The following is a 72,089-nucleotide window of genomic DNA, read 5'->3' on the forward strand; positions in this document are numbered from 1 at the left end:
ATTGGCCCAACGGGTATCACATCCGGTTAATATCTCAGTACTCAGGTAACTGTTTAACACAGAAAATCTGTTCTGAGTGGCTCTGGTTATCTTTTAAATAGCTGGACTCTTGTGTAATTGCTGTCCATTCAGCACACCAGCGTACCAAGAAAGAAAAAGCCTGCGTACCACATGTGCTACCAACACACAGTAGATGGCAAGAAGTGTCAGCACTGGGCCTGACAGCTCTGCCAGAGCCCTTCAACTAACCCAAACCACTGTGTAGCTCCCAGCAAGATAAGCATCAATTATTAGCTAATTCTATCAGTTCCACATTGGGGCGGGTGGGTGGGAAAAGAGCCAAAGTCAATCACAATAGTTTAGTGAAAATAAGGAAGGGGGCAGGTGTCTGGGTCTCAGAGGACCTTCATCCTATACTACATATAATTTTGGCAGATGAGAAGGAATAGAAACAGAATTAAAAACTAGTGTTACTTACATACAAGTGAGAATGGCTCCATTACATCTGTTAGATTTGCATAGCACAAAGTTCAAACCAGTTACCTTTCTAATTGGTGCTCTTCAAGGGTCACTTTCAAAAGGTGAGTACAATTAGGGACAAATTCATCCAGCAGAACAAAAGTATACAATGGAAAGATGAAAATGATTGGCAAGAGCTTAAGAATCTTTATTAGGTACCCAAAAAGCCACAGTGTAACGTTTCAGAAAGAGAATCTCACTAGTTACAGAAATGCAGTCTTTCTTAAAATGGAAGTGAAAGCATCTAATTTTTCAAATGCATATAACAAATGGAAAAAAGAAAAATATGAAAATAATAAGTATAAAAGACAAACTAGATGTTGTAGAAAATGGTGAAGGGAAGCAAAAAGACATAACGAACCAATGGCCAACAGCACCAAAGAACCAGGACAGATATCTTAAAGTTCATTAGGAACAGAAGGACCCTTCACAATGACAGCAACCCATTACTGGATGAAGAAAGTTGTCTTGTAAGCAAGAATAGCAAAAAAACAGAAATCTAAGAAAAAGCCAAATGACCTAATGCTGCTGACCAGACCAAACACAAAATCCCAAAATATGCCCTGTCCTCCAGATAATGATAATGATCCTTCCACTATCTGGTTAAGACAGAAGAATAAAGCAATATTTGACTACAGTATGTAAGATCATAAATGAGGTGCTAGAATTTAGTAGCCAAGTCGTCTATTCAGCAGAGGCAAAATAAGATTGAAAGGCAAAATAGACTTGAAAGCTGCAGAAAATAAACCTCAAATAAATCTGAGGTTTTGCAAGGATCTAAACCATTGGCCAATTTCTAATGCTTCACCATCCACATTCCCTGCTCTCAAAGGGCTGATAGACTAGCACGACCTGAGGAGAGATTACAGTGCACATGCTGATTTATACCAGCAGGAAATTTGGCCCTCCAGCTTTTGGGAAGAACTGTGTTTTATTCCCATTTTTGTTCCCTTACAAAGATGAAAGACCAGAAGTATTCAGAACTGGTTCCAAAAGTGCAGGTGCTCTGCACAGTTCTGCTGGGGGGTGGGCAATATTGGCAGGACCTCCTCACCACTGCTACATCAATACCACACCTTGGCTCATCAACCAGTGAGACCAGCTGCATGAGAGACAGTTAGGAAGCTTCCTTTTACACTAGTCCAGACATTTCCTTTCCACTAGCAATTAACTACCCACAACACAGAAAAGCTTATCAGCAACATCAAAGAATGCATTCCTCACTAACACACACGGTATGGCAGATAGTCTCTGGCTGCATCAGATTTTCTAATTAAGCATGTGGGAGTAGAGGAAAGAATGGGATGGGGAGGGAGCGGGCCTCAAAAATGAAAAAAGAAAAAAGAAGCAGAGCGCACTGTGTGTGTTGTTAGCAGTTACTACTCTAAACTGAAATACAGGTGCCATTAGCAATCTGCTGTCTGCCGAGCTGCACCGCTCTGGGGCCTCACTTCCCAGTTGGTCTTTTTTGTCTCTGTCTTGTAGAAAGCAATGTATAGAAGACTCCTTTGGCGTGGCAAGGTAAAGAAATAACACAATGATTGTAACATTTGCCTTTGATACTTACCATCTCACAGTAAAAAATGAAAGGACCAGATAATGAAAGCCATTGATTTCACAAAAAGTCTACGATGCTTTAAAAAAACAAAAACCAAACGGAAGAAGCAAATAAGTAAAATGTAATAGGCTAAATTACTTAATTAAACAGTTGAACACATAAATCACTATAAGGAATTCACTAGATTAATTTGGCTTTCCTCCCCTCCCCCCACGAGCAGTTTAAAATTAACTTTAAAGTATCCAATTGAGTTGAGGGCAAATCTCTATTTCAACTCACTGCAAATGCAAGCACAGACAGATCAATATTTTCTTTTCAAGCTTTATCGGTTAATTGAGGGTATTTACACATTTTTTGTTTCCCGAATGAAAGAACGCACATGCACTTCCAGCACAAATCATTGTGCATGTAGTTTAAAAAAATTGGCGTCTTTACATATTTGTGCCAGCAAAACTTGACAGCAGGAACATTCACAGGAAGCAAACACAAAGAAGACGTCACTACAGATGAAGCAAATTAATTTTCAGATTGAACATTCCCAAAAATATTGTCTAACTACAGACCAATCATTATGCTGGAGTATGAACTGTGAAAAATTAACAACAGAAAATATGCAGTGCCTACTTTGCAAGCCTCAAATTGGTAAATCACCTTAGGTCTTGTGGCTGTAGTAGCTGCATTAATTGCTCAAGATCTTGTTCTTAGATAAACTTTTCTGCATGGAAAACAAGTCTTTGTTTCATTATTCAATTCTAGCACAGACTGATGATGCTATACAAAACAAAATTCTCTCAAAATTCCAGTAGCAGCTCAATTGAGTTCTGCTTAAAACTGGCAACCTTCTTTATTCTGTTTTAGGTATAGGAACCTGTCATATCCTGCTTTTTGTTTGTTGTGTTTTTTTGTGTTTGTTCGGGGGTTTTTTGTTTGTTTGTGGTTTTTTTTTTTTAAGTTAGTATTTCACTAATACATTTACCTTTGCATAACATTACTGTCTATGTGCAAGAAAGAAACAGCTGTTGCAAGCCTAACCCTTACTCATTAATCTTCCATCATCTTGGGGCTTCCAGTGTTGTATTCTCTATTACAGCATCAGCTTTCTATTCAGCAGCAGCATTGGAGAGCAAATTCCCTACAAACCTGCCATTTAAGGCTTGCCAGATCCACTTGTAGTGAACCTGGACACTGAGGCTCCACACACATCATCACCCACCAGAGATGGGGGCATGAGGTAGGCAGTATTTCTGGCTTACCAAGGCTTACAGAATCTCCTTACTAGGGGTTGCTTGTTTCAAGAGAAACAGGATGCATCCCAGGTGGAGTATTTCCTTCTGGTATCACAAGAAGCAATTTCAGCTCTCTGGCATCAAACTGATGTTCTGAGGTCTGTTCTTACTCAAACACCTGGCAAATATCCTGAACCTTGGAGTATCCAGGTTACACCCAGAAACCTACAGATTCAGCAGCAGAGGACTATCTCCTCCTCCTGTTGCAATGGTCTCATCGTTGCCTTAATTCCTACTCAGACTCCTTTTGGATGCATGCCCAAATCCACAGATGTGCACAGGAGGTAGATGGCACTAGAGGTGCCCTAAAGCACCTCAGCTGTTACTTCACACTGCCTCCCAGGTGTTATTAGCAGAAAACATGCATTATAGAAACCACAGAGGGATTGTCTTTACACCATTCTTGTTTTTAATGTTTTCAGATTCTCAGGAAACAGAGTCAATGGGTATTTGGGAATGAGAGCTATATGACTTCCTCCTCCTACTCATTAAACTCTGTATTTATATAAACATGTAGTAAAGTATATATGGGTTTCAAACATCTGTTTTTAGCATGTCAACATTCACTGCTGTAGTAAAGTCATCACTCTGGCTAACAAAGTAGCATCACACACAGGTTGGCTCTGCTCTCATCCACCTATCTTTGTGCATTCAGGCCACAGACACAGGAAAGAAAAACTGCCATATGTGTGCTGCAGACAAAACTTCATCCAACACCTCGTGGTCAGTCTTTAAGCAGTTATTGGTGGGTCTGTGCCTGCCTTGTCTTACTGTCATGGGTTAACTTCAGCCAGCAACTAAGCACCACACAGCTGTTTGCTCACTTCCCCTGGGTGGGATGAGGGAGAGAATCAAAAGGTAAAAAGTGAAAAAACTCATGGGTTGAGGCAAAGACAATTTAACAGGTAAATAAAAAGCTGCACATACAAGCAAATCAAAACAAGGAATTAATTCACCACTTCCCATGGGCAGGCAGGTGTTCAGCCATCTCCAGGAAAGCTGGGCTCCGTCACAGGTAACAGTTACTTGGGAAGGCAAACACCATTATTCTGAGTATCTCCCCTTTTGTCCCCCATTTTATATGCTGAGCATGACAACATATGGTCTGGAACATCCCTTTGACCAATTTGGGTCAGCTGTCCCAGCCGTGTCTCCTCACAAATTCTTGTGCACCCCCAGCCTCCACGCTGATGGAGTGTTGTGGGCAGCGGAATAGGCCTTGGCCCTGTGTGAACACTGCCCAGCAATAACTAAAACATCCCTCTGTTATCAACACAGCTTCCAGCACAAGTTCAAAACATAGCCCAATCTAGGTATTAAGAAGAAAATTAACTTTGTCCCAGTCGAAACTAGAACACTTATATATGAGGTAAGTATAGTAAAAGCATTTATTTCCTCACGCCATGTTCAAATGCTAGGGAAGTAACTCTGATATCAGATGCTGTTCCTCACCAGCTACCCATTACCATGCATGAACATGCTGGTACAACTATAGGCTGGGCCACATTTAAGAATAGCATAAACTAGTCAGTGCAAGAATTATGCGGTATTTCTTTTTCTGAAAGGTGCCTGTAAAATTTTTGATGCTTTCATAATACACATTATAAATCATTTATGCAAGCATACGTGCAGACCTTATACACCAGTAACGTGTTGCAGAATTACTAATTCACATATCGCTCATACTCATGGAATTGAGCATAAAGACTAAACTCCTAAAATGGATAACATGGTCCATCTTAAGGTTAATATCTGCACTTCTTTTTATTTGGTTTACACATGTCCTTCATACTATCTTTCCCTGTGGTGATCATCCCAATGAGAATCAAAAGGCACTCTTACCTACCACAGTAAATGCAAACTAGTTTTCACACTAAAAAGTGGAAAGAAAAAAGTGCCAACATATTATTATTCTTTGTGCTAAGTGTGTTACTTATGCTTACCTCATCTGTGTTTAATAGGTTGCCTTCATACCCCCTCCATAGAGCTACAGATTCTCATGTTAAACAAGAAAGCTCCTGACAGCTTTCTCTTTCCTAGGGCAAGATAGCTCAACTAACAATAACTAAGATACCTTTTGACAAGTGCAGCTAAGAGCCAGTAAAGCCTTAGTCAATCTGCATTGGTCTGTCTTGGCACCTTTCTTTCAGTTTCATATCTAAACATGGAATGCCAAAGTCTCTTGCAATGATTATAGAAAATTATAAAAATGGAAATGAATGCAAAAGCAGAAATCATATTAATCAGATGAAGGAAAATACTTTTCCAACTACAATTGTGGCTGAAACCCATAAATTAGATGACTGGAGTAATAAGACATGTGAAATGGCTTTTAAGTCCACTACCAGCTCCATGCAATAAATTTCAAATGACATCCAGGCTTTTAGTGGAGGGGATGATTTATTGCAGTCTGCAGGAAGAGAGCTTTCATGGATTATCTCTAAAGTGGCAAAACTCTATTCTGAATTTTTCAAAATTAGTGCAGCTCAGTGAATATTACTGACAAGCAAGTCCAAAAGCACTTTAAAAAACCTTTTTCTAAGAAAAATAGCAAACATACTTTAGAATACCCACAGATTTTGCTAAGGGAACTACGTCTTGTATTTTTATAAACCAGAAAAAAAAAAATAGCAGAAGAATAATGCTGCATGTGTTGTTCACCTGAGTTTCCTATGACCAGAAATATTTCACTAGTGAACTTTCTAAGGCAGTATTACTCAGTTTTTTATGCTAAAAATTTACAAAACATTTTGGCAGATAATGCAAGTTTCTCCCAAAAACCTATAAATCTAAATGCCTTCTTTCTACTATTTTTGTCATCAGGCAATCCAATTGAAGCACTACCCACAAAAATGCTCTCCAAAGACAGCATAGAGCCTAGAGGATCTTGTTTCCTTCGAGCATTCAGAAATAGACTTATTTCCTCTCCTCTAGTAAACAGAATCAGGGAATCACAGAATGGTTTGGGTAGGAATGGATGTCTAGAGATCACATCTAATCCAACCCACCTGCTAAAGCAGGTTCACCCAGAGCAGATCACACAGGAATGTGTCCAGGTGGGTTTTGAACGTCTCCAGAGAAGGAGACTCCACAGCCTCTCTGGGCAGCCTGTTCCAGTGCTCTGGCACCCTCAAAGTAAAGAAGTTTCTCCTCATATTCAGATGGAAACTCCTATATTTCAGTCTGTGCCCAGTGTCCCTCATCCTACCACCGGGCACCAGTGAAGGGAGATTGGTCCCCCCCTCTTGACAACCACCCTTGAGATATTTATAAGCATTGATGAAGTCCCCTCTCAGCCTTTTCTTCTCCATGCTGTACAGACCCAGCTCTCTCAGTCTCTCCTCATAAGAAAAGTGCTTTAGGCCCCTAATCATCTTTGCAGCCCTCCACTGGACTCCCTCCAGTAATTCCTTGTCCTTCTTAAAGTGGGAGCCCAGAATTAGACAGAGTGCTCCAGATGTGGCCTCACCAGGGCAGAGTAGAATGGGAGGATCACCTCCCCTGAGCTGCTGTTCAAACTCTTCTTAATGCACCCCAGGATACCTTTGGCTTTATTGGCCACAAGGGCACAGTGCTGGCTCATGGTCATCCTGTCATCCACCAGGACTTTTCACTGGAACCACAGGGTGCCGTGACATCAGTGAATCTGAGCTGTGACGCTCACTGCAGGGTTACTATATTGCCCCCAACTAGTGAAGTGTTGCGCAGCATCCCTGTTCCAAGTCCACTCCTCTCCTTGGGTGAAGAGAGTTGCTAAAAGCCATGGGATGCTGTCACAGTTGCATCCCTAGGTACCCACCCTGCTCAACATGATAGAAGTACTTGTGTCTAAGGAAAGGATGTTCCAGGGTACAGGCATGATCTTCAAGAAGCATAGGTGTACCTTGGCTAAAACCTGTTAGGTACAGGCCCCTAATTCTGATTGCATTACTGCCTAGTGATAGTCAACAACTCTGATAATTCACAATACATAGGACACCAAATTTGTGTACCAATGGCAGTTAAAACTAGGGTACGTTTGTGTTAAGTAATGGAAATGTAATATATGGAAAACATCATCTGAGACCTTTCATTGGGAGTAGTTTAAAATTTTTTATGGACCAAGTAGATATATAATTTCACTGGCATTCAGAGCATAAAGTGACGATCTATACTTTAGCCAATTAATTTATATAGAAAATGTACAGTGGTGTCATTTAGTCTCCCAGGAGACAACACAAGAGGATACCAAGACTGACAGCTCTCTTTTTACATGACTATTAAAGATGCTTTGGCTTTCACTAGAGTCTTTCCTGTTAAAGACTAACCGAAAGCCTTTAAAGCATGAATTAAGCACTAACCTGAATTAAGAGCAGTAGTTCAGTACTTATAGTTCAGATTTCCCTTTCAATTCACCTATCCAGAGTCTGATAGTAATACTTGGCTTATGGGAAGTTCTGGAAGCAAAAAGAAATTAATGCAAACACCTTTTAAAAGAAAGCCCATCCTAACTTGAGACATAACCCCAAACAGTAGATGAGAATGGGCATGGTAGTAAAACTTTATTTTTTTCCAGGTCTGTTTTGGTGTAGAGTTTGGGTTTTGTTTTGGTGTAGGGTTTGGGTTTGGTTTTGTTTTGTTTCGTTGAGGTGGTGGTTTGGTTGGTTTTGTTTTGTTTGATTTTGTTTGTTTGTGGTTTGGAGGGGGTGGTGGTTGTTTTTTAATGAGTTGATCACAGCATCTGTTATGAAGCTAGTCACAGATATTATCTTAGTTTTATAGGCACAGAAACTGAGGCACAACACAGTAAAATTACTGACTTAAAGTTGCTGGCAGGCCAATGACAAAGCCCCGAACAGAATCAAAAGTTTCTCACAGAAGTGCTTTAAACAGTCAGATACACTGCAAATAGTGCTGATTAGAAAGTATGTGATGTGGGAGGTTTTTTCAATTCAATACAGAATTTTTAAATCCCATCCCCACCTGTGTTCAAGTGAAGCCAGGCACATAATCATCTTCATCCTTGGCTTAGTGTGTTCAGACACACACTGTACACGTCTTACATGTAGCAGAAGCCATGCAAATACAATTCTCTTCATCATCAAGTATAGACAAAATTGAGAAGGAATCTCTTTTGATGTCTTTACTTAATAACAACATAATTTACCAAATGCTCACAGTCAGAATTACCAGACTCGATCTTATCAAAGATCAGCTTGTATCTACTTTGCTGTAGGCACAAGACAGAAGACACTTGTTCTAACTAAATGAGTTTCATTGCCTGGATGATGGACCCAACTGAACATATAATAAAAAAAACATCCCTCATAGGACTTCAAGTGTAAGAGACTATGTTAATTTTCAAAACATTCACAAGAGGACCAAATGGACTTTATTATCCATGATTACATAAGCACACTGCTACCGTTCACTTGAAACATTGAAAGTAAATCACATGCTCAGTATCCAGCATTTTTCTGTTTTTCATCATGTATATCTCTTGTATTTTAGGCAATGCAGAGTGACCATGTTGTGCAGAGTGGCAAAGTGATGATAAATGACAGTACTTAGTGCTACTGCAGCACAAGCAAGCTTGTGCATTTTTATGAAAACTAAATGAAGGAAGATAATTTTGATATTCTTTCCCCACATCTTAAAACAATCTGTAAGTTTTTATGAAAGAAATGGAACAGAGAAGACAAACTGCTACATCAGTTATTTAGAAACTCACATTGAAATACATCCAGAAGTCTTCCCATCTGACCTAGACATAGAGCTTCATTAGCACTTAGTATTTCTGTAGAGCTCTACACAGTTTAATCCTCCAAACTAAAATCCCTACCTATAGCCTGACTTTATAGGTGTGACCATGTCTGAAAAGGCACCACAGTAAGCAGAGAACAGAAAGCTCTTGCCTCACATATCTAACTTCCTTTCTCATTAATGGGCAATGTGCCTGCACCGACAGGAAAATTTATCTCAAAGCCTATGATAAATCAGCCAGATTTGATCTGCTCTACGTAAAATACACCACTGATTAAATCAGCAGTGTAGTGCTCTTTCGATAGTGCATCAATGCTTTTCAGCATATAGGCACGGACAGACAGTTCATAGCTATAAATGAAGGAGAATCATGACTTACATTTTCAGTCACTGGAAGAATTTCTTGTAAAATATGAATAGAGTGATGTGGCTTCCTTTCCCATTCCTGTTGCACATGCCCATTAACAGGTTTTGCTGGTCATTCATATTATTATCATCATGTGTGACAATCTGAGGTGCAAAGAGTTTCATGTGCATTACTGTTTCATTTTGAAACATTCTGCTTGGATTGTAGTGCAGTACCATAACACATTTTTAATAATAGGCATTAAAAAAAATTAACTACAATTCTCATCCTCAGAGTCCTGTTATCTCTCCCTCCTTCACCTTCCTGAACCCTTCCTTTCTAAGGAAAAAAGTCTTCAATAAAAGCTAAGCAAGTATGTTTCCTAAAAGACAAATCACAAAAACCAAAAAACCCACTGACAAAAACCCACACAACAAAACCAAAAAAAGCATAACCAACCCAAACAAACCCCAAAAATCAATAAATGTCCAAGTTGAGTCTATGCCGGTGATCCAGAGCAACTCCAATTCACATATCTGATGACCCAAACATCAGAAGCAACCCACTGCCTTTGCTCTACAAGCAAATTTACAGAAAGCTTTGATCTACAAGGTCACTTGCACATCCAATGCAGACAACCAGCCAGCTCTCACCTCTGCTCCTTCTCAACTTGTCAGCTTCATCACAGTAGTAGGCAACATATCTGGTAAGCCCCAGTAAGCCCTCATCAGCACAAGACCTCTCTTCTGGAATGGCCTGCAGCCTGAGTAGCAGAGTTTGAGGCTTTGATAGTCAGGGGACTCTTCTTTCCTCACGTTGTTGAAGTCCAAGATCAGAAGGAAAAGGAATTGAGGAGGAAAAATTTCAATCAAATTTGCCAGACAAACGATGCTTTCAGAATTATTTCTGAAGTTGCACATGACAGAAAAGTTCCCACACTCAGCAAACTTGTAGCCAAGAGATACTTGATGCATACTGGGCTAGGAGCAGGCTGAGAGGATTCCTACATTTCAGAAACATTCCCCTTATCATCATGCTTGACATGGATGCTCTGGCTGGCACTTTACCCCTCACTTCTACCTTGTAAGCTTTCCAGCTTGGTCTTGCAGCTCAGGGTGCACGAGCTCTGTTCATAGGCATCTTGGGTGTGAACACTGCAAGAACAAACCTATACCTGTTTTAAGAGCCCCACCACAATAGGAAAGGAAGAGCTGGCATGTGCCAGCCCCATGGAAACCACTCTTTAACAAGAGACAAACTCTTAAGTAAAATAAGCTCTCCATTGAGAAGCAGAACATGGAAATCAATCACAAAATCTGAAGGCAGAGAGAAATTAAATGTTGTACCTTAACCTGTTCCTTGCTCAAGGATAGTCCCACATAATTTAACGTTTCTGCTTGGCTAGGACTACCAAGCCAACGTAACACTGCAGACAAGGGTCTTAATTCTTCAGTCTTTTTCCCTGCCAATACAACTTTGAGGTGGTTCCCCTTTCTCAACAGGGTTGCAAGATGAGTGCTTCCAACTCATGTGTTAAGCTAATGAGATCTTGCCTGCCATAGTATCATTATCATAAGAACACTTCTAAAATTCCACTGCAAGAGTTCCAGCCTGACTTAACCCTCAGTGGATTGTGCTCAAATAAAATCTCCTGCTGGAAGAGAAAGAGGTCAGTACACAGCAGATACACTATGCATATTACAAGAAGTTCTATTCCATTAATATTAATTCTAAAATCCCAAATGAATAAACAATGGATGAGGCTCGCTACTAGTGCTAAAGAAAAACAGAAGTTGGCAAACTAGCACAAGACAAACATTTGGATTGGAATGGCTGGAGACTGTCCAGTATACAGATGTTTACCTCCTCAGCAACAAGGGGCGGTGGGAGTGTGGAAACAAACACAAAAACCACCACCCACATACAAAAGTTAGGAAAGTGCAAAAGAAAGGAAGAAAGAAAATAAGTAAGGTAAGGGAAAAAGAAACATTTTGAAAAGCATGGCTAGAATAACAGGTGTGAAGTTGAGAGGCAACACGGTAGAATCAGGCCAAATAAACAACAAATGTCTAGATGAAGTCCATTCATTGTGGAACAACCTCTCTCAGGAACTAAAGTAGAACCCCATTACCTCTAACACTTTTACCCAGATATCACTGTAATGAGCTCACCAACACTTGAACATCAAAACCTAAATGAAACCAAATACTTGATAATGTAATGCAATGGAAAAGCATTGCATAGACTTCCATTTCTATCACTGTAACAAGCCCTGAATGACTATGACTATGTCCATATCTTAGTCTAGTTTACAATGTTCTGTAAAGAAAGGACAAAAGAAAATGGTGATGAAGATAGCAATAAAGAGGTTTAGGGAGAAGAACTCATGTCACAGAGAGAAACTATAACCTTATTTTCCATTTGTAAATTCAGAATTGGTAATCTTTTGAAGCTAACGAGGTAGCCTTTGAGGTGAACACAAAGTACTACTCAGCAAAGGGAAATGCTACTCATATCTGTGAATTTTTTTTTCTTATGGATGGTCTCTGATTTCCACTGAAAACAGGGGATGTTCCCATATTAATTCCAATAGAAAATTGGATTAGGCCATAGAATAAGCTAGGAATTGGCCCTTGTAATTATTTTGATAGCCATGAGAAACTGGAATGAAGTATAAAAAAAAAAATTAAAAAACACACAACACACACACAAAAAAAAAAAAACAAACAAACAAACAAAAAACAAACACACACAAAACCACACAGGTTGGTTTTGTTTATTTCTTTACCAAACACTTCATAGCCCAGCAACAAAGATGCCAAGTTGCACAAAGTTTGATTCCATTCTCCTCATTCTGCCAAAAGACCATATGACCTCTACAGCCATGAACAAAACAGAACACATGCCGAAGAATGAAAATCTTACAGGATCAGGCATAGCACTTTTCTTCACATAAATAAATCTACATGCACACAGCACTAAATTAAAGGGATAACAAGCACCTTTACATCCATATACTGCACCACCACGTGAAACCTGCCAGAGGACCCTGTGTATTGATCCATTCCATGAGGAATCCACAGGCTTCAAGGTAAACTACTTTTGACACATAGAATTGGACAAACTGTGCATTTGAAGAATGACCTAACAAACACCACTCTCAATGAAACTCAGGAAAACCATCATAGAACGGTTTGTGTTGTAAGGGACCTTTAAATATCACTTGGTCCAATCCCTGTGCCACAGGAGATCTTTCACTAGACCAGGTTGCTCAGAGCCCCATCCAACCTAACCTTGAACAATTCCAATAATGGGGCATCCACAACTTCTCTGCGCAACCTATTCCAGTGTCTCCTCAGCCTCACCATAATTTTTTTTTTTCCTTATATTGAACCTAATTCTACTCTTTTAGTTTAAACCCATTGCTCCTTGTCCTGTCACTGCAACCCTTGGTAAAAAGCCCTTTTTCATCTTTCTTACAGGCTCCTCTTAAACACCTAAAAGCCACAATTAGGTCTCCCCGGAGGCTTCTCTTCTCCAGGCTGAACAGCCCCAGCTCTCTCATCCTGTCCTCACAGGAGAGGTGTTCCAGCTCAATCTTCAGAAAAGTAACAGCCACAGAGTAACAGACCTACTTTATACTAAAAGGACACAGAATCCTCAAACACCCAGCTAAGTCAAAAGTGAGAACAAAATTGATTCCTGACAAACTGATGCATGAATAGTAGCACTAATACCAGAATACACCTTATTACATGATCCTGCCTTCTCTTTTAGTTCTTGAAGCTTCAAGTCACCTGCCATTATCTGCTTATGACAACCCATAATGGCAGATGCACAAGCATTTTAGCTATTAGATAGCCAGACAGCTGCAATCAATGGTCCTTCCTTAAAACTGAATGAACACCAGGACAAATGCCCCAGCTACAAAAGCTTAGGGATTATTTTAGATATCACACTACGAAGGTAATAATTATATAGCAGCTATTGCATGGACGACTTAAGCTTTTCACAATCTTAGCTCTAGGAAGAGCTTTCTTCAACTGGGGCACTATATAAACATGCTGGAAAAAAATAAGAGGCTTGACCCAAAGAACTTTCCTTCTAAATAAACAAAAGAAACAAGAACCAAGTGATACAGAAAGAGAGGAACTAGCAGATCATTCTAGTAAATATCAGGGGAAAAGTTAGGACACCAGCACACTAGCAGCTGACAAGTTGGCTTGCTCAACTTTTTTTTTTTAAATTGCCATCATGTAAAACACAGAAGCCCAAAACACCTTGGAAACAAATACAAAGACCTTATACATGATACAATAGGAAGAGGAGAGACAGAGCAAAGATTCAAAGAAAGGAATGACTTGGACAAAAAAAAAAAAAGTAGCAAAGTGATTTTTATATCAACATTACTGGTGAATATAAATAGACTATTTTTCAGATTATGTTTTCTTGCACATTACATTTTGTTATATATGTGCTAAATTTATAATTACCTTATAATTACTGAATCAGAGATTTAATTAAGCAAGTACTCTGGAAGAAGAAAACACAAGGTTGCATGTATTTATGCTTCCTCCATTATGAAAAATTCTACAATCTAATTTCTTTAAATATGTGCTTTTCTATGTTGAACATTATCCATGTCTGACAGAGAAATAGGAAATGAAAGAGGACAGATGTTTCTGCTTCCAACATTCCCCTGGAAATCTTCACATATTTGCATATTATAGCAAAAGTATTCTTGCCTCCACAGGAACAAGTGTACTTTAAGAATGTATTGGAAATCTATACTTCTTCTAAAGCAACACAAGGAATGAGCAAAAATATCTACAATTGCTTTCATGAACAGGTCCTTCATTCATACTTTTCACTATACAACATGTGGAACTTCAAAAGTTTCAGTCAGTAGCTTGGTCAAGCAACCAAATCTGATCTCTGATATTAATAATTAAACCTTCCAAAACTAATGAGTCATATTATAACCAGCAGTAATTGTGGTTCACTTCCCCAAACCAACCTCAGATTACATTTTTATATAAAGCACAATTAAATGCATTTTACTGGTGCATGAGTTTTTAAACAAGAGACACTGCACCTAACAGGCTTTGCATATTTTAGATAATTGAGCTGCTGCATGTGTAGTGGTTACTATCAGGCTCTCACACTACACTGTTGCCTGTAAACATAGTTTTGGTGTCTAAAAGAGGGAGCATGGGGGACAAAAGTATAGGAAAGGTAGAATGAATAATGGTGTGAGCAAGCTAGGGCTACTGTAACAGGGAAGTTTGTCTGGCACATTTTGGTGCAAGTTGAAACAACTTTCATGCTTTTGTACTTTACTAGTGGAATTACAGACAAGTTGAGTACCAGTATTTTCAGTGATAACACTCCAAATTGAAAAAGCTTGTTAAATTTCTTGTTGTAGCCCAAACTTCAACAGCATGCTTTTGTTTTTCAAAATCTAAAAAAAAAAAGTCATAAAAGCTAAAACCAATCAAAAATTGTTTTTCATTGGTTTTAGTCTTTGATAAACTCTTAAAATGTGTTGAAAACTAAATAGAAAGTTTTATTTCCAGTGAGTCAAAGAACCATGTTCAAAACACGAGAGTTTCAGCCATTTTAAAGTTAAACTGAAAACCACAAAATCTCTTCAATCCATCCTAAAATAATATTCCCTCTCCGAACTTTGGAACAGTCAACAAACAAAAAGAAACTCTGATATTCAAATATCTTTGTAAGTCCAAAACATTCCAAATGAAGAATAGCCTACCCAAATTTAGCAGAGACGCCATTTACAGTATTGTTCTTAGCTTCTGAATCTGACTATCTTCAAATACTTCTATCACATGGAACATGGTGTAATACCAGGGTTGAAACAGTCAGTGTTGCTGCTGACTCTGGCCCTAGTGTGAACGGTTACACCAGGCTTTCCAAAATAAGCAGTGGGATCATATTGTCTTTCATACTGTTTACACTGGATACTCTAAGAGAGACAAACTGTTTTATATCAATAGAAAAAGAAATATGTTTTGGTATGGAAATGCACTTCTCTGCATAAAATTTTTAGTGAAATTCACATCCACTGGTATATGTTGAAAAAAAAGAGAGGTTAAGGACAGTAAGCTCATTTTATCTTGTCCCATTCTGCCCCTGTTTAAGCACAGTTCTTTTCTACAGGCAGGTTCCATGTCTTATGATATTGCTAAAGTAGTTTAGTATTTTGATGGTCAAATGCTCCTTCCCTTAAGAAAGTATTCGGGGCCATACATCACCTAAGGTACTGGTTTTAGAAGCCAAATATTCCTACCATAGAAAGGACTATGTGATAGCACAGCTACTCTCAGCAGTAAAAATTGGCTTCAAAACTGGAAGTATGCTGTGGCCTATGACATTTCTGTCTCCATTGCTAAGTGTAGCGAATGCCAAGTCAGAAGTGCTGCTTCACGGACAGGACCATGCACTGGTACAGGCATTAGTTCCTCTCACCAGGGAAAAGGGAGTAACCATCCAACAAGTTCTTGTTTTCTGCCACAAGCCCCTGAGAAGGGCTGTGGGCATGTCCAACATCTCAATGTCTTCCGATTTCAAACATATGGAGTTGGAACAATGTTAACAACTGAGAGGACTCACGTATTCTGGTATCCCAAGGAATCTGGAAGTTAGGTCTCTATATGCTTCCCGTACCAAGACACCTCGGTCACAACAAGAGAAACCTGTTCACATGAAGATACCCTAATTAGCATTAGCTGGTTTGAGGAAGGCCAGAACTGCAACTACCACACATGGGAATGAGCACACCAAATTTGTATAACAAAATAGATACCTGAGCCAGCAAGTGCGATAACAGCTAATATTTAGGGTCATCAGCACTCAGCAGCTCAAGGAGGTTGATTTCTGACATTCAGATCAATACATTCACAATTCATAACAACATGCCATTCATTTTTCTGAACTAGAGAATGATATTCAAAAATGCTCAGATCTTTCTCGCATACTCGGCTGGAGACCATGAATTATTTAACTTCTTAGTTGCCTTTGTGTGTGTAGCGGGTGGACCCAGTTTTTATTTGGGTTGACAGTTGTATCTATATGTATTTTTCTCTCCCAAAGCCTTCACGCAGTTCTTGATGTGAAAGCTTAGCCTTCTGTAGACAACTGTTATTTCAAATTAAAAGCTGCATGATTTTTTGTCAATATAAGACTTCATTTTTTCCTTCATAGTTCACAAACCAGCTATTTCTATAATTCATTCCATGTTACTTCATAGGGAAGATTACTATTGCAGCATGCACCTATCAAAGTCATCTTTCTCATCAACAAAACGTTGTTTGTAGCAGCCACACATCAATGAAACTTCTTCAAGCCTGTAACTGTTCCTTTCCATAATTATATTTTCTAATCCCCTTTACACACAAGAGCTCAATTCACTTTCTGGTACAATGCATTAGCATCCTCTTCAAATCCATTAGCAGTACCACAAGATGCACAGCATCTCTCCCTCTTCAAAATAGTGTGTTATTAAGTTACCATACAGCAGGCTGAAGACGAATATTTTGAGTCCGTAGCACATATCAAATCAGAGAAATCAATCCCAGTCTTTCACCACATTGGCAATATTCTAAGAGACACTTATGGGTTTTGTTAAACTTGTGTTGCTGGCAAAATGATATATGGTATATTTAATAGAGAGATTTAATACGTAATATGATGGTAACAGCATAATCTCTCCAGGCATTTTCAGCCCATAGCACTCAACAGTGGGTGACCTCAGTCTACCACCCAGCTAAGTCAAGCCCAATGTCTCAAACACATTTGGCAAAACAAAACTAATTCTTCTAATAAGTTGCTGTTACGAATATCAGGTGTCAAATATACTATAATAACAAAAAAAACCCAACAAACAAACAAAAAAACCAACAAACAACTAGTAGGATGTTTCAAAGCACTTCATAGAGTTTAAAAGTGGGTTGATGTATACCACAGTCCTTTGGGGGTTTGTTTTGTCACAAAAACCCAAACATTTATTTTGAAGTATTTGAGGCATTTTATTGAACCAGTCATCAAACACTTATACTAAAAGTCATTCAGCCTTTTTGAATTAATGGTAAAATCTGCAGTTGAAATGAAAAAGGCAAAAAACATGGATTACTCTGTTTTGTCCCTTTTGCAAGTATAGGTCCATAACAGGGCTGACAACCTGATGTCTATGACAAGTGCAGAAGATGCAGATGACCTCAATAAATTCCCAGCTCTCACAGGCTCCACCAGTAACATATTTCACAGCTTTTTAAAATGCATCAAATAAGAGCCCTCCTCTAGATATTTTTCCATGCCAGAAACCCAGGTTGGTTTACATATGGGTTTAAAAATTCCCTAGGTGACATATGGTTCCTCTATGTTTCAATCTAAGGGCTTCGATCCAATAAAATACATGCAACAGCAGCTCAGCTTTTAACACTATTCCAATGCACAGCCCTGCAATGAGTCTGAGGCATTCTGCTTGGCAGTAACCAGTCTCTCAGTGCTAAGAGTCTGATGCAGCCACACTAGTGTCCTTAAATTTCCATGTGACCAACATTGGGTGTGTGAGCTGAAAGTAGCACACAAGCACATGCCGCAGTGTTTTGTCCTTTTCTATTCTCTCCACTCGAAAGCCAAGGCAAAGTCTGTTTCACCAGAAAGCCAAGGCAAAGTCTGTTTCTCTTAGCATAAGCTACCCTTTATTTTTATTCACTGTTTTACTACTTTCATTGTTTCAAAAGCCACATTGTCATTTTTCCTGTTGCACCTGGGAAATGCTTCTAAAAAGTTTAAAACAACAACAAGAGTTAGTGGTTTCATATAAAATGTTTAAGCAAGATAATTCTCACCCTCAGACACAGAAACTCCTTCAGAGTGGCCTTTTCTTCCCAGTTTTATAGCTGACACACTTGAAGCAAATTAAGGGTGAGCAATTTACCATCATTAGAACATTTTCCTCAGACTGAATTTGAACACTTCAGGTTTCCAGAAGTTTGCAATATGCATTAAGCTACAGTTAGTGGTCTGGCATGCCCTAGGTTCCTACAAAACAGCAATGCTTCTGCTGTACAAGGTGGCTGCTATCAAAACAGATGCTCGCATACCAAAACCAGCAGGACTTATTAAACTAAGAATAGCCAAATGCTCTCATAGGAAAGCTGCCTTTCTTGAGCTGTCCGTGTCCTTATTTGGACCACAACCATGTAAGAGAGACCATAAAATAAATAGGATGGGTTATTTTTTCATTCATCTTTTTTAAATAGGAAAGTAATCTACATCATTTGAAATCATGCTAGTAGCTGCATTTGATAGGTCTTGTCCTATCACCAGCAAATTTGTTATCTACCAGTCAGAAAAATTAACCACACGGTAAAGACAAACTGCAGAACAAATAAACAGAAGAGAAATATGTCAGGGTTTAAGGGAGGGAATCATCATTCCATTAAATTTGAATTCATTTCTCCAAATTCCGAGAGCACTGGATGCAAAGGGTTTCTATCACCTCTAACTTACTGTTACAAATTGCACATGATTCAGTGGTATCTGCTGAGAAAGAAAGAGCATGTGAGCAAGTAATCAGCAGTGCAGTTCCCAATAATCAGCCAGATCAGCCCCCATCAAAGTACAGAAGCCAGCACTCCTCATCAAATTCCATGCTTTCCTCCCATTCCCCTTTGGCAAGGCCCAAGTAAGATGGCAGCCACAGCAGGAGACATTAATTTCACTAGTTGGTAGTAAAAATAATAACTATGCACAAATAACTTCTTTCCTATCTTCTCAGTATAAGGCATACCATCTTCAAAGTAATTTCTGATATTTAAACCATAACACACTACACAAGAATAAAACAATGAAATTGTTGGAAGCGGCATGGAACAATCTAGTGTTGACTTGCAGTAGGAGCTATCAAAGCTGCTTAGTAGCTGACCTGATAATCAGGTGATGGAGTTTGTTTAAAAAAAGAAATAAAATCTTTGTATATGCAGGTACTGCACCATTCACACAGAATTTGGTAAAACAAAGTGTTAGAAGGTATGCATACTGCCTTTATAGCTTCTGTATGTTTACTCAGCATGTATATTTGCTTTCACACATGGGCATATCTTGATGTCAGAAGAGCAGTTATTTTTAAATCTTCAAAATGTTTTGTTCCTCTTACTGACAAACATAATGCATGCTATGAAAAGAAGATTCACTTAATGGAGTTGATAATCTATAGACCATCTCTGTAATAAATCATAACTTGCAGTGTTTCATCGGGAAGACAATTATCCTAGAATTGAATTTGGTCCGTAGAACTTCACGACAGATTGCATTTCACAGTCTTGCAGTATCATGAATACTTGACTCCTTTCTTCTGAGAACACAATCCTCTCTATGAACGCTGGCTAATAAAGCTTTCTTCCATTGCATTAAGACTGAGAAATATGTCCCCATTTTATGAAGAGGGAAAAATGAGGCATGAAAGAGCCTTTCAGAATTTTAGGACTAACAGAGTAAATGCTTTACAAAGAAGGTCAGTAAAATTACCCTCATTTTCCTAAGGTCACTTTTCTCTAGACACATCTTTTACACTGAATTGACCAGATGACTCCAACAGACCACCACTCTGCATTTGGCTTTCAACTCCACAGTAGCTGTACAACAAACTGAACATGTGGACCAGCCATACACGTGCTTCACATGCCCAAGAAATCTGACGTGTTCAAGACGTATCACGTGTAGTACATGTGCTGCAGACATCTGTGCAGCTTCAGATCCAGATGCACTGGCATACCAGGCAGCATAGTATTTTTAGTGTTCAGTACACAAGCTTAAGAACTTCCTATCTTATAGGTGGACCGGCAGATTCAAAACCCAGCGACTTAAGCTTTGCCGTGGTTTAACTGTTCACTCACTGTTTGGCCACCTTCATATCTTTTCCACTCCTTTTCTGGCCTTTCTATTTCGCTATGAGCTTCACAAAGCAGGAGCCACCTGTTTGTTTGGCTTCCTGGTATGTAGGCCAAGGAGCTATGGCTCATCTGAGCATTTCCTGATCCCTCTTCTGACACAAATCAATGGTATGAACAAAGTGCGAACCTGACAGAAATCACTTTGTCTTGTGATCACCTAATGGGATTTAGAGGTCTCTTATATTCCAAGCACAAGTTACACAGGGTGTATCTCAACTGCTTAAGCAAAGGTGTCTAGTGCTTATTTTAGATGTCATACAAAGTGCTATATTTAGGTGTCGTATAGTATCTTACGTGGCTTTTACCTACCTCTCCCAGACAGGATGTCTATCCCATACATCCAGTGTTCTATTCAGAGTCACATGCAGATGGTTCAGATACCCTTGAACATCTAAAATGGCACTTGCCATTCATGGTTAGGTAGAGTCTACTGGAATGTTTGCTACACAGTTACATTAGAAAACTATGAGTGAAACCCTACAGATTCCCTTCTAGCAGTGTGCAGATAACTTCATTTCTCTTGTTGTTTTTTTTTTTTTTACTTGGAGTGCAAGTGAAATAGCATTTCTTTCACGCATTGTAAATCATTATGGAAGTCTCACTTGTTAAGTCATTTGGAGGAGAAAAGAACCAGGTAAACATTAGTGCCATTATTTCCTCCAGATCTTATTTTTCAGTAGACCTTGGCTGTATTAACTAAGAACTTTTGTAACTACTCTCACTCCTTCAGAAAACAAAGACAGACAGACATCAAGGTGCAGATCTTTTGAAAACATTAATATTTAAACACCTGATTGCTCAGTGTTTCACACTCTGGAAGTCTTGGGCCCTCTGAAGCAGTAGTTAGTGTCCGCCTGTTGTGCTGACAAATGATTTGTAGACATGTGCTACAAGTCAGATCAGGGTTAAAAATAAACACTCACTTTCAGAGAACTACTTAAACCAGCTCACTGAACAGATTAACAGTGCATGGCCCTACAAATGGTTGTATCAGCACAACTGGCAGGGCAAGAGGCTCTGGTTTGGGGGTGGGACTGAGCAGCTGTGGCTGGAATGCCTTGAGTTTGAATCTCCTCTTCAAGGTCCTTAAGCTTTGAGCATACCTGAGAAAGTGTGGCCCCTGGCTCTTTAAAAAATGTGCATAGTATTTCTAATGAAAAGCAACACTGATCAACAGCATACTGCTTGCTGCATGAATCAAAACAGTCTGGTAAAAGGGAAACGAATAAAATTAAAAGCCTGATGTTCTTTTCCCTCTCTCCCTCCTATCCTCTATAATTCTGTCATACAAAGTAAAAAAAGAAGAAAGTGGGAAAGATTTAGTGAAGGTAAATCTTACAAAGTAGCTGAAGTTTAGGGGATTATCATCCCTTTGCGCATATTAAAGATCATAAATATTCTAGGAAATTCAAACTGCCTTTCTGTGCCCTTTGAACTTAATTGACACCAATTAGTGTATCTATGCAGTTACAGAATAGGTGGATTAGTTTTTAGCAGGTTCATTTATTAGCAGCATGCTGCAATTATCAACAAGGTGAATCAATAAGCATGAAGTACACTGGGCTGCCTATGTGTGACTAATACAGAACAAGTTCTGCTGCACTCAGAGCCAAGGAATGCCATGCTGTTGCACAGGTCTTCTACTCCATCCTACATCAGTGCCAAAAACATCCACTCCTTGCAAAATGGATGACTTATTAAAAACCAGTTTGTTAATAGGCAAATTCCCATGTTAGAGTGGGGAGCTTGCAAATCAGAGCTAAGGATTCCATGCCTTTGCCAACAAACACTGTAGCAAATGGGAATTTCTCTCATTAACTTCAGTGGCTTTGTTTCAAGTCCTTAATGATGAGAGGACTTATTCTGTCTTTAATTAAGATACACATCACTTCAGTCATAGTAATCTGGCTAAATGGTAAGAGCAATAATATGTTGGCAGTGTGGTAGTTCACCCACTCATTTCACACCAGGAACAAGAAACAATCACTTTTACTAATGCAGGAAGCCACCACAAGATATTTCTCTAGAAACTGCCATGAACATGTGATTTGATCTTAGAATTGGTCTTAAAGGAGAAATGACAGGGTCATTTGATAACTACTTTGTACTTCAGACTTAAACTCCAATAATGCTTAAAACGAGCTAAGTCTAGACCAGCATCCATTACAATATTTTGTATAACTAAGTACAGTGTCCTAATTTTCACTTAGCTCTGGTCTTGCACCCAGTATTGTAGTAAGAGATTCAGCCTTGTAGTGCTTCATTTACACATCTTCCACAGCCTGCGAGGCTACACTGAGATACTCATTGCCACCAGCCCTTGCATTGTATTTTCGTGGCAGTCCAGCTACAGTGAGAAGAGAAGGGAAAAGTGTGGTCCCTTCAGGCTCTAGAGAGAAGGGCTAAGCAGAAACATAGCATTTCTCTCTGGTGACAAGCAATGGGACATAAGAAAATGGAATAAAGCTGCATCAGGGGAAGTTCAGATTGGACATTAGGAGAAGGTTCCTTAGTGAGAGGGTGGTCAGTCACAGGAACAGGCTCCCTGGGGAAGTGGTCACAGTCTCAAGCCCGTCAGAGTTCAAGGAGCATCTGGATGATGCTCTCAAGTCATATGGTTTAGCTTCAGGTAGTCCTGTGAGGAGCAGGGAGTTGGACTCTATGATTAACTCAGGTGTCCTGATGTAACCTGTAAGTTTGTTCATTGGCTACAGAGGAAGACAAGGTTCTCCAGGCCAAGTTAAACATTGAGGACAGCTTTAAAGCACCTGATTTTCTCATTTGCATTTGGTACATGTTAAAATAAAGGAAATAATTATTTACTGCAAGAACAGAGCAAAAATAATATGTGTCCTGAAATTTGTCCTCTGTTGGTTGCAGCTCCTTCATCATACTGGAAAAGTATGTCACAGCTGCTAAATGACACAGGTTTATAAATACTCCTGGTCTTAATTGTGAGCACTGTTCACTGCAATCAAAAGCCATAACAAGTTATAGACATCCAAGTTATGAGACCTTTCCAAATAAGAAAGAGAAAGGCATTTCCTATAGCCTTCCCTATAAGTTTATAGGCAGTGGTAGCCAAACATAACCAAGAGCTGATATAACCTTCCTGAAAAATAGCTTTAACATCAAATTTAGAAGTCAGTCTGTCTTTCTCTCAACTTATGTTGTGATATCATTACAGCTGGGGCAAAATTCACAAATGTAAGGGGACATATACACATTGTTGAACATCACAAACCAAATCAACAGTACCCCAGGATACTAATCAGCTAACTAAAGCAAAGTCTTTTGGGAGTACTTATTCCTCCTCAGCTTTTAATAATTACCACAAAGTATCTTAGATTTTTGGGGGGAAGTGTTTTGAGTGTTTTATAAAGGAGACAAATCACTGAATTTACACCAAATGTAATTTTACAGACTTCCACAGAAGTCTAGCACACATTAAGTTTAAGACAAGCCACTAATCACATGTGAGTTACTCTGCTGCCCTAGAGGACACATTAGAGGAAGCATTGATGCCAATTAAATATGCATTTGTTTGCACCATTTGGTCCTTTATCCAAGTTCAAAAGCAAAAAGAGGTTTTCTGGTAATGTATTGGGATGTACCATGCCAGAGAACTGAATGAATTCACATTTTTAAACTGCTGTTGCAATGCCATGCCTTTGCATAGATATGTTTGTTGTCTTACGGTAATCAATACAGAATTTAATATGTCCGTATCACATTAGTTATCTTGCAAATGGAACAACTGGCTCTGTAGCATATTCTTAAAAAACAAACCAAAAAAAAAACCACCACGCAAACCAACCAACCACGAAACACCAAACAACAAAAACACAACAAGAAAGTATCTTAACTGGGATATTTGTAGTGGGACTTCAGATAAGAATACTTGGGATATTTGTACAAAGCCCATTCAAGATTGTTGACCTTCTTGGTGGTGTGGTCTGCTCTGCTCTTCTGAGACAGTCTTGTCTCAGTTTTCCCTTATTATTATATATATTGTCTTGCATAACCTTGCAGTTTGCTGTGAGAAAAAACAACGAACTCCATATACATTTGCAGCATAATTCTAACTGCTTTGACTTGTATTATATCTTTAGTAATTGAGTCGCATAAAGAAGCTGTGCTAGGATAACTTGAGAATAAGTGCTCCTGACTTCAGTAAAGATAAAAGTCAAAAATCAAAGAAGTCAGAATCGTGAAAAATCCTAACTAATAATCAATAGATCAATACATTTTCTTCTGGTATTGACGATTTTAATGCTTTTTCAACCTCTACTGAGGATATGTTTCTATAACTAAAGCTGGAACTTTCTGTTATGAAAATGTCAATATGAGATGACAGTTCAAAAATCTCCCCCTCACACTCAAAAGCTTTCAATTTGAAAAGCCTATCCAATAAGCTTGTTCACGAAGCAATTTATAGATTGTGAAAACAGCCATTTTTTATTAAGAAAACTAATTTTTATCATACAACATGGGGACAAAAGGTCATATAGGCGAGACTGTCAAACACAAGGGTATGTGGACTGCCCTTCACCTGCAGATGAACACAACCTCGGAATACCTCACTAAATCTAACTCACATCCATATTTTAAACAAATGTAATCTGGGATGGAGTGTCTATTACCGCTTGCCTGGAAAGAAATGCTTGTCACTCAGATCCCTGTTATTCCTTGCACAATTGTAGTCTCAAATTTCTGGCAGTGAAAAGCTTTTTAGATACCCACAGTATCACATATTCTAGACACAGACCTCTCTAGTTTCACTCTTTACATATGAGAGACTCTTATCTCCATCGCACACCTCACTGCTTCACCTCCAGCAGCTCCTAGGCTGGCAGCACAATACCATGCTGCAAAACTGGGCATCTGGATGCAGCTGGGAGGCTCACAGAGCAGTCATGTTTGGCAGAAGGTTTCCAGTGAGAGCAATACACCATACCAGGGAACACAAGCCTCCTAAACAGCACCCTGCAGGGGCAGGGAGCCTTAACAAAAAGAAAATTCTTCCTGGCTGAAGTCACAGAATCACAGAATGGTTGGGGTTGGAAGGGACCTCTGGAGATGATTTAGTCCAACCAACCTACTAAAGCAGGTTCACCCAGAGCAGATCACACAGAAATGCGTCCAGGTGGGTTTTGAACGTCTCCAGAGAAGGAAACTCCACAGCCTCTCTGGGCAGCCTGTTCCAGTGCTCTGGCACCCTCAAAGTAAAGAAGTTTCTCCTTATATTCAGATGGAACCTCCTATATTTCAGTCTGTGCCCATTGTCACTCATTCTATCATTGGGCACCAGTGAGAGGAATCTGGTCCCATTCTCTTGACACCCACCCTTGAGATATTTATAAGCATTGATGCAATTCCCTCTCACACTTCTCTTCTTCAGGCTGAAGAGACCCAGCTCTCTCAGTCTCTCCTCAAGAAAGGTGCTCTAGGCCCCTCATCATCTTTGTAGCCCTCCACTGGACTCCCTCCAGCAATTTCACATAATTCGGTGGAAATCTCTCTACAGGAGAACAGGGAGGAGAGAACAGGACAGAGAAAGACATTTTCTGGTCACATGAGTTGGCATACAGAGCTTCACATGTCAGGTAAGAAAAATTCCAAGAGGCCTGTATATGGCTCCATCAGCCATGAGCAAATGTGCAGGGTAGGTGAGGAATGCTACGCCTCCTCGCTGCAGATACCTAAGCAGGCAGTGAGAAACACACCCGCAGCGTTCCACACATTCCATTTTTTCTTCTTTTTATTTTATCTGTGCCCACCAGCTTTTAAATTCTGATTATTTACTGTGCTTTAGATATCAACAACTCAGATTCTGACTATAAAGCTTACAAGTTTGTTTGTTTGTTTCAAATAAAATTGGTAAGAGCAAGTAAATATAGGAATTCATTTGTATGGAGAAACTAACAAGTTAAATACTGCTTTGACTCCATTGTCATGGCTCAGGCTTGCACTCACTTCACAGACCTGACAAGAAAGAGTCACTTTTTAAATGATTGCATTCTTCTATCACTGCAGTGAGCTCATGACCTGTTTCAAAACCGCGCACACAGAAGAGGCCAGAACCTTTCAGAAAATTATGTTCTCTTTCTTAACACATGCAACAAACCCAGCAACAGCAAGCATCCACAAACACTAGTTTATCGTGCTTACATTTTTGCATGACTCAGGCTTAAAAAAAGTTGATATATAGGTGCAAAATAAGGTCTTTTCAAACATTACTCCCAAACAAGAATCTATGTAGTCATACTTTAATCTAGCTACCAAGTTTGCAACTATCTACATGTAGTAGGTACATGCAACATCCACATATACCTTAGACTGTCTCAGCCTTGCAACTGGCTACAAAATTCCAGCAAGCAACACTGTAAACTATAGCCCAGCATGATCAGAAAAAACAGGTAAAGGACAAATTAAGGAAAGATGTTATTTCTGCTCCACCTGTTTAAATGTTAATAAAGACTTGCAGTAATGACACTGCTGTGTGTTCTGATCATGCTGTAAAGAAATTGGAAACACATTCTGGTACCTCAGGCCCCATCAAAAGCATTGACTCTGAAAACAGAGGATAATGCAGTCTCTCACATGACGTAGTCAATGTTAAAAACTATAAGTACCTTAAAGTATCTGATAAGCAGTATACAGCTCACACATGCTTAGACAGTAGGATGGTTAATATTTTATAGTTTATCTGATAAAGTTAACAAAAGAATTTAAGTCAGAGTGGAGGCATACACTGAATATTTCATCACCTGCTTAATTGCAGAATACAGACAAGACAAGTTTTTCCCTTCAGGAAAAATAAATGTTAAAAGTTATTAACTGATTGGAATCGGTTTGGCAATTAGGTTAAATCCAACTGAAACCATCCAGAATTGGAGTGCTGAAAACATCACTGAGCTAAAACATATTCAGCTGACTCTATTAATTTACATGATGAAGCAGAAATGTTGATAGCAAGGCTTGTGTAACTCAGCAAGCTGAGGTTACATTAATGCAGAATAAAACACTGCTCTGTGCTTTTTTCTTATAGTTAATTTGCAGTCTTGAGAAGCTGCTATTCTTTTGCACAGCAGACAATATGATATACCTAAGCCTTTTCATTCCGACTTCTGATTTAAAGGTCTTCAGCTTGTGCTACAGACCTTAGCCTTGAAGCCAAGTGCAAATTAGCTTTAAATCAATGAAGCTGATTAAAGCTTCATTGTGGCTGAGCCCTTTAATAGAAGCGGGGGAGGGGAAAGACCCACTTGAACACGGCAAAAGAGCTGCCTCTCAACTTGGAACATATGTAATGCTTTTCAGATCCACTTTACTCTGACAAAACCATGAAGGGTTTAAGGCCATTTACCTGCTGACAGGATGAAACCAAAGTCCCAGTTCAGTGAGAAAGGCCAAGAATCAGAGATGTTGCTATGCAAGCAGAAAGTGAAAGGTTCCTTTCAAAAAGAGTGGGGAAAAAGGGCAGAGAGAATGAGATAGGAATCAAAACTTCTTACCAGGATGGGACCAGGGAACAAACTTCCCACCCTGCTGTAGCAGCTTTTTTTTTTTTTTTTTTTTTTATGATACAGAAGTTCCTATTTAGAGAAGTAAGCTACAGGCAAGATGCAGTGCTATGAAAGGAACTAGCTCTTTCATGGAGTTCCATTCTCAAAACAAGCCACTTGTCTCCAGGGGCTCTCTTTCACTTGGAATGCAGACAACCTGCCAGATTCACCTTTAAAAAAATAACAGTACCAAACAAGAACAGGGGAAGATCCTTACACTGCTTTGAATACCATCGTGGGAATCCACATTGCACAAATACGGGTATTGCTATCCTTTCTTTCCTTAGCCTTATATTTACTACAGCCCAAATACACATAAATTAAAGTAAAAACAAACAGAACAAAAACGAAAATGAAAACACCACACCACTCCATCATACTTTCTGTTGGGGAGGGGGCTTTTTTTTTTGTTGTTTTCTTGATTTTATTATTTTTTTTTAATACATATTTGGGAATTTTTGCCAAAAAAACCCAAAACAAACCAACCACAAAACACAACACATTGTACTCCATGGTACTGAAAGCCACTCTCTCACCAGAATAAATAATATTCATATATTGCTAAGTTACACTCAGGGAACCAAGAATCCTACTCTCCCATTTGAAATCTTAGCCTTGAAGGTGGATTCCTCCTCTGAAGACAACTCAGTCACGCTGAGTCCCTCAACCTCTTACCTTTTACCCTCCAGAGATAAGAGACAAAAATACTGAGATTTCTCACAATATAAGATGCTACAGAGAGGAAGTCAGTCCACATTGAGAAGATTAAAAAAAAATACAAGTAGCAACAACCATATTTAATAAAAAAAAAAAAAAGCAATATTTGAACACAGACAAGGATTAACAATACAGCCCAGTGCTTCACAAAGATGTTTGAATGTATGATCTGAAGAAATGGAGAGCTGATGCAAGGAGAGTGATCTTGGATAGCTTGCTTGGTATGCAAGGGTTTATCTCCTAAGGTAGCTGTACTTCAGTTACTCTTCCCTCATTTACGTACTGTACAATCATTCTGAGCAGACAGCAATTTAGCACTAGCACCACACTCTGATAACTCCAAGTAAGTCACAATAGATGGTAGTGTGTTGTTACAGAATGCTAAAAACCTGCCATGATTAATTCATCCAATTTTTTTTTTTTTTTGGAAGATTAAAGAAATCTTGCAGATAAACTCAGACTTCATGATTAAAAGGTGGAATTCTCTCAGAACAGAGCTCAACACATGGACAATCTACCAGTTGCAGTGTCCAATTCCCTGATGTTATCACCTGTATTTTGCATGCATGATGTCATTGTCCATTTTCATGAGTTATCAAAAAATATTTAGAAGCATATAAATGTTTATTTCCACTATCACAACTCACTCATGAACTAGCTATGTTGACTACTTTGGAACATAAACTTTCAGCAGCTTTGACAGATCATTTATTAGTGGACTTCAATATGTAGCATGAATACTCATATTGCCTCACTTTAAGCAAATATGGGAAGCTAGTCTGCACAGGCTCTCATCTCTCAAGTCAAGGCAGGGTACTGTCCTGGGTCTCCACAGATAAGTTATCAAATTGTTTTGGAACAAGGCAGGGAGTTAAATCTGTACTGTATCACAGAATCTCCTTCCCTCCTGGATTTTAGTTATAAGAGATCTATGCTGCTCAGGGAGAAGCAAATATTTGTTCCTCATTACACAGGGCTTTTCCTTAGCCAGCCTGCACATCATCCACAATGAGAAGCAACTTTTTATCACAAAACTGGCCAAAATAATATTATCTTGAATGAAAGCAATGCAACTCTGAGTAAACAGTTACACATGGCAATAATCATTCACACCATACATAAAAGCCCAATAACAATGGACCCAGTGCAGAAGCGCTCATACTATAGATTTACAATTTTAAGAGCTAGTCAGCAAGTTAGTGAGTCAGTTTTGGAGGTTTATGTCTTTTGGTTGCTTTCTTTTTAGTATCTACTATAAAACAAAGATTTGAAGTAAATAGGTGCATTTGTTGTACCAACATTAATGCATGTTATCTCATTTCTATATTTTATTACTGGGCATCTCAAATGCCTCAAAAACGGCAAGTTTCACAATACTATAGATTTGGCCAGATCAGCAATGAAGGGTCACTGTAAGAGAAGATAAATCCTCTTCAGTGGTAGATGTTTCCTCACTGATGCATTTCACATTTTGTATTATTAGTATTCTTTTTTTAAGTGCACTATCATCAGTCATGCTGTGTTCTATGTGCTATAAAACATTTCCTGTATACTTGAAAAACACTTAACATAGAGTTTGTCACCCAAATCTTCCCTAATTAGAATACAATTTGTCTGCTACTCCTGGAATATATTTTGCTATTTAAGTCAATTGATCAAGCTTTTTTCATCTTAACAGCTGCAGGATTTGGGGGAATCAGGCTACCTGTCTGTGTATGCTAAAAGATGGGAAATGATGAGGGATTAATATTTCCTGTAGCATTAACTAACTGACAGGATGTAGAAGGATTATGTGTAGTCACTATTCACGGCTCTCTGAAAACCCCTTAGTTTGAAAGTATTTGAAAAAAACCAAAATTTTACCATAGAACAGCACCCATTCACCTACAGATTTTGTAATAGACATCTCTTAAAGCCTTTAAGGCTACTGAGCAAAATTGACTACCCTATTCAATACTGATAGTAGTATGTCAGAGATCATAAATTGACAATATGTTCTCAGTACTTCCTGTAATAGGAAAGAGACAAATTTAGACGAGCCATCAGAACCCAGCTCTTCTTGGCATGGGATTCAGAGATCTCCTTTCACATCTACCTGCACTCCGCACAAGTCTCCAAAGCCAGCACCATCATTCCTCTGCTTCCAGCCTGGGAACAGCCTCTGGCATGGAGCAGTAGATCCAGTGCAAGGACTGGTACAACCACAGTGCTCCAGACAGAGTTTTTTTGCACTATCCACACTAAGACAAACCTGTTATGCCATTCAAGGGCTCCGATCCAGCAACCTTCTGATCTCTCTGTGCCAGGAGATGTGGCACACTGCAGAACATGGTTTTTAATGACTACACCAGAGCTGCTACAAACAGCAAGTCATCTTAACACTACACGTCCTAAATGAAAAGAAATAAAGTGCCTATCATTAAAGGAATCACAGATAATTACAGGAACACATTAAAGACAAACAAAGGTCAAATATTACTATTGTGACCTCACACTTAATTTGTTCTGTGTGTGGTTGTGGAGTCTTGGAGAGCCTTCAAAATGGACAACAACTGGAGCCTCCTAAACAGTACTTACCTGTTAACAAAATAAGCACTGGCTGACATTATATCATGGCAGTATTTGCTGGTGTGAGAGGAAATGTAATCCAAATACTACAGTGTGCCAAAGAGGCCTATATCATTTTCATCCATCCACTAGGGAGCACAGAGCCATTTCCCATTATTTTGACACAAGAAAAAATATAAAAGAAATAGCTGATTATGTTTGTCATTTCTACAATCACAAATCAAACCTCAGTTTTTCATTACTCCAGATAGGGTACTCCAGATAGGCAACAGCAGTTTTTTGGGAAAGGTTTCCCTACGTTATAAAAACACCTTCAGGACCAGTTTGACAAAGCCCAACTATTGCAAAACAAGTAGGACACTGAAAGCTCCTCTTCCCTCTCCCAGTTCACAGTTTATGACCCAGATTCTTGAACACATTAAAATAATTTTGCACTGCACAAGGTAGCTCTAAAGCCAGAATGACCACTTATAACCTTAAATATACAACAGCTGGTTTTCAAAGTATAACACGCTTACTTCTTTACCCACACAATTTTCCAGAATTAAGAACTCTAAAAAATAAGAAATATGAAAATAACATACAATATGGCATAATGTAGCATAATAGTGAGCATCACTTCCTCATGATCAACAAAACATCAGGAAGATATAAGGCAACGAGAAAGGACATTTTCCAGTTCATTTGTGACCCTCAACTGGTGAAAAATAACCTGGGATTTCTATCTCATGGAACATATTTATACTTTGCCTAAGACTGCAGAAGTGTTAATTCAAAAGTCTGCTGTGGAATTCCTAAATTCAGCCAAAACAAACATCTGAGCTTGTTGTTGCTCTCTTTTGGTTTTGGTTGTGTGGGTTTTTTTTTTGGTTGGTTGGTTGTTTACTCAGTAGTGAGCACGAAGACAAAAGCAACACCTGAGCAGGCCAAGCACATTCACTTTTTAAAAATTTAATTTCATAAATCAGGGTGAGATACGAATATGGCTCACATTCTTATCTCTAAGGCAAATGTTAGAGTATACAAGCTCACATTACTATTGTTTAGACAATTCTGGAAGATATAGGCCAAGCAATATTCTCACTATAAAACCAATATCAGAAACTAAAAGTAGCTGATGAATCAAAAACAAGTAAATGGATATAAATCTAATCTGAACAGAAGTTGGTTTGCCATTTTTGCATACAATGCATACAGCATAAATTATTTATCAGGTAGAAACAGTTCAGTTGGAAAATACAGTAGTAGCTTCATTTTGCTCTGAAAAGTGCAAATTATCAATCTTAAAATTAACCAACTCAGTCAGGGGATGTCATATTTGATGACAGCAAAGGGAACAAAAGGAAGCTGATCTTTCTGTTGATCATAAAATTCACCTGCCTCCCTGCAATACATGAAAAGCAAGAAAAACCCTGAAGATTTCAGAGCAGGTATTACTTTCAAGAAACCAAAGGGGTGATAATATGAATTGCAAGAAAAGTGCACAGGCCATCTATTTGAACTTTGTTTTTCACACATTTAGTACAAAAAACACCGCTCCTGCAGGAGAGGTCAATCTACCCACGTATTAATCCCCAATCAAGCAGCACTCAGAGAATCAAAATGTGATTGCAAATCTCTTGCATGCCAAGATGAAGGAGTTTTTCATCTCAATCCATTACTACCAGCATTTTACATTCATTATGGTCAGGGGGTGAAGTGAATACTAGGTGAAGTGAATACATACAGAACCTGTATTAAATCAGTACAAATGGGCTTACTTTAGCCACTTTCAAGCTAAGGCTTTCATAGCAGTCTTACTTTCCAAGTCAGAAGGTTAAAAGGTTAAGAGGTTAAAAAATAGCTGTATAACCTATAGATTGCTACAAAGAAAGGTCTAAAAGACCAAGCTTTGAGCATTACAATGACACGAAGGCTATTTTTGCTTTCGTAAGCATTTCTTTAAAATACACTCAGTGAGTTAGCAGCCCCTGACTTTGAGGGTGGTTTTGGTTGCTGTTGTTGGGCTTTTGTTTATTTGTGGGTTTGTTTTTTGTTTTGTTTTGGGTTTTGGGGGGGGGTTTGTTTGGTTGGTTGGTTTTGTTTGTTTGTTTGTGGGGTTTTTTTGGTTGTTGTTTTTTAAGCTGTCAGTGGGCAGATCAAAATAAAACTTACAGAAAATATATATAACCTCCAGATCTACAATAGGCTAGCACATGTACTAACTCTTCACAGTAGAAACTGCCATAATAACAAGTTACAATGACTCCGACAGGTCATTACAATCTGCAGACCTTGGAGAAGATCAAGAGAAGAACTCACCTGTTTTCCTGAAAATAAACCTCAGCACAATTTTTCAGGATTTGAGGTAGCTTGAAATAAGTCCTACTCCAAAAATAAGCCCTAGTTACAGTTCATTTCTTAAAAGTCAATTTATATAATGCCCAGGCAGCTAAACACATTAAAAAGTATATTATTTTTTGCTCCAAAATATGCTTAAGTCCCCCCTGTCTTATTTTCAGGAAAATAGCATACTAAACACATTAAAAGGAAAGAGAATCTTCCCTACAGCAACGAGTGGGATAAGTGATCCTAAGGGAGTTTCAGACCTTAGTACACCTCTTGCAGGATTTCTGCCATTTATATCATAAATGTATTCCAAGCACTCTAATCAGGGACCAAAGTAGTGAATATTTCCATAATGGAGTTAATGCATTAACTCACCTGTATTAGGAGCTTAGATATCCAATAAATGCATCAAGTGATGAAGAGCAAGGGAAAAAGCAGTGACTCTTCTACAAACAAGTCAGTGTAATGTATATTATTAGCTGTTATCTGCGAAAATTGTTTGGTTAATCCAATCACTCAGAGTGCAAGTTATGTGCAGTGTATGATATAATGATTATATAAAATAATTTCTTTGATTATTAGAACATTATAAGATTGCACACATTTCTTTGTTTTTTGTTTGGTTTTGTTTTGGTGAGTTGTTTTTTAAAGTTTACTTTTTTCCCCATTGGACTTAAAGGAAATCCTTAAAAAAAAAAACCTTCAGCATGGGACTATATTAATGAAGACTTATTATTTCCAGATTTTAGTTTATTTGCATATGGCCAGCTCACACAGTGGACAGAATAAACTTCAGGGGCTTCAAGGTGCAAGAAAAAGTGGAATGCCTGTTGGAGCTATAAATTCTGAGGCCAGCAGCTGAGCTGGACTCATTCATTGCTTAATAAGATGAACCAAAACAATTTACTCATTAAAAAAAGAAAACAGATCTAACAGTGCCACAGGCAATACATCATACTTACATTGCTCGGATATTATGCACCAGTTGTGCTGCTAAAACAATTACAAAGATATATAGCTGGATTACAATACTCTACCTATAGAGCTGGACCTTTACTACTCTAGAGCCCAGGCATTCCTTGACACATATTAATATGATCTCATGATAATGGGAATCAGAAGAGAAAGTAAGCACATTCACCTAGAAGTCAACCAACTCCAAAGGATGAACAGAAGGCAATGACAGTTACAGCTACCTAGAATCGTAGAATCATAGAATCATTTCAGTTGGAAGAGACCCTCAAAATCATCGAGTCCAACCATAACCTAACTCTAGTACTAAACCATGTCCCTAAGAACCTTGTCTAAATGCCTTTTAAACTCCTTCAGGGATGGTGACTCCATCACTTTCCCTTGGCAGCCTGTTCTAATGCCTGGATATTAGGAAAAAATCTTCACTGTCAGTCTACCTGAGAAATAATATTAAACAATTTTCTGGACAACAATCTGGTAGCTATTAATCCAGTAATAGTTATTCTAATGCCACGTTTCAGCTATCAACAACACTAAAATACATCACCACAGTTTTTCAATCAACCTAAAGAGGTTTTAGAAGCCAAATGCACACTCCCCTACTAAACGACATATACACTTAGTGAATCAGCAGATTCATTAAAGTACAGAGACTGAACCACACAGAAATGGCCTCACAACAAACAAGGGTTCTCACACACTTGTACTAATTCCATACTTTGCAGGTTTTTCTCAGTGGGAGGTTCCACTGAGGTTCACTCAAGCCTGTTTGCTTCTTTGCATTTGTTTCTTTCACTTTGTTCCTATTGATCAGTCTTGTTGTATTTGATGCAGTTTCAAACAACGTTTCCAAAGTAATGCATGAATTCAACAAATACAAGCTGTGTACAGTTGCATTAATTCTAGTTAACAATCAAGGGAACCACTTATTTTATGTGTTTTTTTCCCACAGGAGTGAAGAAGTCAGATGATCATTTAGGAGCAAGATTCCACAGTTAGAAACTATTCAGTGGGTTCAGATGACAGGTTAGACAAGCATTTGTCAAGAAAGACATTGCTACAGGTGATATTGCCTGAGGATGGGGAGATGGACTGGATAGCCTATTGAGGGCCTTCAGCTATGTTTTCTAGGGTTCTCTGTTTTCTCTCCTCCTGAAAGGTTGGAAAGAATAAACCAACAAGTGTTTGCTCCTCCATATATAGCTTATGGCACCAAGAAGAGTTCTGCTGGATTTTGTGGCATTTGTACAAAGTTTCTTGTGAGAGAAAGCAGGCATCTTGCTTGGGAAACAACCCCATTCCTAAAACATTTTCTGAGGCTTCCCACAAAGAAAACTTCTCCCAGAATAAAGAGGCTAATTCCCCCAAACACTCAGGACCAGCAGAAGCCCTTTCCCCATTCACATGAATGAACTCAGGACAAGAGTTTACAGCAGGCAGTGTATATCAAAAACATGAGGCCTTGTTTGGTTTTAGCTGATGACACTGCCTTGGCACAAAATATACTATTCCCTTACTATCACTGGCCAAAGTTACCTCTGATGCCTATAATCTGACGGCAATCTTGTCTGAGATGAGAAACAATAGCGTCACATTGGTGCTATACCAACCTTATAAAGCAGAAATTCTTTAAAATGCCCAAGAGATTTACAGGTACTTTGAACCTACTGAAAGTGAATTTGAACATTGATAAAAGAGGCTTTTTAGGGAAGGTTGTAACCAACAAAAGAAATTGGAACACCTAGTTGTCAAGTAGTATTATACAGCATTAATATTCTTTCAGGAATGCGGCATACTAAAAGCATAGCAACAGAGAAATATTGATCTGCTCACAACAGAAGTGTCTTGCAGCTTCCATGAAATGACTGTATCCCAGGAGTTGTCACTGCAGAGCATTTTACCAATAAAAAAAGTTCACCAAGAAGAGTTTGGACTCAGAGTGTGAGCAACTGGGGCAGCAAGTTAAACAGAAACCAAGATCAGAAAATACATATTTGACAGGAGTCCTGCACACCTGGAATTCACTTCTGAGCATCAGTCAAAGTTTTTGGACAACCACCCACCTGGGCATTAATAAAACTAATTCCCTAGATCCTGCATATCCCTTCTTCTAAGGGCACTGGGGAATGGTCATTAGCATCCATGACATCTGGGGGCTCATGAAACAGCAAGATGCAAAGGGTTGGGGGAGGGAGAAATCAGGAGTTTATTTCAGTAACAGTCACTTTAAAAAAAAAAAAATCGTTCATAATGTAGAACTCCCTCCAAAATTAGCTTACACACTGATATAAATTGGTTTTCTTTGTGGTCTAAAATTGACTTGCAGTTCACTACTTAGTCAGAAAATAGCTACTGAAAAGCCCTGGCCTCAGAGCTTTTGGACTGTGGACTCCTTTCATCGTGTAAACAAATGCTTCAGATTTAAAGCTTTCCCATAATTGTTATGCTAACCTTGGAGTGAAACCTCTCCATTTGCATTTGAAGGAGCTAAATATTAGGCAGGAAAGAAAGTGGTCTTTTTAAAAGCATGAGAAAATTTTCCTTCTTTTTGGTCCTCAACCATCTGGGCAGGCCCTGCTCCTCTCTCTCTCTCTCTCTGGCAAAGACAGAGGGAAGGAAAAGGAGCACGGATGGCGGTAATCTTGCTGAAAGAGAATTAAGAAATTCCTTCAAAACATGAATGAATGAGACTTCCTACAGGGGAGAGGAGTCTGTGTTCCAAGGAGATGTAAGAGGTCTTAGGCAAGGGGGAAGGAACAGAGACACAAATACATCAGCAAGTTAGTGAGTGATGTAAGAAGCACCTACATTTTGTTAGGTTTTTATCCCAATGTGTTCTGGAACCCAAAGCCAGTTTTCTTTATAGACCCACTGTGTGAACCCTACAGCTAATGGGACATTAATGTTTCCTCTTTGACCCTGCTGAAGCTAAGAGGAGTATTTGACTGCACATGCATGCACACGCATACTCGCACTTGCATGTGTATACAGGTGAGTGAGAAGAATTATGTCCAAAAAAAAAAAAAGAAGAGAATAGCCATGGATTTCAGTCTGAGGTTTGTGATGAGATAATTACACCAAGTATTTCAGCAAGGGCAAAAAGTATAATACTTGCATGGAAAACCAACAGTTTTGAAATTTCTAGTAATACAGTTTAAACAAAAGTTTTCACAAGAGGAATCATTCTCATTTTCAAACAGCTCTATGAGGAGGGCTGTCTCTGTACTGGTCAAGAGATTACTCCACTGAGCCTGTGTAGAGTTAAAGCTGTAATCAGTAGAATAAATATTTGATATTACCACAGTAAACACATAATAGAGAAAAACAAGACTGACAACCTTCTTAAAAATAATCTAGGCCAAATTATCTGCTGGCACAACTCTGCTTTTGAAGTCATGCCAGCAGGGAGCTTGGTGTTACATTTTGAGCTGCTAAAGAAAGTTATCACAACACACTTTCTCATAACAAAAACAAACAAAAATAGTTAATTGTACTGGAAGGAAATTGAACAAGGATTACCGGATTATCACCAGCCAGAACAACAGAGTTTGTGTTAGCTCTGTTACCAGTTTCTATCTATTTTCCATCTGTTTCCTTGCAGAGCAATGGATCAACATTCTCATTGCATTTTCTGTTATTATCAGGACCTAACTGATGGCTGAACCACCAAGCGAGATTCACTACATCTCTGTCATATACAATATGAGAAATGGACTAAATGCTCTTGATATTTTCCATTTCTTATTAACATTCAGGATTGCATTTGAGTAAAGATTCCAGTTTCTAGAGGGAGGACAATTACAAGATACTGTTTGCCCATTTTACTCTGGGATAAAGTAACTGCCATGTTTCATTACTGGGCTGCAAAGCACCAAGCAGGAGATCTAACTACTAGAAAGACTTCACAGACATCTCCTGAATCTACCAGGAATCCTTATACATGTAAATATGAGTTAAGCCCAAGAGAAAATCAAGAGTCATCAAAATGGTAGCCGTGCATTCATAAGCATAATCTTTGTGCTTGAGTACATAAAGTGAAATTCACCCCATAAAGACCAAGGTATACAGCAGACTTTAAACTCACTTCACTTCTAATTGGAGAGGTCAAACAAGATGTGGGCAAGACCAAGCCTTGCCTTCATCTGCACAAGTATAGCTTGCATCCTTAAAGTTTCCCACAAAGCTCCACTCAGCACGAAGGTGGACTGGTGTGAGGAAAACTAAGGATCATATACCATAAACAAAAATACAGACATATTCACTAGGTCTTGAGGAAAAGTTTTCTTCTTTGTTTACCAAAAAGTAAATTATTTCCCTGCCCCCTCCCAATCAATAGAACAACAAGAAAAAAAAAAACCATTGGATTAGATTTAATTGCCATCTATGTTCTCCCTACTGACACTTTGAAGAGGGTGTATAACAAGCTCCAAACTCTTTACTCTGTCTTAGAGTTTAAAAATTTTTGCTGCATACATTAGATTCCAGCAGCAAATTTTACAGTTTATAAGACATTATATTTAATCCCTAATTTTCTGTATTTATTTTACTCCAAGAGTAATACCAGAATGTAGAAACATAATTTACATTTATATAGATTGTGTTGCCTGTACTAAGCAGTAAAAATGAACTCCAGCTATTGTTTTTTCAATTATGCTCTTTATCAGCTGCAGACCCTGCAGTTCCTTGGACAGGGCAGGGATGTGAACTCAGCTCTGTCTCATTCATATTTCACCAACCTATTGCCATGTGAAAAAGGTGAGGGAGGGAAGCAATAATTGCATATCATTAATAGTTGGGATCTACTGTGCACCAATACCTAATTCTAATACACCTGAGCATCAGAATTTATGAGGATGTCATGAGTTTTCCATGTAATAAAATAACAAAAAACACAACCAAAAAAACAATCAAAAAACAAACAAACAAAACAATAAAAAAAAATAAAACCCACCAACCTTACAAGTATTATTAATTTTTGACAATAGCTTAGAAACTAGTTAATTCTTCCAGTATTTATCAGCTGAATAACTGAGCTTTTGGTTCCCAAACTGGTAAATCACCACAAGCCTAAAAAGGAGGAAGCTAAAAACTCACTCATTTGTTCTCAGTTCCCATTTCTTCTCAGCTCTGTTTCTGATGGTTCTTGCTACTTCTAGTTCAAGGTGTTAGCAGCTCACTGTCCACCTGGTCATCAATAAAGCCTTTGTTGTATTTGTTGGTGTCCAGTTCCAGGCAAAACATGAATTCTTTACCTCTTGCACCAAATCGTAGAATCATAGAATGTCCTGAGTTGGAAGGACCCACAAGGATCACCAAGTCCAACTCCTGTCCCTGCACAGGACAACCGCACAGGTCACACCATGTGTCTGAGGGCGTTGTCCAGTCTCCTCTTGAACACTGTCAGGCTTGGGGCCATGACACCTCCCCTGGGGAGCCTGCTCCAGTGCTCCACCTGCTCTGGGTGAAGAACCTTTTCCTCACATCCAACCTAAACCTCCCCAGCACATCTCCCTGCCATTCTCTTGGATTCTGTCACTGGTCACCAGAGAGAAGAGATCAGCGCCTGCCCCTCTTCCTGCCCTTGTGAGGAAGCTGTAGCCACCATGAGGTCTCCTCTCAGTCTCCTCCAGGATGAACAAGCCAAGTCACCAGCCCAACATGACCCCATTTACTAGAACCCTTTGAGCGTGGCCTGTCAGCCAATTGCTCATCCACTGCATTGTGTGTTTATCCAGCTGTATGTTGGACATCTTGTCCAGGAGGATACTGTGAGAGACAATATCAAAGGCTTTACTGAAATCCAAAAATATTATGTAAACAGGCTTCTCTTGGTCAACTAGGTGGGTAACCTTGTCATAGCATGAAATTAAGTTTGACAAGCAAGACTTTCCCCTCATGAATCTGTGCTGGCTGGGACCAATGACTGAGCTGTTGTTCAGATGTTTTTGAATAACTCCCAGAACAGCCTTCTGCATGATTTTGACAGGAACAGAAGTGAGGTCTGAAGTTGCCAAGGTCATCCCTGTTGCCGTTCCTGTGGATTGGGAAAACATTTGCCAGATTTCAGTCTTCTGTGACCTCTCCAGATTTCCAAGAGCATTGAAAAATCATGGAGAGAGGTCTCACTACAACATCAGCCAGCTCTTTAAACATCCTTGGATGAATCCCATCAAGATCCCATCAACTTGTAGGGATCTGGCTTGAGTAGCAAGTTCCAGATTGGTTGGGAGTTTATCATTCTCGCAGCCATGGTTTTCTAACCCAGGGTTATGGGGGCCCCCAAGTCCATCATCAATGTTGAAGACCGAGGCAAAGAAAGCAATAAACGTCTCCGCTTTGTCTATGTCCCTGTTAGTAAGGTGACCATGTTCATCAAGTAATGGGCCAATGTTATTTCTAGTTTGCCTTTTGCCGTTAACACATTTCAAAAAGCCTTTTTTATTGTCCTTCACAGTACTGACAAGCTTCAATTCTAATTAAGCTTTGGCAGCACAAATTTCCTCCCTATGACGGCAAGCAGCATCTCTGCAGTCCTTCCATGTTGCCTGACCTTGCTTCCACTGCCCATGTAATTTCTTTTTTCACTGTCTTTCAGTAAGATCCTGCTCAACCAAGCTGGCTTTTTGCCTTGCCTGCTAGATTTTTAGCATTTTGGAATTGCCTGGTCCGGCGCTTCTAGTAGATGATACTTAAAAAACGACCTACACTGATGGACCCCAATGCCTTCAAAAGCTTCTTCCCAGGGAATCTTACTAAGGAATTATCTGAGCAGCCTGAAGTCAGCTCTCCCCATACCTAGTGTTAAGGTCTTACTGGCAGTTTTCCTCCTATTAGTAAAGATTTCAAACCTGACTGCTTCATGGTCACTGTGGCCAAGGGAGCCACCAGTCATCACTTCAACAAAACCCTCTCTGTTACTGAGAATCAAATGTAGGAAAGCACCTTTACTGGTCAGTTCAATTAGTACCTGCACCAAGAAGTCCTTGTCTTTTAGGCATCTTCTGGACCTGTTGGTGCCAGTTGTGTGATATTTCCAGTTGACATCTGGCAAGTTGAAGTCCCCGACAAGGACAAAGGCAGATGACTTGGAGGCTTCACTTAGTTCCTTAAAGAATAACTCAGTGTCACCATCCTGGCTGGGTGTCCTATAGTGGACACAGTAGAGTATTCTTATAAATACAGCAGAGTACTCTTCCATGGGATGTGCTGTAACCCATGGCTACACATGTACAGAAACTATGATCACTGGTTAAAAAGCAAGGACATTGGTTCTAAGAACAGATGCTTCTGTAGTACCTCTGGCAGTCAGCCTCATAGTCTCTTCATATTACCCTCTTTGTGCCCACCAGGCTTCCTACTCAATCCAGCTGCAGACAGAGACCAGCCTCCCCAGCAGCAGTGAGATGTTTCTCAAGCAGTTATATATTCCATCCTCCACCTCTCTTCACATCCAGGGATAGTCCTTCCCAGATACTCAGGTTGACATTAAAGCTATAATTAGTGGCAGTTTAACATAAACAGAAGAGAATAAAATTTTTAACAAGATAGTTGAACACAGTCATATTTAGATAAACACTGATGCTGAACACACAGGGGTATGCATGACTTAAAAGTGAATCAACAGGTTTAAAGTTGTCTGATTTTCAAGACTATCACCTGCTTTCTCCCACTAGCAAAGGAAAGATCATCTCCCACAGGAAAAAATAATAAACGAAACACAACAGAAAACCCACTACAGACCAAACACACACACACACAAAAAAAACCTACAGAAAAAAAAACAACTACAACCACCACCACCAAAAAAAAAACCCAAAACAACAACAGCAAAAAACCACAGAAAACAAACAAACAAAACACACAAAAACCAACCAACCAACAACAAAAAAACCAAAACACAAACACAACACAAAACCAAAACCAAGTGTCCTCATCAGGAAAGAAAGACTATCTGCGTGGTTCTTTCACAGAGATCATTGACCTGTACTGCATGGCTATACCCTTGATATAATATCTACTTGCTAACAAAGCATCAGAGAACATTACTCCATTTCTGGGACTGATTTCTTTTCAAAGCATCAGTTTTGCAGCCAGACACAGATATTTGGAAAAATTCTGAAATCTGGCATCATGTGCTTTCCCATGTAGTTCTTTATTTTCTGACTCAGAATGTTGTACATTTGCAACCTGACATCTTACAGTAAACCATTCACCATTCACCATCTTACAGTCAGTAAACCATTCACCAATAGTCTACAGAGTTAGCCTATTCTGTGAAACGTGATGAAACAAGGAAACTCCAATCAAAGCTATCAAACATTACTGCCTCAAGTTAGGTTTCAAGCTCTTTATCTTGACACCTTAAACAGACATTAGATTTCCAGAGAGGACAAGTAACTCTATCATACAGTTCTTTTGCAGTCCCAGTTTTAATCAGACTATGATACCATTGCATAGATCCCTAATTAAGAATGAAGTTAACAACAGACTTTGGAAAGTATTTAAAGCCCTCAGATGAAATTATTAGACATTCTTGATGCCAGATACTCAGTGTGGCATGACACACCCAGTAGGACTTAGCATCTTTAAAATCACACTTTTCTGAAAACAACATGGATGCATTTCTGAATTTAAGCCTGACATCTATTATCTTTTACAGAGAGGTTTCCTAATATACAGAGCAAATGGCAGATAACAGACAAAAATCCCTATTGCAGTTATAGGTGATGGACTCTTATTATCACACTCTTGGCAGCTATCATGGAAGGAAGGGGACATAATTACACACACTTGAGGCTTCATTTCCTTCACAAGCACACTTCATTAGTATTCACTGGTAAATATACTTGCACATCTTCAGAAAGGCAAACGCTGCTTTTGCAGGATGCCTCATCAATGCGCTAATTTGTGGTGGCAAAACACATAGCAAATCATTTATCAGCACTTCTGTGGTCTTTGCATACACTGGGGAAGCCACAAGTTATTCCCACCATAATGTGTCAATAGCAAGGGCTAACAGCATTTCATATAGTTTGGTCTGCTTTGCTTCCTGCATATGACATTTAAAAACAGCCATGTATGCCCTGAGTACCATCCAAAGCTGCAGGTGAGGTGGCAAGAGATGCACACATCTCCTGCCTGTGTCAAAATGGGAGATGTCACTTGAAAATCAGCAGGGTTGAGTTCCATGGAGTGGCCTCATTGCTGTCAGTACTGTGTAACCTGCAGCTATGCAGTGACAGCAACGTCAGCTACAGGAAGAGCTAAAAGAAGCAGAAGGCAGTGAGATGGCTTTCCCAAGGAAGGCCTTCAACCCTTTCCACCCTCCTGTTGCCAGACTACTATACTGCAATACTCCCTGCTATCATGTATTTAACACCAGAAGACTATATACTGACGTACACACAAGTATCCTGTTTTCTTTTTTGTTTGCTTTGAGGTTTTTTTGTTTGTTTCTTAAAAAAAAAAATAAAATCCCCAAACTCTCCCCTGATTTTTCTTTGGGCAAGGGATTTCACCCTCTTTTTCTCACATCTAGTCTGTATGTTCTTTGGAGCAAGAGTGTTTCTATATGGCACTTCCCACAGGGGATTTTGTTGTAAGCATCTCAGGGAGCAAGCTCTCAACTCCTGACTTAATTTCCCTTTCTGCTGCAGACTTCTTGTTTGAAAATAGGTAAGTCAGTAAACCATTCACACATCCTTTGAACACCTCTAAAATGGACATGGAGTAATAGAATTCAGGAGGTGAGTGGTTGGCCGGGGCTTCTTGGAGACTGGTAAAATTCAGGTGATAAAATTCCATTCTAATGTTTCACTCAATAGTTCTTCCCCAGCCCTTTCTAAAGCTTCAAATCAGATTTTTGTAATGCTACAGGTTTCTACTTAGATGTTGCTAAACTGTAACAGAGTTAGATGTCAGGTGGACATCCTATAGTCTCATGCATGTTCTGATTTTCCAAAGGGCAGATACCTCTTCAAAATCCTGCTCACATGTAAAATGTAGGTACTGCCCCTCTCCCCCTCACACACAAACACAAAGAGCATTGACATTTTCAGGCAGTAATTTTATTTCCTCTTTTTACCCTTTCCTCTAATTTTCCTTCTAAAGCCTCTGTAAAGTTTTGAGACTTCACCAGGCTTATAAAAGCAGCAGCTGTCTCCTCTTTCTGTTCATTCATAAATTCAGAAGTGCCCTGCACAAAGCAAAACCTTTTTGTGGTTAATATGATGTACATATCATTGCATTAGCCATATTTACAAAGCTATAAGCAAATTATGTTTTGCATCATAGCCGTGAAGACAAATATAGTAATAGAATCAGGTACCTTTCCAACCAGATGTAAATTTGCTAATGCAATAGGAAGTTGCTTATTAAATACAATGAACTTCTGGTGTCAGGAAATACAAAGTGCAAGCACCATCAGGTGAAGGGAAAATGGCTACTTTAACGATCCTGCACACAGACACATAAATTTTTCCTGATTAGAAAAAAAAAAAACAAACAAAAACAAAAACAAAAAACCACACACACACACACAAAAACAACACAAAACACACACCACTGTCAATACTTAAACTCTCCTAATCAGGGTTGTTTTTCTGTTTGGTTGTTTAGGGGGTATTGTTTGTTTAAATCACACATCACAATACACTGCTAAAGAAAAGGCTTCGTAATCTTTTTACAAGTAAAATAGAAGCTATTAGTCAAGTCCTGAACTTTAGACCAATACTGGAATACAAAACAAATCCTTTAAAGCACTCTAACACTGGCCTTTTATGCAGATGTTCTAAACCCTTCAAGCAGTGATATAGTCTAAGACATGCTGTACCAAAATTTTTAACGAGCAACACCTAGAACAAGAGAATGGTGCTTTCACCCCATGTGTGAGAAGCCACATGAAGAAGAATGTGTGAGCTGCAAACAAGCAGAACAAGCAAATTAGAAACACATTCTTCGATATCAGAAGAAAATTTGTGTCAAGAGTCATAATCAAATCCAAGATGACAACTAGCAAACAGCTTATCTTGTTCATTGCTTCTGTGCAAAGTCATTGAGCAGCTACTGAATAGTTCCACTTCACCAGGCCTTGCAAAGATAGGTGAGCACACAGCCTCTAAGCACTGTACATGGGTCAGGGAGCAGACTCCATAAAGGAGTCAGAAAATAGCTTCAGAAACAGTTCATAAACACAAAGAGAAGGCAGTGAACATACCAATCACTTCTGAGAGATTACATCATGCTGTTTAATTAGAAGATGCAGTTTTGATAAGGTTCTCACAAAGTAATCAATTTTCTAGAATACAGATCAGAATTATTGAAGATTTTTATTTATTTATTTATTTTTAATCAACCTCAGCTATCACCACCCAGAAAAACTATTGATGTCAGCTTTCTTTTCTGCTCCTATTAGGTCTGCAGTCATCATGGCAAAACTCACACCAACACCACAAAAAATAAAATTTCAACTTCACCTGTAAGGCACATAGTCTGCAAAATGGACCCAACACAACAAGTCTGCATCAAATGGATCCTCTCAAAACATACAACCACAACAAAGCTCCAGAGGAGCAAGTTACTTTTATTTAGGTCCACAAAACTCATCTACTGGAAAACACCTGGATGAGAGCATATGGTCTTCAACTGCCTGAAGAACTGTTCTGCCATAGAGAGGGTTAAGTAATTCCTGTTAGAACAGTCCTCCCAGGTGCCTGGATAAAGGGCACTGTGAAGTACAAACTAGCACAGAGGTGCCAAAAGATGTTCCATAATTAAGGTTCTACTAGTATTTTCTTCTAAATGGATATTGCCAGTTTTCTAATTCTCTTCCACCTTGAATATTTTGTTTCAGCAGTGCTCTGAACAGCAAATCTTTGCAATGTAAATTTTCTAAGGGTACTTCTGAGTTTTAGGGGCTAAACTAAGCAACAGAATTTTTGTTCTGGCTTGCAAACAACACAACACAGTCCAGTCAGCAATTGTGAACAATAGCCCACCTACTTTCTTCATAAAACAATAACACAGAACAATATTCTGAGGCAGTTTTGTTTTGTGCTGGTTTTAAGTGACAAACTGCTTGCCTCCCCTGTCAGAAGACTTCTACCAGAAGCGTGCATTTTCAGTCCAAGAAGCTGTCACATCAGCATATTTCAGGGAGATGATAGATGTTATTTCTTACACCTTCTCATCCTTCTCTCAGAACTCAACACAGCAGCCTGCCACCCACCACAATAATCCAACAGATAAAACACAGAATCATACTTACAGAATAAGAGGGGCTTGTAAGCAAAGCCAAATTAAAAAGACATACACACTAAGGCTATAGCTGAGCATCAAAATGCAGCATCATAGCGGGTAACAGCTCAGAAAACAATGTCTTGCTAACACAACTATACCTCAGTTCAACCCAACCCGTGTAACACAGTAGTGCTCAGACCTGCTCTAGAAGGCTCAGGCTCAAAGACCCATTTCCTTATATTGTCAAAATTGTCATTAGTAAGTGTACGGTGTTTGCCAACTTAACTGTCTAAAGAATTAATAAACCTGAGACTACAAAAATGCCAGAAGTGGTACACTCGTGGGAACTAGGAGGTGTCTGTTGCATTGCTCATGTGATAATTTGAGTCAACTAAATGGGATACACTGAGGATTAAAGGAATAAAATAGAAGTGAAACTCAACAGTATGAAATGCAAGGTCTTACATTTCAGGACTAATGCTATTCTTGAGATGGGTTTAATCACCAGAAAAGGACAAAGACAACCTAGGAAAACCAGGTGATCAGTGGATGAAAATGAACCACCAATGTAATGAGTCAGCAAGAAAAAAAAAAAAAAAAAAAAGCAGCATCCTGGGATGTATTAAGAAAAACAAAAAAAAAAAGTAAGACCTCACCTCAAAAGCCAGTCTCAAGCTCCAGCTTTCCAGTCTCCAATTTTACCTGTTCAAGAAAGGAGAGTTAAACTAAAACAACTGTGATAACAGGTTATAAAAATGTCACTGTAGAAATGGATTGCTGTTAGGCAAAAGTACTTTGGGGAAGAGACCAGACTGCATTGGTAACCACTGCAGCAACCTCAAAGAAATGCTTCTGGATGAAGTTAAGCTGTGAAACCACCAGAGAGTTATCCTGCACTGCACAGGCAAGATTTGCCCCCTAAAAACCTCACTTTCAAGAAACACCAATATAGACACGTGTCCACTAGAACAAGCATTCTTCACATGCCCATTAGTACAAGACCAGCTGACTCACGTTACCGGCTTAGTGTACAAGATATATACATTTTCTTTCTGAGTGAGCATGAGATTCAGGTATTGCACACAGTTGCTTCAAACCATCTACCAAACACCTCACCATGCCTCTATTCCTTCTTGGCAAATCTTTTCCTAAAGCAGTCAGTCATAAGCTAACACAAAGAAATATATTTATCTTTACCTGTGGAGGTACCTTTGTACAGGAAAAGACTTAATGGCAGCTTATTGACCAAGTCCATTAAAATTATCCAAAAGGTGAAAATTTTGTTCTTCTAATTAAAGACTGTTGGGCCAGTGTTTCACATCCAGCATTACCATTACGGAAAGAAATTCCAGATAGCTACCGAGAATATAGTTTCACCAAGCAAGGTTTCTTTTCCTTATAACTGCAAAAATAGTAACGGAGAAAAATAAAATAACCCCAAAGTCAGCCTTCTCTATGTCGTGCTGCACTCTTTTTTTTTTTTTTTTTTAAGCTAGCAAAAGATACAATAAATTAAGATCAAGTTGCTTTATATTATTACAGCATTAAAGAAATACATTTCATTTTGTATGGCTTGAAATTTTGACATCATTCTTGGCTTCAGTATCATCCTCAATTAGAAACCCTTAGAAGAGCAAGAACGACAAGAGCCATTAAACATGTCACAACATGGGACAAAGGGAAGTAGTGCTGGAAGTAGAGGCTTTTCAAAGAAAGCATAGGAAATTGTGCTGCACAAGTGCAGAATATGTTTTTTCTCTCTACCTCCCTGGCCTCCACCTCCTGCCCCCCTCCTCATGACATACACACACATTTTATGGCTTAAAAGCCAGTGCAAAAGGGTGTGTTCTTTCAGGTTTATAGCCCTGACTAATGGAATTGCTCTAAATAACATTTTGATCTTGTAAGGTCACGCAGAGTGCTATACCTTTCCTTTAATGATTCAGGTCTGGACCAAGCATTTCCCAGAATTGAGATGGTAATGAAGTCATTAGTTTCTTCCTACTTGAAGCTCTGGCTAGGAAAGGGAATTCTATGGGTAAAGTCTGAGAGGGTCTTTTTCATAAAGCTCATACCCAGCTGAGCTGTAACACCTGTTACATTTTCCCAGGAGCCTGAGCTGCAGAGAATTTCCAATCTATTTGCTCTTCTCCTACACCAGACTGACAAAAGCTAGAGGCATGGGTTTTCTAAGGGAGTGCTAATTGGAAAAAAAAAAAAAAAAATTAAAAACCACTATAGCTGGTACAGATGTTACCTTGCATCATAGCTAAAGCATTGATGATTATTTCCTTGTCATCTTTGAAAATACAGGCAATTCCAGACTACATTTAAATTAAAAACACACATTTGAAACAGGTTGCTTGGTATTTCCTCACCTTCCATGTATGATATAAAGGCAGAACGTTGACTCCAAAAGAAACTATTGAAAACAAGATTTTATGCTAACAGTTTTTGATACTAAAATACAGTCACTGCTCAGTAGAGCAACACAACACTAAGTACATGCCAGTAAATATAGAACTAAAAATTATACATGAATTCTTACAAAGGCAAATAATTTCTCCTGGAAAAACATTTTTAAAACATGGTTTCTCAAGCAAAGAGAACAACAAGCATGGGGAGTGGTGTGTTGTTTGTCCATTTGAAGTAACAATACATATGATTTAAAGAAATTCTAAATCACTAAAGAACAACATATCCACATGTTAGACTCAAAACTGAAATGCATTTAGCAACCAGCAAATATCATGATTTGCTACTGGTACCCTCTCAGATCCCCTCCAAAATGAACCCATTTATAAACTATATTTTATAAAGCAGACTAAGGTATTTCAGCGCATTTTAGTCTTGCCAGCTAATTAGCACACACACACAGAGTAACATAGATCATTAGAAAGGAAGCTAGCAAGGGGACATTCCTTGACTTCAGAATTTGTTCCTCCTAGCAAATCAAAATAACCCAGACTTACTGAACCCTAGAACATGCCACAAAAAAACAGACAAAACAACATACAAACAAACACCACAAAACCACCACCACAACAAACAGCTATCTGTGCTGAAAGTACAGTCTAAAGGCAGGACACTTCTTTAATTCTTTTTGCTGCAGGACTAGCTGGTTGTTGCTGTGATCATTACAGCTTGATAATCAGAGACAGAATGAGATTCTGAAGAAGTATCTGACGCAATAGCATCTCAGTGTCTAAAACATAACATTAGAGCTTCAGCACACCTATTATTGGAGTCAAAATACTGCACTGCACTTCGTTTCCTGACTTTTGTCTCTGAAAAGCCTCCAAAAGTGAAAATAACTGGGATTTTTCAGTTGCGAGGCTTTTTGGTTTGGTTGGGGTTTTTAAAGTTATTTATATGTCATATTGCACAAACATATAGTGTAAGCAAGTGGAATAAGGTATGGAAATTTTTGAGCATCTTTATAACATTTAGGAAGTCCATATGCAAGAAGGACCATATCAATAAGGTATAATATAAAATTAATCTTGCATTTTTAAGAAAACAGAGTGTGCATTCAAGACAGACTACCACAGTGCTCATTTTTATGATTGTTATGCTAAAATATCACACTAGAAAGAAATAAAGCATTCATTATAACAGGCTAAAGGGCTTTCTCTCCTGTACCTTTCCCCCAGAAACATCAAGTCAAATTATTGTTTTTCTTTTAGTATTACAAATCTTAGTGAAAAATAATTCCCTGCTTTCTAAATGAGAAATAGTATAGATTAATTTCTTATAATTTTGCTCACACATCACAGCATACTTACCTTCCTGATTTACTAAGTCTATTCTACACAGCTGAGGGAAGCAGCCTTGCTGCTTCAAGATTTTGTTAGTTTCCAAATAAAGTGAAGCAGAAACACTTTCTGTCAGTGTTTATATCCCCTAAAAATCAGTGGATGCAATCACACTCATGTTACACATCAGAAAATGGCCTATACAAGGAAGCATATCTGGAAGTTCATAGTGTATTTTTACTTTTCTTTGTCTATGCTTTCACTCAGCCCCAGCCAGGCAGTGAATCATGCTATATCAGCCCAATGGAGGAAGGGTAAGAAGGCAGTGACAGACAGCACCTCCCAAGCATTTCATCTCAATTCTGATCAGATCGAAATAGCAGTCTTAATTCTCCCCTATAATGCATAAGCTAGGTATCTAATGCACCTGACACATACCTATTTCCACATTTTATCTGTGTCCCACCAACTGTATCCTTCTGGTACGCTGCTTCCATAATTGTTTTCTCACTTCCTTCCAAACTGCCACTTGACTCAGCATGTAGTGTCCTCCCCATACAAGCTATTCTACTTCTTTAACCCATTCAACCAAGTAAGCTGCATGAAATCCAGTTCATCCCTTTCTAAACACTTCGCAAGCATATTTACATATTCCTGGTTTACCCTGGTTACCTCTTCATCTTAATACTCACTTCCGAAAACAAGTAACATGATCATCTGGTACTCCATGCAGGGCAAAATGCCTCAGTTGGACAACAGTATTCTCTATCCAAAGACAAGCTTTCCCAGAAAGAGGTGGTTCCTGCAGCACCCACAGTCAAAGTCTGATGATGGCAAGTTTACAGATCTACCACATTTTGGGGGGGAGGGGGGGGGGGGGGGGGAGGGGGAAGGCAGACCCTATCAAATAACTATTTGCAAATTACTGTGTCCTAGAGACTCCAGAACTTTTAGGCTTCTAGTTGTAACTTTCTTCATGTTTCCACATATCTGGCAAAGGCCTGCCCAGAAACCTGGGATTCAGATACTTTATCTGTACTCTAGGATTTGAAGAGAAGTAGAAAACAGATTCGTTTCACCTTCACACTTGGCACAAATTGCTTCCTACACTGCACTACATCAAACTGTTAAATAACAGTAAATTGTTGAAAGTAAAACATAGCCTTCAGCATTTTTTGCCTGCCCACAGAAGGTGAGCAGCAGCAACCCAGCAAAAGCTGCCGCCCCACGTGCTCTGCACACAGACAGAAGCACAAACCAAAAGGTATCACTCAATGGGACTGGGGTCTTCTGTGGCACAAACAGGCCATAAATCTGACTATATGTTTGATTAACGTCAAGAATTATCACAATACAAGCTGCATAGAAACAAGGACATTAAAAGTTACATAACTTGAATTATAATCAGCTACAACCAACGCACCAACAAGCACCACACACAAATACCTATTGAGGCCTAATCATCTTCCATATTTTGCCACCTGGAATGACTCCTTTACACTTTTGCCAAAAATAGGAGGATCAATAGCAACACATCTTGATGCTGCCTCTGGAAGAAAACTTCAGCAAAGCCTATTAAACCACTGGTAGTCCAGGACTGTTCAAGAGCATGAAATCACTGAGGGATAAGGGAATATTCTGGAAAAGTATCACTGCGTATCTGCCCCTCCCTGAACATCTGCAGCTGGTCACTGCTGGAGACCAAGCAATGAGCAAGATGGACATTCAGACACTCATATGTCAGAGAGAGAACTCTGCAACAGAGAAACGACCACTCTCAAAAGCTTATACAGCTCCCAGCATGAAAACATCCAAACTTTCTATACTCATGTAAGTTGAACAAATGCAATTAACCTGGTTTTACAGGAGGGGAACAGAAGCACAGAACAATTAAGCAAGTTCTCCAAAATGCCAAGGGAAGTTTGAGGGCACCATCTGAGCCACAGTTCTGAGGTTTAGATGACAGTCATGACTTTTCTAATGCATGAGTACAGTCAACACCTCCATTTCCAGTAGAAGTCATGAGGGACATGATTTTGTAATCTTGTTTTCATCTATCAAAAATCTCACTAAAACTTTGACCTTTCAAGCTGAATTTAGGTGGAGCCACTACAGATGGTAGACTAGAGGAAAAAGTTTCCTTTCAGCTGCAAGCAGAACCAGGCAAGCTGTTTTTGAATGTGATGAAAACAGATTAAAAATATTTCCTTAAGAATATTCTTGAAATAAATATATCTATATAAAATAAATGTAAAAATTACACATTTTATTTACATATTTATGTTTACACTTCACTTCCACAACAATATTATACACCAGTTTATAAATTCATTTCCTCCCACAGATTTGGTTTGAGGGGAAAAAAAAAAAAGTCTCAAACATTTTTAAACCTTGTTTAGTTACTGTAAGATTCTCTTCAAAACAACTCATCCTGCAGCCTCCTTTTTCCCAAATAGTAATTGTGACTTTCAACTAACCTAGCTAACTGTTATGATAATCTTGTCATCACAAACACCTCAGTCTTTTAACTAAGTTACTGACACCTGCCAATGAAGTGCAGTATTTTAGATAAAAGCAATAGTGGTCATTTGCCGTATACATCCAGAATTAAAAACATATGCAAAAACCACCCTCAGATATCAAAATCCATGGAAATTAATGTAAAAAAAAAAAAGTTCTAAGATTTGTCAATCAATAACACATTTGAATTACTACAAATTTTCCCATATCTAAAACATTAATTTTTTTTCCTTTTTATTTTAGGTGACAGAGCCCAAGCTTTTGGCTTTGAGTGCTGACAGTTCAAGTGCAGGGGAAAGAGAGGAAAGGTAGCAGTTGCTCTCAGATACATCATAAAAATAAGCCAAAACGAGAACCAGCAATGAACACGGTAGAGATTTAAAGCTGAAATGAAATGGCCTTTGTATGCTCCAAAAGAAATTTGTTTTGTGTAAGTTAACAGCCTTTGAAATATCAAATACCAAATACTGAGCAGCACATTTTCATCATTTTTCCCCCTCTGCTATTCAAAGTGCATAGCTAAGAAGAGAAGAATGGAAAGGAATTGAAGCCTGACTGCTGTTCGCACTCAAGTTATGTGTTACGTACACAAAGCGTTACTGTGAACTGACTTGGAACAGAGCTTGTGTGAAATTTTCATACTAAACTCACATTTTCATCCAACAAAATGCAGTCAACTTGGAAGGTATCACACACCCAGATGCCCTTCCTAATCAGTGATCTTCTCTCGTGCCCTGATCTCATGAGACACTAGCAATTAGAAATCTCACCTGGGTCGGATATCCAAGTCTAAGTCTCCAGCCTAGCTGGTTCACAGCAACGAGAACATCTAACCACCAAGTATCTCCCTTTCAAGCGCTCTTGTTGGAGCTGTTATATCTTGTACTACTAACAGGCAATGTACCACAAGACAGGAAAAAAGTAGTAGGTTTGATTGCTTTCCTGGGGTAATGGAAGGAACCAAAGATGACAATTCATATATCATAAGCCAGCATCCTGACCATGGACTCTTACAGTATTGTGCTCTCTTCCATCTTACCCAGCTGAAAGAACTTGATACAGAAGGTCAATATATTCAGAGCAGTGAGGTGGAGACCTAAATTTGCAGGTAGCATTCTTGCTGGCTTTACAAGCAAGAGTCCAAAGTCAAAGGGAATTCAACAACACTTAAACCACTCCAGCATCCTTGAAAAAGCCCCATAAGTGCTTATCCTTACATGCCTTTCTACACTTGAGAACTGTGCCTGAGTGCCTTGTATAGGTTCTATAAACAAGAGAGAGAATGAGAGAGAGAAGAACAAGAACCTCACAGGCACTGCAGAGAAGACAGCAAGCAGATTCTCCAAGGCAACTTGAACAGTGTTTACTGACAATAAAGCATCACCACATGGCATTTTCTCAAAGTGGTAGGTGTCTAAGATTCTGGAAGTCACATTCCTGGGAGTTCTACCCATGTCTTCTCCTTAAACATGCATAAGATTTTATGTGAAAATACTGGTATGGCACATTCATATATCAATTTTTATGTCACAATCACAGGATTATTCTGCCTCTTAAACAAAGTATTTACTTTGAAAAAATAATTAGCGGTAGGATGATACAACGTGCCTCACAGAAAATCTACCTCACTCAAAAGCCTCCTCAAATTTATTACTGATGCACTTGCATCTCCACCAAAAAAAAAAAAAAAGCCACACAAAAGAAGCATATAAGCAGAAACTTAAGGTACTAGAACAAAGAGAATGTGCCTCTACGTTCCTTAATGGATGCATGATCTTTAGCTGTGACCGCACATTACTATTCCACCAATGACAGGTCTGCTTTAAATTTGCATGTCCTTTACTTTTGAGGTTTGTACTCCTGTTGGGGGCTGCTATCCTTCAACATGCTGACTCAGGTGTTTACCTAGCTATATCATTGGTAGGATTCTGTTAATATTATTTAAAAAAAAAAAAAATCAAACAAAAAAATAATTAAAAAAAACATTTTGCAAATTTTAAAACACCAAAAACAACAACAACAAAATCCAATACAGATTACGTTAACAGATTTTTCCTGAAGAATCAGAGTGCAAAAACTTGAATTGTGTAGAGAGAAAGCAACTTCTGCAATAAAGCTGAGCATGTTGCACAATCTCTACAGTGCACCTGGTTTTGAAAAAAAAAAAAAAACAACCAAACATTAGCACAGAACCATAGCCTTGATATTATAACCCCTTCACTTTCTCCTCTTCATCTCTGATCGTCACGCACTCTTCCTGCCAAAGTCCTCCCTACGGGAACCATAGTTTCCTCTTGTTGCTTTAAAATCGGTGTTTGAACATGCTACCTCTCATGTAGATCTTTATTGTATCACTTTTCAAACAACAATTCACACACAGCTTTGCACTAACTCAATTGGACTACCCAGCATCAGACAACTGGGGGTTTTTTGTTTGCTTGTTTTTTGTAAGTTTGGTATACATTACCCAAGATCACTTTGAACACTGCCTAAGAGCCATCATACCTCTTCCAAACACTGATCATCTGTCTTGTTGATTTGATCTGTCGTGTTGATTTAGACTATAAACTGTTGGGCAGGCACCATTTATACACAGTGGTCATACACTATGTAAAGCACTAGAAGCTCCCACTTCTCATTGGTCTTGAAGGTAAAGAAATAATAAGAAATAATGTGATCTATTTTACACCATTTCCAATTATTTGAAATGAAAATCTTCTGGTTTGCTTATATCACTAAAGTTTTCTGCTCAGTAGTTAGCTCTGATACTAACCACTCCACTCATGAATTTCTGATAGGAGAGATTAGTTGGAAACAAACCTTCTAATGCAGATAAACAGACCACCCCCCCCCCCCCAAAAAAAAAAAAAAAAAAGCACACCACAAACACACGCACACACAAAAACACCCCACCACCTATCTCTTAAAAAATATATGGTTATATTCAAGAGTAGAAAGTGGTCACAAAACTAAAGAAATTAGTACCAGATATAAAATAGCCAACTTAGCAAGCAAAGTCTGAATGTTTGTGTTGGAGGTTTTGGGGATTTGTTTGTTTTTAAAGCAGACCACTAAGTGTGAATTGCAAGGTAACCTTCCAACACCACAAGGTAAGCCAGGGTCAGGTGCTGCTCAGCTGTGTCCAGAAATTACTATGTAAATACCGACCATGGTTATAGTGAGAAGAGTGCTTCACCTGATTGATATATATGAAATGACACTGAAGATGGAGAAGAGACAAACCATATCACTGAAAGTGATGACAATACTAAAGAAGAGATAGAGAAGAGATTAGGAGTGGAGAAGAGAGACGTAGCATGTTATCATGAAGTTACAAGACAAACGTTCTTGTCTGCTGGGACCTTGCTTCTCAGTTGTTTGGTGATGGCTGCCTAATTCCTCAGCAATTTCTGTGGAAGAAAAGAGCCCCGACAAATGCTTACCAATCCTCCTACAGTGTTGAATAAACAAACAAACAAAAACACAACAAAAACAACAAACAGTGATCAGAAGCAGCTGGCTCCATCTCACAGACATCTAAAAGGAAAGCTGAGATGAACAGAACAATGTCCCATTGCAAAGTTTCATAACTACTTTGAATGAAAATGAACAAACAAAGAAAGATGCTGTACACCACTACTCTTCTTACCAAATGATATAAGAGGGGAAAATGAAGGAGACTGGTGCATCATAAAGTAAAAGGCTCCTGGAACAGGGGAGGCGGGCCAGTGTCGTGTTAAAAACTACACAAACACTTTTGGTGGGAGATAAGTGACTACATCCTGACAGCAATCAGACACACTGGGTGGCCTACTTTGTGCTATCAGGCATCAAATTTATGTCTAACCCCAGTAGTCAACACAGGGGAGGATAAGAATTGAAATGGGTCCTGTAGACTAGAAAGAGGTCACAGATAAGTACTTAATACAGTTTACCAATGGGCAAATTACCTGGAAATCACTGAATTGAAATTGGATGTTTCTGAAAGAAATTCAGTAGGTAGCCCACAGTTATAGGCTCTGAACTGGAATTATCAGGCGTCATATTCAACAGCCCTTGTTGCATAGGTAGTTGGACTACAAGTGGTCAAAATAGTCCATTCTTGCCTTAAAACATACTACATCATCCTTGTGGTCCTCCTTACCTCTAGCCACATAAACAGTAGCAGAGGAAAAATACATTTCACATAATAGGAACAAGCATAAATCCACTCAAGATGTTGTGAGGCCCTGCAAAAAAGCACAGAATTGGGAAGCACATGTAGTGTGCTCAAGGAATAAGGAAGGATTTAGCACTACCTCACATTCAGAAGAGGTAGAAGATGGAGAAAGTGGGGGAGGGGCAGGAAACCAAAATCCCTCCTGTGATATGGCAAATCCTCAGATTACTAGACATGGGGGCAGGGAAAGTTTAGGCAGCAAGCTGATAGAATAGCCCTTCCACCCCCTCAAATGTCTAATTCTCCACGAGGATATTCAGCTTCAGTTTACATTTGTTATCAGGTCAGCTTTATATGCAGCCTAAACAATAAAATACATGGAAGAGAGGGAGAGGAGGGCAGACTGAATGCATTCTAATCTATCACAGAAAGCAGAGACAACCTAATTCATGTCCTGTTCCTACCCTCATTCATACAGGTAAGAAAGAGGAAAAGGGAGGTGGGGGGTGGGGGGTGGAAAGAGGCTTTCTATTTTGCTAAAGGACCCCAGGGAAGGGCCCCTGATGCAGAGGCCCTGCTTTTACAAATGCTTCCCTTTCCTTACACAGTTCCTTTAATACAAGTAAAAATTCCAAATTCCTCATTTGTTTAGCCTGAAATCCCTTGAACATTTCCCACAAACTACTTCCTTTTCTCTCTTTTTAGCCGGACTCCCTCTCTTTTTAATGAAGAGAAGTTCAGAGAGTTTTTCCCATGAATAGATGGCAGGCACCTGGGAGTTATGAATTTTAAAGTGATCATTTTCTTTCAGGCCAAGCTGGACAATGGGGATCTCCTTTTGACTCACTTTCACAGCTTTGAGAGGCTCTCAGATCAGCCACATTCCAATCGGACTGGAGTCAGATCAGAGCCAGGCTGGACGGCATCAAGGTCTCGCACACAGAAAGACACAGAGCAGATGGCCAACACTGAGCTCTCCTCCCCTTTTCAGCGCGCAATGGAAGGCAATGTGGGAAAGCGTTCCCGCAGCATCGCCTATTGATTTCTGAATAGGACCACCACATGCCACCAGCCTGTAGGTATGAACCTCTGTTAACAGATGGTGAGATCATTATGAGCAATTAATTCCTTTAATGTATCAGTGGGAACATGTTGGAAAGGGTGATGCAAGCACAGAGTGAATAGTGAAATTCTCATTCCTCAGGGAGAGCGGCAGCTACATCACTGGGAACAGTCTTTCAAGAGACTCTGTACGTACTGAGAACCAGAGTTAGCCATTTGGTCCACAGAAACAAGGCATGGTTTTTATTAACTAATCATCCCTCCCTCGTTGATATGTGATTAACAACAGATTTCTTTCTAGGGCATTTTTGGAGAGACAAACAATTCAAAACAATGGGAAAAAAATCCCAAACTTTCAACAAGATACAAACACAGGGAATTCGGTCCTAAATATGATGATGGGATACTGCTACCAAACTTTGTTACATAAAGTTTAATTTAGACTAACTATAAATTAATAAGGAAACAGACTATTTTGAACACAACTATGAGTGTATAAATGAGAGGCATTCATAATAGCTTTTAGCACTGAAAATAGAAGTGTACAAAATAAGCCCCAGGCAGACTTGTCAGAAAGTTACTAGTGAAGGAACTTACACAGAAATTATAGATGGTACAATTTAAATATAGATATCATATTGAAATGCAGACAAATCCACAGAAAAATACTGCATATTTACCGCTATTCATTGTTATCTGGGTAAATTAAAATTCACTGTACTAATAACAACTGTAAGAGTAGGACATTCTCGCATCATCTACTTTATATGCATTTATATGACAGGCTTTGCTGTTTCTGGGGTTTTTTGGTTGTGGGTTGTTTTTTTTTCCTTTTAGAGACAGAAGGAAAAACTGAAAGCACAATATAGATGGCTAGTTAGCTCTTGGTCTTAAAGATGACAGCAGAATGTGAACAGGAAATACAAGCAACTATTCACTTATTCATATTTAAATGACACTTTTTGCTTGTAATTAAGACACTCAAGTCATGTCTCTGTTCATGAAATTTACATAACTGTACAATAGCTTGCCTAAGTGAACAGCAAATGGTAGTTAACCTTGAAGTGTATTATCTTAATTGAATAAATCTGGCTATAGTTCAATATATTTAAACAGAAAAATATCTTTCAACTACTAAAATAATTTTTAAAAACACATTTGCTTTTACATGTTAAGATGACTCACTGTTTTTCTTCCAGATTTTTATTTCTGCTGTAACATTGGTCCTTTTAAAAAGGAAATGGTTGCAGAACACTGAAGACATTGATACATGTTTGCTGTTTTCTCCGTATTGTTTGCAGTTTGAGTCAGTGTCACATTCTGGAAAGCCTTGATAAGAATATCAGAATATCGAATCAAAATGTATAACTTGCCTGTTTGAGATAGTCCCTTACCTACTTTCTCTGTCCTTATTGGACTTGTGTTCTTCCCCTCCCCCACCACGTACCAGCTGAGTATCCCATCACACAGTGAGAAACCTAGGTGGGAGAATATAGATTTTTGCATAGGTTAAATAGGAGAGCCACATTCCACCATTCTCCCATTTAAATCAGATTTACATGGGGTGTAAATCCCCTCAGAATGGAGCCATTCACAAAGGGCTCAGAATGTTCCCCTCACAACACTGATCACATTAAATCAGTAGCAGTCATGTTTCTTGGATTATACAGTTGCAGCAAAAGAAACTGTGCAGCATATTTATATTTGTGTGAAATAAATTAATGAGAATCCACCTGTGCCTTATACCAGTTTGCAAGAAAAAACAGAGGAACACAGGTGTTTTAGCAATATAGCTATATATTTTTATATGAATTTGCAAACACTAAAAATGAACATACTGTTACTAAATCCAGCCACATAACTTGAAGGACAATATTTTGGCTTTTGTTTGGGCTGTCCTAGTCCTGAAAAAAATAAATACAAAGGCTAGGTTCTTGGCCATCAATAAGAGCTATAATTTGGGCTCTTCTCCCTCTCACAATGTTCACCATTGTACCTTATGCAACATAGATTGTACATGCTCAGTTCTAACCCACATTGCTGGTGAGAAGCATTCACACTGTGAATTACCATTTTTTCCCAGCATCTACGTCTACTCAAAAGAAAGCACAATAATACACTAGAAGTGCCTTTGTCTGTTTAAACATTGTTCTTCCTTGCTACATGAAAAGCAAATTGTCTTTGTATAGAGGAAGAGTGGCACACAGCAGCTCTGGGAGTAGAGAAAAGGAATTTGTATCACTAGCTAACCACCTCAGATACACATAAGCCAATTTCTTCATCAGTAGCAGACACATTGATGTTTCATATAATATTTTGGCCATGCTTTTTAAATTATTAGTTGTAATAAAATGACTCCAAGGTGATCAATTTGCTTTTGCCCCTATGAAGAACATCCAAGTTGTCCCACAAATGTTTTTTGTGTGTGTTTGTTTGCTTGTTTGTTTTGTTTTTTTGTTTTTGTGGTGGGTGTTTTTGTTTTGTTTTGGGGCTTTTTTTGCATGGGGTTTGGAGGGGAGCACTTTATTAAAAAGTGCTTAGTCTCTAGGCTTGATGCACCACATCTAAAATGAAAGCATATCAGTAAACCGCATCCTTTCATTAGGATCAATTCAGAAAGCACATCGAATGACAAATTATGCAAATTCAAGAACAACATTTCATTTTGCAATTCAGTTGAACAACCATAATCTAAACTGATGTGTTCTAATGAGGATTTTGCAAAATGTATTACTATGGTCTTGAAATCAGGCAAGTTATGGAACAAACATACTTTAAATGATATTCTCAATTCCGCTATGTTTACTTTTTCATTTTAGAAATAATATAAATTCAGTATGTATTAAAAAAATTAATTGGTCAACAAGTCTAAAGTAAAATACTTAAAGGACTAGAGAGGGATGCAGTCTAACACAACAGTTTCAGATATTGATGGATTATGAAAGGAATGGCATCAGAAAGCAGCCAGGTTCACATTCTTCCTGAATAGCATTGCTTTCTATTGCTGTCAAACATACAACATTGGACTCAGACCATTGATATGACCCATGGACATTTCCTACATTCTTATTTTCTCCATGTGAAGAAGTTTCTTCCTTTTGGGTACAATCTACAAACCACATAGTTTTTTCCTGGTCCACATAGAACCTGTGAAATTTTATGCCATCTATTACCTGGGAACTTAAAATGTATGATGGACTCTTTACTCCAGCCTCCTGGTCACAGTACTCCCATGCTTCCAGCCACACCTGCTCTGCAGAGCATCCTGACACAGTTCAGAAACAGGGATTAAAAGGAGGGGCTGAGGACTGGGCCACTTAGGCTCGCCTCCTCTGCATCAAGTGACACCAAATTCCACAAATTTCCTAAGGGTTGAAGAAACCTAGCCAACAATTAAACAGATTCTAGGATGACAATCTACTAACTTCCTTTCTCTCTTTCCAAAAATGCAGGTAATAAAATTTACTCAATGTTGCTCCTGACAAAGTTTGTCATTGTAGTTTGCAACCAAGACAGCTGAAATCATTAGTCCGCCCCTAGCAAACTGAAGTGACTCCACCTGTCTCATCACAGCTGAATGTATTTAGTCTAGCTAAATCATGTTTTAGAGGCTTACAGATTCTAGTTAATCCAGAATACCCCTAGCAATTCTACACACTCACTGGGCTGGTTTGCCAGCACAAGCAGAACAGTACTTCATAATGCTCAGAGAGTGACTAGGAGAACCCCACTTGGGCATGTGCTCACAGAACCCACATTCCTCTACCTTCAATTATGGATTCGGATCTGATTTTTAGGGTTTGAGATTATTTTTTTCCCCCAGCTGGTGGTGGCTTACAGTACTTACCTACATGGACAGGTTTCCAAAATTAACACAAATATAAGAGCTCTCCATAAAGTCACAACACACACTGAACAGGCTGCTCCTAAGGTAAGAAGGTCTTAACTATTCATTTCTCAAACAAAAAGTAATTTGACCATTTACCCATCTTTTTTATTTTTAGGGAAGCAAAAAAATATTGGATCCCTCAAAAATATGTAATATATATTAATAATTTCCAAAGAGTTTTAATTACCTTCCTTAATAGACACTTTCTGTTCTCTATTAATATGTAGGCTCTTTTTAATTATCATGTCTGTAATAGCATTTTTCCATTACATGTGCAGAGACACGACATACAATTAGAAATATGAATTACTTTCAATTAAGGAAAGTGAATCAGTTTGAATCTGAAAGCAGAGAGCATTCTGGCAGTGGCAGTTGTGCAGATGGGGAGACACTTCAGCAAGCTCCAGGATGTCTAAGCACTTGATTCTGGAGACAAACCACCTCCATTGCCAAGAGCTAAGCTCCAGTCATCAAGGCACAATGCTATGCCACAGCACCAAAAACTGACACAAAACCACTCACCAGTATGCCTGTTCACAATTTAACTCCTTTTAGAAGGACTGGACACTATCTGGCACAACAGAGAAAATGCAATTTGAGTTTTGCTGCAGGCACACCGGTCACAATCTGCTGTTTAACTGGAGTAACCGAATTCAGATTACACACAAGTCCTTCCAGGAGAATACTGTGTTACCGCTTCCACCAACAGTTTCAGATAGAAAACAAATAGATTGAAGTCAAGTTTCAAGTTCATATTACTTGTTATTTAAAAAAAAAAAGAATAATAATTGGATAGCTACTCTACCAAGAACATACCAAACTATACTGTTCAACTTGAACATTCACATATAAATCAAATCATAACAGCTTTCAGCACCAAAATCCTTGGCAACAGAATGATCCGTTGCTTGCATACCACACACATTAAGTACTTGCAAGTGCCCTAAGTTTTCGTTCATTTTTAACAGCGTGTAAATATCTCGTCTATAGACACCAGCAACAGCCAGCTCTCAGGAGCTCCACTTGACCGGAACCAGTCTGTAGAAGATGAGGAGGCAAAGAAATACTAGGTATGAGCACAAATCAAATTCCTCAAGCTCAGCACACAATATGGGTGTTTGCTGATTAATCTCTTTTCCAGAATCAGCTGAAGCACACAGATCATAAACTACAGGAAAGATGAAACTAAGACCTGGGACATCAAGTGTTCAGGAATGTTGGCACAGGTATTCTCAGTATGACCATTTCAGAGTTCAGACTTAGACTGCTGACATAGAATTTTTGTTTAATCTTATCCATCATAAACACAGACATGAAAGTGGAAGAGCAGCCTTTCATATCAGAACTACACAGCTAAGATTCACTCAGGAAAACCTTAGTCAATACGTAAGCACAGAGAATTTACTAAAAAGCACTACCATTTTTAAAGCAGCTTATAAGCAAGCTCTGAAAACTTAAACATTGAATTACTGTTCAAGAGGCACAGAGAGTATAGAACAGGCATATGTGCAAAAACTAAAACCTCTAAATAATTAGGTTCTCCAAAAAAACACAAGGAAAAGCCAAACCATGCATATCTAAGCAAGATTAAGGTATTTGTTTTGTTGTATGTGGTGGTTGGTTGGTTTTTTGTTGGTTGGTTGGTTTTGAAAGCTTACTTGGTCAGGATACTGACAATCCTGACCCCTTAAAAATAGCTTCTATTAACGGTATGAATATCTACGGACACAGGCCTGGTTGAGTTCCCTAGTGAAAAATGCAATGTATTTCCACACAGGAATGAAGGCTTCCCTATGTCTCATTATGTTCCACTGCATTCCAGCCTCTGGACAGGTACATCCTCTGGATTCAGATTCTCTTTGTCCCACAATCTTCCCAAGAAAACGGCTTCAGGACTCTACCACCAGACTCATTTTACCTAGGTGATAAGCTTCCAACCTTTCTATCAGCACAGTGGATTCAACCCATTTTGCAAAACCAGTTTAGCCACTTCCTTCAGTACATGCATATTTTTAGGCCAAGGGTCTTGATAGCTATCCACTCAATCCCAGCAATTTTTTTTAACCATACACTTGTCATTTAACTGGCTATTTCCAACTCCCAGAAAGCATCCCTGCAAAGCATCCAGGGGTTTCTCATGCTACTGGAACAGGTCCTTCAACACAGAAATAACTCCCAGGCAGACAGGGAGAAAAGGAAACCAAAAGCCAAATCACAGCATGCTGCAACCTGCCACCACAGCCTCAAACTGAGTAGTAATAACAATTCCAAAATAATTATTTCTCTCCAACCTTGTCCTGCCTGGATGGTAAACAGCATGCTAACTTTGTCTTACCTTTCTCACAGAAGCAGCAACCTGCAAGCAATGCACCTAAACATGCTTTCTTCACTATTTGCTTTCAGGGCGCTTAAAGATGTTAATGTGATTTTTATCATGCACCACTGTGCATGTATACTGTGGGGCTCCTACTCTCCCATCTCTTTGTACTGCCTCTCTCCGCAGTTGTATTTGAAGGTGCGGATTCTGTAAAAAAAATAATTTGAAAGATACCTTGTTCACTAAAATTCAAAGATACACAATCACATTTCTCAAAGAGACATGAGAGCATTAGTGACAAAATGTATTCAAAGTTAAAGCTGACTTCAGGGACCTCAACAAAAAAAGCCAACAGAGAAAACACGCATCTGCGTGTTTTTCTAGTCTAGAGTTGCCATTGCCGATACTGAGTCATGTTAGAAATACAGATAGCTATAAAAATAGTTATGCTATGCTGGCAAAGTGCCCTCTGAGCTCAGTGCCCAGGTTTCATCAAGGCATTATCTGTCATACCCTGAAAGCAAATCAAAGTTTAAGAGTTGCTTATTAGCATCTTCCCTGACTTGGAAGAAAATATGCCAAGCAACTACTGATGTTAAAAGGTATACTCTTACAGAAGCTAAATCATAGCAAGAGTTTAAAAAAGGGCTCTAATTACCTGTGCCTGTTGCAACTTCCATTGTTTGATAAGTCTTAGGGAAATCATAGCCTCACTTAAACCAACAGATGTTTTAATAGCAACACCAGAGTCCAAAATTTGACCCTTAAGATATGGATAGATTTATTTATTTATTTATTTAAATCTACAGAATACAGTTCCCAAAAGACTACAGGGCATTTAAAGTCACAGATGTATAACTAACAAGCCCTTAGAACAGTCTGTCTGTTGTCACACTACTTTTATGCCTCAAGTCTGATACAGGTGCAGTGCAAAATGTAAACATTATATTATTATACGAAGATTAACCTAACAGCTTAGATATTTATAGGAGTCTAACCCTGCTGGAAAACAATAGGTTTGATGAAAGCAGTCTTCATCAGAGCTCTTCAATAAAGTGTTGGTCATCTGTCAACTGTTCTTCAGAAGGAAGTCAGTCTCATCCAATTCTACTTCAGCAAAGGGATAGCTGGTTAAAATAAAGATAGGAGACTTTACCTGAACTCTTCCAATTGTCAGTACTCATGCACTTTGTTTCCTATTATAGCAAAAGAAAACACTGCAGAGAAACAAATCTCTCTTCCCATAATTTCAACGCAGCCTGCACTGAACCAGCCTGCCAAAAACCCCACAAGACAGTCTTAGTTTGTGACATGGATAAGGTTCAAAGTAAGGAAGCAAGAAAGCTAGGTGCAAACCTGGAAAAATGCTCTTTGACTGAGTTAGGAAGTATGTGAATCTAAACTGCTGAAGCAACAGCCTGGTCCTCTGTAGGCTAAGATCTTCACAGCATGCATGAGGATTCAAGACCCTGGGTTTTTTTTCTTCCCATCCCCACCATCCCTCCTGGCTCTCTGTATAGTATCCTTACATTTCTAAGCACCTACCCTCTCTGTATGAATATTAGTAGTCCTTCTGATTTCTGAATTCAGTGCAGACTGTCAGAAAAGACATGCCACATGCTCTGTAAGACTTACAAAATTATCTTCCTTTGAAATAAAGTTTTCCAACTGAAATTGTCAGATAGCAAAGGATTCTTTATCTTCATCAGCCACATGAGTACCTCTCGCACATCTGAGTTTGTCTAGGGTCAGCTGTTAGCTTCCTGCTTGTTATGTTTCACACCATAATTCCATAATCCATTTAATCTGTCATAGCTTGGTGCTGCTGATTAGAGGGGCCAGTCCCACCTTCCTCCTCTATATTATAGCCATTCATTCCCACTGTCCCCATCACATCAGTACTATCATTTGTGTGAGGAACTAAACCAAAGAAATGAATAAGCTGAAACCAAATATTTTTTTGGTTTCTGCAGGTTAGGAAACTAAACAGGCAGCAAACTACCTCAGTTTCACCCAGAAAGCACAAAATGCAGAGCTGGCACAAAGGAGAGGCAGAAATAAGCAAACAGATGACAATAGGAATGACCTTTTCAGCAGCTGCATTAAATTATGCCGGGTAAAACAGATCAAGGAACTACAGCACAAATCTGCTAACTTCATCAGTGTAACACCTCTACTTAGGAAGGATGCAGAGGATTCTTTGTTAATAGAAGGCTAAATCAAGAGTAGGTCTCCAAAACCATATGCTTAGCTTCTTCCAAGGATACATGCTAACTGAAGAAACACCTGGGTAAAACACTATAGTTTCCCTTACACAGCAGTGACAGTATTCTAATGATCTCTTTAAAATCTATGCAACTTCTGTGAGAAAAGCCTTACCCTTCTTCAAATATACTAGCATGTTAGAAGTTCATCAACTCTCTAACAATTTATTTATATTTCTTAAAGAATTTGTGCCTTTTATCCTTCGGTTTAACCTCTGCCACAAACACCTTGAGGACAGTCGTTAGCCCTGTGTTTACTGGCAGCCAATCTTCTTATCACAGATGGGCTTGGGGGGGGGAAAAAAAAAGTAAGAAAAAAGAGGATCTACAGTTATAGCATTGTTTTCGCTGTTCTAAATGCATATAATGTCCTATCTGAAGCCACAAGTCCATTTTTTTTTCAACTTTATAATATAATGAACTTTCCATTAATTCAAAAGACTCTCTCAATACATGATGTATGGGGTCTGCATAAACATTAATACGACTTTTATGCTTGTGCACCCAGTCTGATGGTGCAAGCAGGTGTGTGGATTGCTTTACTGCAGAACCACATATTTTCAGTAAAAAAAGGTGCTTAAGTGTCTTGGGAATATAAGTTTTTTCATACTGAACTTTATACTTCTTCCTATCCTGAGTTTTACTAAGATTCTGAAATATATTATTATGAAGACTTGATAAAAAGAACAAGACTTACATATGTCATGCCACTGAGGAGGAAATATTAAAAATAAAAAGGGTAAGAACAATGAAGATATGTTCTACAGGTTTTCAGTGCCTCCTGCTGGCCTTGAAGCCAATGTTTTTGCAGGCATATGGTGCCAGGGTATCTGCCATTATTCTACTCACTTTGCTACCAAACACATTCTCAGAGTTGAACCTATAGAGAAAGATTCATGCAGTGGGCTTCCAGCTCATGGGCTCAGCAATGAGGAACAAGCAACAAGTTGCAGTGCTGTTGATCTCATCTCCCAGGTGCATGGCTGAGTGATCAAACAGACCTTTGATCCATCTGCTTTTGGCACATCAGGTTTGAAAACAGGATAAAGGCTGCAGAGCTACTCCACAGCTCAGCACCCATTATCTGGTAGTGTTTCAGGCCTAAACTTCTGCACCTTCTTCTCTGGTGCAGCCTCCCAGCTTGACATGCCCTGGCAGACATGGTCCCTCTCTCAACAGGTGGCTTGAAGTGCCACTGAGGAACTTGCACAATGGTGACATTATAAGTGGCCTGTCCTTATCTGGATTAATTAGCCTGAGCACACCACTGTATTAATGCAGCTCTATTACTTGCAGCACTCTCTTTTCTGAAGTTAGCTCAGACCTTCATACACCATCACATTATGCTGGGGTGACATACAACAAAAATTCAGGGCAAACAAAATTTTAGCAGTCTATTACACACACACACCCCCTTTCAGCAGGTGGCCTACAGCCACTGTTGCTGCACAAGAAGATTCAGATTCTCACATTTCTGAGAATTCACAGCAAATGTTTAGCACACAAGCTTTGGAACTCAATGTCTCATTTCAAAGGTCTTAAATGTTAAATTCTACTAGTAATCATTCCCTCTGGCAAAACGTCAAACGTCAGTAAACTCCTCAAGAGCATCTAATCAGGTTGTGAGTAGTTTTATTCAAACCACAGGAGCCTATAGGAAAATAATTTAAAAAACAAAACAAACACAGAAACCAACAAATCCTTTCATTGATTAGTTTTGCCACCCACACATAAATCCTGAGGAATTCAACAAAAATATCCAGTAGTTCTTCACAAAATATTTTCAGGATTGTAGTTCTAGTTTGAAAGTTCAAAATGCCAATGCCATTTGGAGGCTGTGTTTAAGTTATTTAGCTTATTTATTTTTAGACCCTGCAATCATTAATTTGACACTCAAGATACCTCTAAAAACCCCTAAAGAATCTGACATAGAGAAGATACCTGCTGCTCTATTACACATCCTCAAAACCATGTGGAGAGGTTCTGAGAGGCATGAAGAAATCTACAAAACTAACACAGAGGTTCTTCCCCACTGTGGAACTGACCACTAGAACTCAGCCCTCCAGCCAACTATTTTCTCTTTCTCAAATACAAAACCCTTCCAGACTCTCTGAGAAATGCAAGTCCAACCCCTGAGCTTCTGAAACATCAGTAAGAGCAGAACAGATCTGGTATTTCCCTTTCTGCATCCATAAGATAAAAGACACCTAACCCTGAGGGGTTGTTTTTTTCTGGGTATTTTGCATGTGTGTTGTTGGTAGATTTTTTTTTTAAAAAAGAGACCTAGCAAAATTCCAACATTTTTGCTGAGACAGTTGTTGCTCTAGGTACATTTTGGAGTACACAGACCTCATTTTACAACCACTCATGAATTAGAAGACTATGAAACAAGTTAATCTTCATTAGTTAAACTACCTCATCTGAGGCTGGTGGGACAACACAAGATGGTATACAAATATTTCAGAAATTAGCATATATAGGCATGTATTTTAATATGTTTGTGTATTACGCTAATAACTCCAGGGGTCTAATCCTACTCCAGTTATGCAAGTGTAAGACACCGTTTAAGAGGTCTCCTTGAGATCACTGTCATGTATTACTTCAAAACATTGAATACAACAGCATGCTTTGAATCAGGACAGCTGACTGTAGATACACAAACAGCAAACACACCGAAACATACTCAAGTCTTGCAGTGCTCATACCCTTTTATATCTACAAAGGGAAGATTGTAGACTGGCATTTCCGCAGAGAAAAAGCAGCTTCAAAAGCTGTGCTTAGCAAAAGCAACCTTGTGGACTGCATTCGCAGGGCTTCTCATATTTGTTGACGTTTTATCAGTGTGCATTTTAAGCTCTGATATTCTACATGGATAATTTGTTTTCAAACCACTGAGCTGAGTTAAATTCTGCTCTAATTAGGCTCCTCCCCCAGGGAATCAATGCAGTCCTTTAAATTTAGTCTTTTTTCATGTTTGATTAATCAGAAGGCAAATCCTACCATTGACAAAAGATCAAGCAGAACTGAAAGTAATGTTTGACACTGTAACAAGTGCTTGTTCTTTGCAACATCATCCCAGTAAACAAGAAAGATGGAGAGCACAACAGCTCTTGCACATCAACCACAGCATACATCCTTCCAATGCAAGTTACCTAAACTCAGTAAACTTAATTTTACAATCAGAATTTACACACATTGTGCCTATTTGTAGGTTACAGTGTTGCTCTGTTCATACAAGGCAGTTATCTCTGAGGTACATTCCAGTTAGTTTTAAGTGTACAGAGACTTCTTCTAAATCTTAATATCTTGCATATATTTTTTTTAACATTTAGGAAAAAAAAACACTACGTATTTGACAAAATGTGGAGATTTTACCTCAAAAGATTAATTAAATCAGGCATGCTACATGGAGGATACCATGCAATCTGTTTGCAGCACCTCTGTAACTATGCAGCTGCAGGCATGTGATCCCCTCCCAACACAAAGGCAGAGATTTGGAAACTAAAAATGGAAGCCTGGTGTAGAAGAAAGGATTATAAATACACAATTTTTTCCACCTTGATTCTAAGTTTTATCCAAAAGAAAAAGATCAGTCCCTCATTTCTTATTTATCACAATCCTGCAGGAAAAAGATCCCCTGCAGTGTGCAGGTATACTCTCCAAATACAAATAGGAAGTAGTCCAGAGAATTTCATTCATGTCAGTATCTTTAGCTGTCTAAAAGTCAGGCATCTAATCTAAACTAGACATCTAGGCTGCCTCAGAGAGAGAAGCATCTCCAGACAGTGATTCATCTCACCCTAAAATAAAAATATTTCAGTTGGGGGAAGGGGACCTGCACAGGTACCTGGAGAGTATGATCTCTGTCCCCTGACCAGAATAGGGGCCTTCCTGATGAACATTCACAAACTATTAAACAGCTGAAGTCGTAGGACTGCGACATCTCCAGGTGGCTCGACATCACAGCAAAAGGTGTTTACATCTAAGCGAGCTTAAAACTAGGTAGCTGAGGGGCTGACAACAAAAGCTCTATTGCAACAGAACACCATGCACAGGCACTACAAAACCAGTCCTAAGAGCTCACACTGCCTGTCCACATGGTGCTCTACCAGTAACTGGATTGCTGCTTCTTTGTAAGATAGTTAGGACTGTTGCTTAGGCCACCACTGCCACATCTAACACAGAGGTAACAAAACCTTGTTTACAAAGCTTTGTAAAGCACCAGAGTTCTGTGGTTATTCAATTATTTGGCTTTCTCTCTGCAGAAAGGCATGAATACAATGGACCACTGCTGACTGATAAACAAGCTTCTCATCTGCCATTTGCAGGTTCGTCATCAGAGGAATTGAGAACCTGCAACTGCCAGAGCAGCGCTCTCAGGCATTCTCTGACCATCCAGTTACAAATGGATCTCGTGTTTAAGGTTTGTTCTTCTGGTAGGGTCCTTTTCCACAAGGCATTCAGTAAACTGTAGCCTGAACTGATAGTTTACCTCCAGTTAAGTCAATTCATGTAAAGAACAGAAATTTTACTTCTGTCACAGAGAGCAATTATGGGAACATTTTCATCTCCTGCAAAGTAGTATTTGACATGCTTACCCATCTAGCAAAAGAGCAATTAATTCCAAATATCACCTTTCCATCCTGAAGTGTATTACTAAAACTGCTGCTAAGATCTGTAATCACCAAATGCCTGTATCTGCAGAGGGACTTGTTGCATAAACTCTCCCAAGTATAGACAGTAAACAGGAGTGTTCTTACGGATGTTTAAATAAATCCATGAGCACTGGGTAAACTTTACCTCTCAGAAAAAAAAGCAATGGAATATAAAGCTTTACACCACAAGTCACAGTTCAAAACTGGCACAGCTCAGTAGCAACTAGAAGGCACTGCTAAACTGCGGTTTTCATTTTCACCTACAGAACATACTGACTCCACAGTGTAGAATCAGTCTTTTACAACAGCATCTGATAGCTGCTTAATTGTTTTTAAGAGTCTGAACTATCTAAACAGCAAGAATCTCCATCATCTAAAAGGACTTGATGCAACAAAGACTCTGACATCCCCTGAGGAGTAGGACTTTGGTTTTGAGCCACAGTGGTAAAAAAAAAATTGAACTTTCAGCAGCTTGTGATCCTGCTACCGCTGAAAACTTTCAGCTCTATGAAGGTGACATGTTTCACAAGCACAGTGTTCAGATTTAACAAAATATGGAAAAAGAAACAAAAAAAATGGATTGTAAACATATAGATAATGTTTCCAAGGGAGCCTTGAAGATCAAAAGCAGAAGTCAGCTGGACCAGTTGT

This window comes from Streptopelia decaocto (assembly GCF_964273445.1).
Source record: "Streptopelia decaocto genome assembly, chromosome: 2".
NCBI classification, from domain to species: Eukaryota; Metazoa; Chordata; class Aves; order Columbiformes; family Columbidae; genus Streptopelia; species Streptopelia decaocto.